Here is a 72,089-nt window from a genome sequence, read left to right on the forward strand (position 1 = left end):
CCATAACCCGATCAAATTACTCTTATTCTTAATCCGCTGATTCTACATTCCGTCTCAAACGCACGTGGCGTTCATGATGTACACCGAAGAGCCAAAGAAATTGGTACACCTGCCTAATATGGTGTAGGGCCCCCGCGAGCACCCAGAAGTACCGCAACAGGACGTCTGAAGTAGTGCTCGAGGGAACTTACGTGAATCCTGCTGGGCTGTCCATAAATCCGTAAGAGTACGAGGAGGTGGAGATCTCTTCTGAACAGCACGTTGCAAGGCATCCCAGACATGCTCAATAATTTTCGTGTTTGGGGAGTTAGGTGGCCAGCGCAGGAGTTTAAACTCAGAAGAGTGTTCTTGGAGTCACTCTAGCAATTCTGGACTTGTCGAGTGTAGCATTGTCCTTCTGGAACTGTACAAGTCCGTCGGAATGCACAATGGACATGAAGAGATGCAGGTGATCAGACAGGATGCTTACGTTAGTGTCACGTGTCAGAGTCGTATTCAGAAGCATCGAAGGTCCCAAATCACTCCAACTGCACACTCCCCACGCTATTAAAACTTTCCACCAGCTTCGGCAGTCCCCTGCTGACACACAGGGTCCATGGATTCATGAGACTGTCTTCATACCCGTACACGTAAATCCTCTCGACACAATCTGAAACGAGACTCGTCCGGCCAGGTAATACGTTTCCAGTCATCAGCATTGCAATGTCGGAGATGACGTGCCCAGGCGAGGCGTAAAGCTTAGTGTCGTGGAGCCATCAAGGGTACACGAGAGAGACTTAGGCTCCGAAAGCCCATATCGATTATGTTTCGTTGAATGGCTCGCACTCTGTCACTTGTTGATGGCCCACCATTGAAATCTACAGCAATTTGCGGAAGGGTTGCACTGCTGTCACAGTGAACGATTCTCTTGAATCACCGTTGGTTCCATTCTTGCAAGATTTTTTTCCGCGTGGAGCGATTTAGAAAATTCGATGTTTTACAGGGTTCCTGTTATTTATGGTACAATCGAGAAATGGTCTTACGGGAAAATGCCCACTTTATTGTTAGGTCGGAGATACTGTGTCCCACCACTCGTGTACCGACTGTAACACCACGTTGAAACTCATTTAAATCTTGATAACCTGCTGTTGTAGCAACAGTAACCAATCTAACAGCGGCGCCACACGCTGTTGGTCTTATATAGACGTTGCCGACCTCAGCGCCGTATTCTGCCAGTTTCCATACCTCTGTATTTGAATACGCATTCATATACCAGTTTCTTCGACGCTTCAGTGTCTTTTGTCGTTCTTTCAGTTTCAGGTATATATACACACACCAAAACTAATTTTGCATCACCTCGGTTCCGAGAGTTCTCGAACGTGTACAGAAATCAGGATTAGAGATCAGCATAAATATAATTTCCGCCTTCTTGATTTGCTCGTGAAAACCACACATAACATGTTGTACCACCATAAAGTGAGACCTTTTGAGGTGGTGGTCGAGATTGCTGTACACACCGGTGCCTCTGATACCTAGTAGCATGTCCTCTTGCTTTGATGCATGCCCTTATTCGTAGTGGCTACTACCCACAAGCTCATCAAGGCACTGTTGGTCCAGATTCTCCATTCCTCAACCGCGATTCGGCGTAGATCCGTCAGAGTGGTTGGCGGGTCACGTCGTCCGTAAACAGTTCTTTTCGATCCGTCCCAGGCATATTCGATAGAGTTCATGTCTGGAGAACGTGCTGGCCACTCTAGTCAAGCGATGTCGTTATCCTGAAAGAAGTCATTCACAAGATGTGCACAATGGGGGCGCGAATTGTCGTCCATGAACACGAATGCTTCACCAATATGCTGCCGATATGGTTGCACTATTGGTCGGAGGATGACATTCACGTATCGTACAGCCATTACATTGCCTTCTATGACCACCAGCAGCGTACGTCGGCCCCATGTAATCCCACCCCAAAACAGCACGGAACTTCCACCATGCTGCACTCGCTGGACAGTGTGTCTACCACGTTCAGCCTGACCTGGTTTACTCCAGACACGTGTCCGAAGACTGTCTGGTTGAAAACATATGCGTCACTCCTCGGTTAAGAGAACATGATGCCAATCCTGAGAGGTCCATTCGGCATGTTGTTGGGCCCATTTGTACCTCGATTCATGGTGCTGTGGTTGCAAAGATGGACCTCGCTATAGACGTCGGGAGTGGGGTTACGCATCACGCAGAATATTGCGCAGAGTTTGAGTCGTAAGACGACGTCCTTTGACTGCACGAAAAGCATTATTCAACATGGTGGCGTTGCTGTCAGGGTTCCTCCGAGCCATAATCCGTACGTAGCGGTCATCCAGTGTAGCAATAGCCCTTGGGTGGCCTGAGCGAGGCATGTTTGAACTAAAGACAACACGAGCCGTGTACCTCCTTCCTGTTGGAATGACTGGCACCTTTCGGGTGTCGGACCCCATCCGTCTAATAGGTGCTACTCATGCATGGTTGTTTACATCTTTGGGCGGGTTTAGTGACGTCTCTGAACAGTCAAAGGGATTGTGTCTGTGATACAATATCCATAGTCAACGTCTATCTTCGGAAGTCCTTGGAACCGGGGTGATGCAGAACTTTTTTGGTGTGTATACTTTTCCACAACGGCTTATCACTTCCCAGATGTTATTTGGCCGGTTCGGCGCAAGCGAAGGCGGTCCTGTCTCTTGCAGTGTTACGGAGTGGAAGGACGGCGGTCATCCTGTACAACTTAAGTAACTCCCGTGTACGTCCTTATCTCTGACCCCTCTTCTCCCGAGCCCCACTAGTGTAGTTTACGCATCCATCCGTCATAAATAATAGCAATTGTTTAAAAGTTATTTGGTTAAAAACTGATCAAAGAATCTTGTCTAACTGTAACTGCCTATTCAGTGACTGTTAATTGCTTTTTCTTCTTGAATTCTGTATTCTTCTGTCTACCGAACGACAGTGAGTTCATAGTTAATGGTGTCTGTTCAATAACCATTTGATGATAACCAGACCAGTCAATTTTGGTTAGCTGTAGCTGGCTATTCAGTGACTGTTAATTGTTTTAAATTTTCTGTGCATCGTGTGTGTCCCGAATCACAGTGGGTTCATAATTAATGTTGTAATTCATTTACTTAAAATTTGATTACTGAAGTTTGGTTAACTGTAGCTGCTTACCCAGGGACTGTTAATTGTTTTCAAAATTATGCATTTTACTGTCTACCGAATGAGAGTGTGTTCGTAACTATGGTTAGCTGTAGCTACATATTCAGTAACTGTAGATTCTGTATCTTTCCTGTCTACTGAGTGACAATTGGTTCCTAATTGATTGCAGCTATTTAAATGTCATTTAGTTAAAAGGCACTGTGCAGTGAATTTTGCTAACTGCAGTTGACTGGTTTTGTAAAATTCCATACTAACGCTGTACATTTAATGGCTGGTGGCTCATAACTAGAGGCAGCTGTTTAAAAGTCATATTTCTAAATCCACTTTTACTGTTGATTGTTTTTACAACTCGTTTGGCTGTAATAAAGGGAAGAAATGCAGTAAAGATTATGAATGCTGAAGCAGTATCACGGGGACCACAGTCCTTCCATTAGCGTGACCCGACCCCAAATCTTTCATCTCTAATTCCTAGTTAGCGACGACTAAACAAGGGCTGCCCGCCCGGCTAGCCACACAATCTAACATGCTGCTTCCCGGCGGATTAGTGTCGAGGTTCGGTGTGCCGGCCAGCCTGTAGATGGTTTTAAGGCGGTTTTCCATCTGCCTCGGCGAATGCGAGCTGGTTCCCTTTGTTCCGCCTCAGTTACGCTATGTCGACGACTGCTGCGCAAACACTGTCTCCATGTACGCGTACAGCATATTTACTCGACCAGGCCAACATTTGGGGTACACTCGTTTGTTGTGAGACGTTCCGGGAGGGGGGAGGGGAGTGGGTTGTGATGGTGAGGGGGAAGGGAGTTCCCTTGGGGTCGAACAGCACGATAACCCTGGGTTCGGTGTGGGGTGGCAGTAGGGTGGGTGGACTGCTGTGGGATTGTGAACCACTGAAGGCTCTAGCGAGACGAAGCCTCTCCGTCGTTTCTAGGTCCCCAGTTCAATACACAATAGACAATAGACACAAACAAGGGATACTGAGCCTATGAAAAGTACGACAACACGAATGGTAAGAAGCTTGCTTGATCGTAGGAGAGCGTCACTCGAATATTGATACACATGAACTAGAAGACTCTTGAAGGTGGTCATAAAGTGTCCTTAGGAAGCCTACCTACATAGTTTGATGAACAAGTACTAAGTGAGGAGTCTGCGTGTCGCTAAGGCAACGTCCGAATACTTACAGTGCACAGTGAGGCTTTTAAGCAGACCTTCTTCCCCGCTGCAGGCCCTGACACAGTGAGAAGAAACTCTAATGAGTGTTACAACGGAAAGTACCATGCAGTTCACAGTGGTTTACAGTCTAGAGTTGTCTGACGTAGATGCACTACCATTACAGATTACCTCATTTTAACACTCCGCATTACTTTGAAAAATAGTTGTGTCCCGTGATTTCGATGGAGTTCACTTGGGGAATGAGAAATGCATTTCGCACATGACAGGAGCTGGCGCCCCCAGAGGCACCGTTGGATCCCACCAATCCCCCATGAGTGTGCTGGTCTGCAGCAGTGGACGGGCTTACCGACCGCAGAAGCCATCATACGGATAATTTCCAATTGCGTCACTTGCACCATGCTCCGTTAGCTGCCACATCTTTGTCTCGTTATGGAGCTAACACCATAATTACGTATTTGTGTCGTTTACGATTATTAATATAACATAAGGTCTTATTTAAGGTCGCCCTAAATTGAGGCAAGTCGCAGACACATTTTACGTAAAGAGAACAGAATCCCAAGGAAAAGATGCAGCTTCACGATAGAAACGGACAAGACAACACAAATAGCCGAGGAAAATCTGCAATTCAAATGTAGATAAATTGACACATTATACAGTATTGGAGGGCAGCGTGGAGGGTAAAAATCGTAGAGGGAGACCAAGAGATGAATACACTAAGCAGATTCAGAAAGATGTAGGTTGCAGTAGGTACTGGGAGATGAAGAAGCTTGCACAGGATAGTGTAGCATGGAGGGCTGCATCAAACCAGTCTCAGGACTGAAGACCACAACAACAACATACATAATGTGACTGAGAAATAATCTGACAAGACATTACAATTAAAAACCAGACCTTTAGCTGCCTACAGGCGTTGATACATATAAGCCTCTGCAGTCGCACTATTTTCTGTGTCCTTGGTGGCTTAGTCGGATAGAGCGTCTGCCATGTAAACAGGAGATCACGGATTCGAGTCCCGGTCGGGGCGAACATTTTCAACTGGCCCTGTTGATGTTTATCAACGGCTGTTAGCAGCTAAAGGTCTGGTTTTCGTTGTAATTTCATCCTTCGAAAGTTGCAAGATCACCAATGGTATCTCTTCTTTCGGAATTATTCTTATAGTCCGCCATGGACGATCGAATTGTAGGAAGTGAAAATACACAATACACAGAAGAAGAGGAAACACACACGAGCGAAAACAACATGACACACATTAACAAACACAAAAAAGAAAAAAATTGCAAGGTGGAATTATACAGAGCCTAAACCACATCACCAAGGATGGACATAATATGTTATTAATATTTTTAGTTTTTATTTTACTCAGAATGTGTTAGATGAAGTTCGAGTATTATGGAATATCAGTCGAAAAGTTTTTTATCAAGTATTACTTTTTCCGTGTGACATGCATGAATATTCAATTTACTACTGCATGATTACCAGTTTACAGCTGACTCTCCCATTCTGAAACCACCCACCTTGTTACCGACCGTAACTAGTTACACAGTACGGCGCCAAAGGGCACGCACAGATTTGTATCAGAAAATCAAATTGTGAGCAACCGATACTCTCATTGATAAGACAGCCTATGTGTACACCTGAACGACACAAACCAACTACAGCAGGCCTCGAATCAGCAAGAAACACCGATTTAATTTTGTTCTAGTATTTTCTGATTGAAACCAGTTCTAGCTCTCAGGCACTTTTACCACAATCTTTAACTAGCCAACAATAAGTATCTATATTTCTCTTCATAAAATTAAGAAAAAAAGTTATTATCGAGGAAAAGTTTTAAAAAAAGTTGCACTTGGAGACTAATGTGATGTAGGGAAATATGGAACAGTGTTGTAAAAAAGCAGACAACCGCGTAAAGTTGGGGAAAAACAGGTATTTCGTCTACAGAAAATAAAATTCCGAGGTTTCTTTTAATTCGAACTCTGAAAAGAATTACTTATCAGTAAGAGAAAAAAACTGATTCTTTAACTAATCTGTTACCTTCACTAACTTAAAAATAAAAGCCGGAAACAATTATTTATTTATGTAGTAGATCTGATTTGTTCTACATTCACCTATTTGTTTACGTCAAATATCTAAACTTCGTTCTCAGGACCTCCAGTCAGGTCGTGTTTCATGAAATACCAAGTATTCCATGCTGCCCGACACGCTGCATTGCGCTTCACAACATGACAACAGAACCAACTGTATACATTGCACAAAGTTGACGAATAAACAGGGATCTACTACTTTTTTACTTAGTAAATCACATAACATTAACGATTAGTGAGCAACTTCAATAATATTGCACTTTCTGAAAACATTCAACCAAAAATTTTGTCAAACTATGAAAATAATGTTATACATCATAACTCACAATATATCTGGAGACGAACTGAATTCGCTAAAGAGAATCACAGGAACATTCAGCAGGACGAGGGCGTGCTTTTCTCAATAGCGGTTGAAGTATTATATGTCATGCATATTACTGGAAGGGCTTTCTCTCTTCGTTGACTCAAATTACAACCCTGTGCCCGTAGGAGACTACGAAATGTAGCGAGTAACATGGTATGTGGAACGTAACTACGTTGGTGCGTGAGAAACAGCGCGCTGTAATCGAGTTTCTAATGCAAATGGCTCTAAGCACTATGGGACTTAACATCTGAGGTCATCAGTCACCTTCTAACAGCAGGGAACGTACCTCCAATTAAAATTTATAGAAGTATGAAAGCTGAGCGTGGGTGATCATTATATCGACATCACTAATGTGCGACGTTGGTTTGGCCGTGCTCGTAATGAAGGAAACGGTAGTGCTAACAGCAACGTGTGACGGAGCTTGGTGTGTTTCCAAAATTTAAATAACATCTTCGTGGATTTCACTTTGTTAGTGAGGAAGCGGTGCAAGGAGAGGTGAGTTATGGCTCCGACAACGAAGCCAAACCATCTAATTGACGGTACCAACAGACGGGTCTCCCATTGGGAGAAATTTCTTCGTCACCAGGATGACTATATTAAGAATATATAGACATGAATAATAAGGAAGTAGAATCTTAATAAAGTTGGTTTTATTGAAAAGTTTTCAGAGTACTGACAAAAAAATTCGGAGGCATTACTTTTCTGTACGCCTTCGTAGATAATGCGTTTTCTGTTTGGGAGCAGCACTACGCAGATGCGAAAACCTGGTATTCCATTGGCCCGACTATTCCATAATACCTTGAATTGATTCTTTCCTGTATGCCGGCGGAGATCAGGGCAGAGTAGATTGCAAAGCTTTGAGTGGCTTGAGCATCACACGTCACCACATGCAAATCATAGCTGGCCGACAGTAATAAAGTTCAAGAAGAAGCCCAAGCGGCGGCAAATCTCCAGCAGAATTTGTGACGTCACAATATCAAAAATTAATGACCGTTCAACGTGGTGTATGATTGTCAAATTGTAGTCAGCCACATTTGAGGCTGCTCTTGGCCATTTAAAAGTTCGCAGATTATGCCATTTTATTACAAGACAAGTGCATTCACAAAGTTCCAAGTAAACAGTGTTAATTTTTTTATATGGAAAATTTATCAACATTTAATCAGAGTCATTTCATATCCATTCAGTGCTCAAGCTGATAATACTAGTGGTGCCGAGATAATACACTACTGGCCATTAAAATTGCTACACCAAGAAGAAATGCAGATGATAAACGGGTATTCATCGGACAAATACATTATACAAGAACTGACATGTGATTACATTTTCACGCAATTTGAGTGCATAGATAGTGATAAATTAGTACCCAGAACAACCACTTCTGGTTGCAATAACGGCCTTGATACGCCTGGGCATTGAGTCAAACAGAGATTGGATGGCGTGTACAGGTACAGCTGCCCATGCAGATTCAACACGATACCACAGTTCATCAAGAGTAGTGTCTGGCGTATTGTGACGAGCCAGTTGCTCGGCCACCATTGACCAGACGTTTTCAGTTGGTGAGAAATCTAGAGAATGTGATGGCCAGGGCAGCAGTCGAACATTTACTGTATCCAGAAAGGCCCATACAGGACCTGCAAGATGCGGTCGTGCATTATATTGCTGAAATGTAGGGTTTAACAGGGATCGAATGAAGGGTAGAGACACGGGTCGTAACACATCTAAAATGTAACGTCCACTGTTCAAAGTGCAGTCAATGCGAACAAGAGGTGACCGAGACGTGTAACCAATGGCACCCATACCATCACGCCGGGTGATACGCCAGTATGGCGATGACGAATACACATTTCCAATGTGCGTTCACCGCGATGTCACCAAACACGGATGCGACCATCATGATGCTGTAAACAGAACCTGGATTCATCCGAAAAAATGACGTTTTGCCATTCGTGCTCCCAGGTTCATCGTTGAGTACACCATCGCAGGCGCGTCTGTCTGTGATGCATCGTGGAGGGTAGCTGCAGCCAAGGCCTCCGAGTTGATAGTCCATGCTACAGCAAACGTCGTCGAACTATTCGTGCAGATGGTTGTTGTCTTGCAAACGTCCCCATTTGTTGATTCAGGGGTCGAGACGTGGCTGCACGATCCGTTACAGCCATGGGGATAAGACACTGTCATCTCGACTGCTAGTGATACGAGGCCGTTGGGATACAGCACGGCGTTCCGTATTACCCTCCTGAACCCACCGATTCCATATTCTGCTAACAGTCATTGGATCTCGACCAACGCGAACAGCATTGTCGCGATACAATAAACCGCAATTGCGATAGGCTACAATCCGACCTTTATCAAGTTCGGAAACTTGATGTTACGCATTTCTCCTCCTTACACGAGGCATCACAACAACGTTTCACCAGGCAACGCCGGTAAACTGCAGTTTATGTATGAGGAATCGGTTGGAAACTTTTCTCAAGTCAGCACATTCTAGATTTTGCCACCGGCGCCAACCTTGTGTGAATGCTCTGAAAAGCTAATCATTTGCATATCACAGCAGCTTTTTCCTGTCGGTTAAATTTCGCGTCTGTAGCAAGTCGTCTACGTGGTGTATTAATTTTAATGGCCAGTGGTGTATGTAAATTTAGTTAAAATCAGACTTTCGGTCTTACTTTAACAATAGCATTCTGATACACTAGTATGACATTGTGTATTTCTCATACAAATAATACAGCTAAACACATTACTACCAAATTGTCAAAAAACTGGCGGTAACATCAAAGGTTTGCCTTAAGCTATCGTCAATACTTTGGAACACTAATATTCTTTGAAGTAGGTTTTAGCTAATAACATACATTTATACACTCTCAGAATATGTGGAGAAGTGAATAAAAAGTTCACAGAGTGGATTAATCTTAATACTTTAAGTAATTCAGTACTATTTACAAGCTTCTACATAATATTTTGCAGTAACGTGATCGGTCGCACATTCTAAGTGAATGGCGTGGTGTGTAAAGGAATTAAGTCCTTCAGACATTGAAAACATTTGTATTTACAGATTGTTTACGTTTCTTGAAGACCATAATTTAGCAGAAAGCTAAAGTTAAAATTTTAGGAACATTCTCAGTTACGTACTAGGTGAAGAGAAGTGAGAAGATGACAGTGTGAAGCGACCCTAATCATGAATAATCCTTTCGATGTTTATGTAGAAGCAGTTTTTACAGTTTCTCAGTATAGCGAGGCACATTTATCCAGGGTGAATCACCTAAAACTTGCACCGTAAACATTGCAGAAATGGAAAGTGCTAGTGATTGCAGTTTTTACAGACTGAATTGGTAGTCAGGGGCTCGTATTGTTAGCCAGTCAATAGACTGTAATAATTCTTGCAAAGTGCATTTTTTGCAAACATACACTTTTTTAGGTTGAACAATGCCTATTGACATTAACAGACTAAAAGTATGCTACATTAGGATGTCAGTGGTCTTTGTTGTAGGATTCTATTTGGAGTGGTTTATGAGATACCGTATTCTGAAAAGTTCCCGCACCGACACTTGTACAATACCTGTGGTAGCACACACTAAAGAACTACACAATCGCATACAATAGCTATGTGGGTTCTGACCAGAAACGAGACAACTGACCACCGCCAGCGGCAATGCAAGCCTCCAGTGTGGTACGGAACGACTGATGCACACCTGCAGGCATTTCAGTTGAGATGTCCGAGCACGGTGCAGTAACAAGTCGTTGCATATCATCGGTTGTTGTTGACAAGTCCTTTTAGTCAGTGTTTTCAGCTTTTCCCACAGAATAAGTGCACAGGCTTCAATGGGACAGCCAAGGCACAGGTCCTCGGCATCCAGTCCAACGATTTGGAAACAATACGTGAAGTCATGTTGTAGGGCTTCGTGCACTATAGGCTGGACAGCCATCATGTTGGCCGCACAGGTTCCTTATAGTGTGACGAGTAACGTCTTCTAGCATCCTGGAATGTGCTCTGTTAGGAGGCTGCGATACATGTGCATGTTCAGTGTTCCGTTTATGAAAAATGCCTATGAGCCCATAATTCACTACCACAAACCACATATTTTCATTCCACGAACGCTGACATTTCACCAGACGAAGTCAACGGGGTTGTTAACAGACCAATAGTGCTTGTTTCGGCGGTTTATCTGGCCGTGATTGGTAAATGTGGCTTCATCACTGAACAAGACACATTTTACGTCTGGAGCATTCTCTCTTAATGCCCGTGTTCAGACGTTAAGACGATTCCCACAATGGAGAAAGATGTGATAGGTATGGTATCTATGTCGATGCAGGATGCCCAACACTGGCCTGACGCCACATCCTCGTGCGATTGCGCTGCAGCTCACTTGTGGATCAACAGCTACAACAGCCACAACATCATTGTCCCCTCTTCTGTTTTCACTCGTTCCCTTCTGTTACGTTGTCGAGGAGTTACACTACCGCTTTCACGTAACTGGTTGAGGAGGTTGATAATGAATTTCCGATATCGTTGATGTCTGTTGGGATACCTTGCCACATATACTGTACGAGAACATACTTCATTCTTCCCACACTCTCCATACGCCATGAGTACGTCGGATTGGTAAATTCCATCGTATACTCACGACCTACTGCTTGGACAGCCACACACTAACTGACTAGCAAGTCACAATGCATTCAATGAACATACGAGCACACTATAAGTAAACATAACATCGTATCTAGCAACCACGCAGGCTGAATGTTACAAACGACTATCGGTGCAGAAACTTTTCAAAATACGATATCTCGTAAATGACTCACGTTAGAGTCCTGCAAAATACAGCACTGACATTCTATTGTACCATGTCAGTAGTCATTGTTCCATTTCGGATAATGTATATTTACACTGAAAGAGTACAGTAACACCTGACATTGAAAATAGGTACAACATTCTTCGTTACTCGTGTCAGAACAACATATTTTTTGTAATAAAAACTCAATTTCACTTAATACGCCGAAGCCGGATACCAGTGTAGGAAAGAATGACAATTTATTTATTTAATTGACCACATGTACACTCCCACAAAATAAATCCCTGCATCCAATTTGGTGAGATCTGTGAAATGAATGAATGTGTGGTCGTCTGCTAACTGCAGACAGTGAATGTGCAAGATATGGTCATATTTCAGACAGTCTTTTGGTCACCTTTGGTAGTACCAAAGAGATGAAATTTACCTGAGCTTTGAGCGCCTGAAATGTGGCTGACTAATACGGTAGCGAGGTGCTCCCCCACCTCGGCGGAGGTACGAGATGACCTGAAGAATGGCCATGTTTCAGCACTCTGGCGCTGGATCTTGTGTTGGTAAGACCTGTCATAGTTGTGCTTCGTAAAGACAAAAGTGTGGAGAGATGGTATGCATGTGAAATACTTAAGAGTAGTTTGGAATAATTATTTCTCTATTTCATGAACTTTTGGGGGGAGAATTAATGACAGGCAGGTAATATTAAGGGGATCGTGCTAACCTTCGGAAGTGACCAACGGTCACAATGAAACCACGTGTAGCAATAAGTTGAAATACTTCCGTGTGCTTAAGTTAAGCTGAATTACTGGCGTCGGTACTATAAGTTGGAAATATTTAAGAAATGACGTGAGCAGGACTTGAAATTGGAGACGAGTACTTCCACGTGGTGAGTACTGTGTGAGTCTCAATCTGTGTATGAGACAAAGGATAAGGAGAAGTACTCGTTCATGGTATCAGTTGAGGACTCGCGTGTGTGACGAATATGTTCTTAATATTACTTTGCGTGTTGTGTTTCCGTGTGACGCTTGATTCAAACTTTAATACTCTGAGAGAGAAGTAAGGGGAGTCAGCCGTCTATCCAGCAACGCCACTTGGCTTGCATTGCACAGGAAGACGTGCATATATCCTCCAGAGTTCGTAGTAGGAAAGAAAAGTTACGATGTGAGGCAGTGTCGTGTGAAACTGGGATGAATACTAATTGAAGTGGGAAAGCTGAAAGTGAAGTGATTCTAACGTTGTGACCATTCTTTGTCATGTATTGTATGTTGCCAGTGTGACGTATTTCATGTAATTTAAGTGTGTGTGGTTTGCATGGGTGAGTAGCAAGATAGTTTCAGAGGCAGTGGGTTATGCATGTTCCTTTTTGTACCGCTCGGTCTGGAGGAAATTTTGGTCATGATGGGTGTGAGAGTCGAAGTGTGAGATATAGCAAAAGATCCACCATCCTATCCAGAAAGTGCACTGTGGCGTTAGATAATTACGAGACCATAAGATAGAGAATCACCAATGTAAAGCCATGCCCACTGGGCGGAGTTTCTCATTTGTAATTGTTGTATAAAATGTAATGATGTGTTCAGGTTATCTTTGAATCACAATAGAATTTATCGGAATAAAAAAGATAGTGAAAAGAAAGAGATTGGTGGCCATGTTCTTCGAATAGTGTGTAGTCCTGAACCGAGAATTTATGATGTGTGCGCCATTCGTAGCCGGCCACGGTGGTCTAGCGGTTCTAGGCGCTTAGTCCGGAACCGCGCGACTGCTAAGGTCGCAGGTTCAAATCCTGCCTCGGGCATGGATGTGTGTGATGTACTTAGGTTAGTTAGGTTTAAGTAGTTCTAAGTTCTAGGTGACTGGTGACCATAGATGTTAAGGTCCATAGTGCTCAGAGCCATTTGAACCATTTGAGCCATTCGTATTCAGTGCGATGACCACGTGTTGGTCAAAGCCGTTGGGTAAGAAAGAAAATGTGGTATTGCCAGAGCGTAGTGAACAATCAGAGTTGTGTAAATTACTAACAGTCAGATGTGTGTTATCCGTTTCCGATGCGTAATATTCAAACAGGAGAATAATTTGTAGCTTAATTGTGAATACTAGAGCTCATAATCAGTCATTGATGTTACACGGTAAATAAGAATAAATCCACACGCTTGGCAGACCGCTCATCTTGCAGGCCTGACTGCTTGATGCCACAGTATGAGCAAGGCTAGTGGGTGCCTCTCAACACAAAAGTACACGTTCTAAGTATTATACAAATCTACTTTTTATAAAGTTGTGTTAAGTTCTTATGGGACCAAACTGCTGATGTCATCGATTCCATAGCTTACGCACTAAATAATCTAACTTAAACTAACTTTTGCTAAGGACGACACACACACCCATGCCCGAGGGTGGACTCGAACCTCTGACGGGGGGAGCCTCAGACCGGGAGACTCCCCGGTGCGCAAAATCTGTTTGTTAACTAGGAATACGAGCCCCTGACTACCAATACATTCTGTGAAGACCGCGCATCAATAGCACTTTTCAGTTTCAAATATCCGCGGCGCAAGTGTTAGGTGAGTCACCCTTTATAATGTGTACTTAGTGACACCAGCTAGCTGCTAAATTTCTAAACGGAGGATCATCGGTTTGACATGGACGCTTGCTCTTAGTAAGAGTTTACAGCCTGAGTAGGTTGAATAGACATTAGCGTTTCTTAGAAAAACTGTGCATTAGAAACATGTTCTTAGTGTTTCATATAGGGATACGTCTTTACAGCACTGTTATGGTTAAAAGACCTTAACTCATTTAGCTAGTGAATCTAGCAGTATAGCAGTGGTGGATACAGGAAAATCTCAAGGAAGTACGCTACAGATATCTTCAGCTACCTTTACTTTTACTGTAATAAAAAATGATCAAGTCACATGCAAAGTTTAAGTACGTTTTATTTAAACTGATTATACACATATAAAAGACAATTCCATTTATGATATAAGAAAGTTACAGTGGTGGTTCTCTAACTTAAATGATGAATTCTCTGCGCCCATTCTTCCTGGCAAATTGGTTAATTACATAGTCAATCGAGTAATCAATTTCAGGGTGAGTGTTCGAAAGAGCTAAGCCATTAAGCCGATCCTCCTCCATTTTCGACCTCGAAGGTTCTCTTTACATGAAAACACTAGAATATTCTCAACTTTTCTCGAACCAATGCCAGACATAATAACATACCGAGATCACTAGAATGGGCGCGACTTTTCTCGTGGGTATGTGTTAGCTATCTATGTGCCACACAGAAACGTTTAAAATACGACGATTCTGACGCGCGTGCTACGTAGCAAAGTACAACTAGTCGATAACTGGATTGACTCGAATCGACTGACGAAAGAAATGAACGAAAAGCGTGCGGATGTTCGTCGACCTAGGCTATGGAGTTTTGTGAAACTTAGAAAAGTAGGAGAGCACAAGAACACAGAGTTTAAGCGAGAGCTCACCGCAGCACGTGCCAGCAGATAGCACTGTGTTCTCGGGGCCTGTCAGGCCGAAGACAATAGCGTATCGCATCGTAAACACGTCACGCACGATATGGCTGGCATTGTGCAGGTCTGTTCACTGAACGGCGTGGTGCCGCATGTAGAATTCCAACTGCGAGGATCATACCAGGATGTCCTCCAGCGAATTACAGCAATTAATTATGCAGTATAGACCAACAGTGAGCGACGCTGCATGCAAATTATTGTGGGATGGAAAGACAGGCAGATTGGAGAGTAATATAACTCCGACTCTGGTATGTAGCTCTTTTTAGCTGCTCCTCCACCCACCCCCCACCCCCCCATCCTCCTTACCCTCGTCCATTACTCTCTTCACGCCCCGCGACTTTCTCGTCTCTGCCTTCTAAGGCACTATCATTCATTAGTATTGTGCCATTGATCAGAAGTTATCTGTTTCCAACAGATGGTAGAAGATCTCGCTCTGCTTACTGTTATTGACTTCCTCCTGCTCACACTATAACTGTTCCTCACATCTCATGTAATTAAACGCGATCACCACACGAGTTGTCCTTGTTCCCAGGTGGGATCTATGTTTTCGTACAAGGAACATGGATCTAAGTTCAATGGGACTTAACATCTGAGGTCATCAGTCCCGTAGACTTAGAACTACTTAAACCTAACTAACCAAAGGACATCACACACATCCATGCCCGAGGCACGATTCGAACCTGCGACCGCAGCAGCAGCGAGATTTCCGGACTGAAGTACCTAGAACCTCTCGGTCGCAGCAGCCAGTTACAAGGAACATGGTATTGATGCAGTATCGGTGGAGGGAAACCTAGGAAAAACAATGAAAATGGAATATGTAATACACAGAAGAGTTACGTGTAGCTAGAACTGAGGAATGAAGCACCAGGAATAAACAAACTGATAAATCATGAAATCAGGAGAAACATCGGGGCAAAGGATTTGTTTTATGTCTTTGGTTGTTAAAATATGAATGTCCATTTTTAGTTGTTTTGTAATCATCACTCCTTGATTCTTACATCGAGCATCTACCCCTAGGTGCTTTATCAAAGGACAAAGCTCAAAAACCTACGAACTTCGTGGCCTACTATTGCAGTTAATGTCACTAGACAAATGTATGGGATGGGTGCAATTAAACTTTCGCTACTTGAGAGGGAGAGGAAGAGGAGATCAGTGTTCAACGTCCATTCGACAAGATCTTGAGAGGGTTCCTATGAAAAATGAGTGGTCGTAGGATCGTGATACTTTCTGAGAAAATTTTTAAGGACATGCAGAACAGAAATAATGGATTAAGCATTGAGAAAACATATTTTAATTTCCATATGAGAGAGTTGACTGGAATACTCTCTTTCAAATTCTGAAAGTGACAGGGCTAAAATACAGGGAGCGAAAGGCTATTTACAATTTGTACAGAAACCGGATGGCAGTTATAAGAGTCGAGTGACGTGAAAGGGAAGCAGTGGTTGGGAAGGGAGTGAGACAGGGTTGTAGCCTCTCCCCGATGTCATTCAATCTGTATATTGAGCAAGCAATAAAGTAAACAAAAGAAAAATTCGGGGTAGGTATTAAAATCTATGGAGAAGAAAAAAGGTTCACCGATGACATTGTAATTCTGTCAGAGACAGCAAAGGACTTGGAAGAGCAGTTGAACGGAATGGACAGTGTCTTGAAAGGAGGATATAAGATGAACATCAACAAAAGCAAAACGAGGGTAATGGAATGTAGTCGATTTAAGTCGGGTGATGCTGAGGGAATTAGATTAGGAAATGAGACTCTGAAAGTAGTAAAGGATTTTTGCTATTTGGGAAGCAAAATAACTGATGATGGTCGAAGTAGAGAGGATATAAAATGTAGACTGGCAATGGCAAGGAAAGCGTTTCTGAAGAAGAGAAATTTGTTAACATCGAGTATAGATTTAAGTGTCAGGAAGTCGTTTCTGAAAGTATTTGTATGGAGTGTAGCAATGTATGGAAGTGAAACGTGGATGATAAATAGTTTGGACAAGAAGAGAATAGAAGCTTCCGAAATGTGGTGCTACAGAAGAATGCTGAAGATTAGATGGGTAGATCACATAAATAATGTGGAGGTATTGAATAGAATTGGGGAGAAGTGGAGTGTGTGGCACAACTTGACTAGAGGAAGGGATCGGTTGGTAGGACATGTTCTGAGGCATCAAGGGGTCACTAATTTAGTATTGGAGGACAGCGTGGAGGGTAAAAATCGAAGAGGGAGACCAAGAGATGAATACACTAAGCAGATTCAGAAGGATGTACGTTGCAGTAGGTACTGGGAGATGAAGAAGCTTGCACAAGATAGAGTAGCAAGGAGAGCTGCATCAAACCAGCCTCAGGACTGAAGACCACAACAACAACATGAGAGAAGAACATTTGTTAATTGCGCACTAAGTTTACGTTCCAGTTTACAAACGTTGCTCGATGTGACGACCGTCTGCGTCCACGACAGTCTGAAAGTGTGTATACATACCACTTCACAACCGTTCGCAGCACTTTTCGAACAGTGAACCACGGGATGTCCGGCTTTCGTGCACTGCTTGAAGATCTTGCGGTGCGTCCAGCATTCCTACCTGTCTGTGACCCAAATGGCCAGTGCCGTCTTCAGAGCAATTCGCAAATCCCCAGGTAATTCGAGCTTTCGAATAATATCCTTTAACCCCAGACCGAGAATAGAACCTTTCCGTATTCCCTTAATGTGTCGCTAGCACTATTGCTGTTATTTTGATAAAATAGCTTTACGAGTAGAGCCCTGGTCACCTTATCCAGACCTATGTTCACCGTGTGCTACTGTAATGCATACTGATGTACCAGTACCGGCGCCTGACGGCAAGTCATAATAACAACACTACTAAACAAGCAAATCCTGCAGCAGACAGCCTGAACATCGTTCCTATGAAGTTCGGTACTCATATGGTAAATAGCTTTTCTTCTACACTGGATCAAGTTGCCAGTGTTTAATTATAATTACCCTGTATTGTATCAATGTGATCAGGAAACCATAGGTAAAATCTTAGTGCGTTGCTGTTGAACATCTTGTAACATGATAACGAGTGAATGCAGCGGGAGTGACCAGGGTGACTGAAATCTAATCTGCAACACGGAAGTATTTCCCAAGACACCTGGTGGCTTTTTTTCAATCTGACGAAAAGGATCTATGAGCTACCGACAGGTGGTGCACTTCATCCGCGCAAATTCCAGTTGACGCTCAAGTTCTGCAGTAATCAGTCGATTCATAAATATACATAACAAGATTTACATTTTAACGAACTTCACTCTATCAGCCGCGGATGCCATCGACTTCCTCCTTGCTCTGGTTTTTGAGCTGAGTATCTAAAGACGGCGCTGCCAACACGACCCTGGGAAACTTTGATTCGCATCATTCCGTCAGCTTTCTCCTGACATTGCAAGAAAAACGTAATTTATATTTCCGTTGAGTGGAACATATTCAGCACTAATCAATCTCTAATTTTTATCCACTTAATCCACCTGTTTTGTAAATGTAAAGCGCATCTTCAGAGCTGTGCGGCAAATAGCATATCACCAACAGTTAAAGTATCATATAAGAGCAGTCTGTGAGTGGGGGAAACGCTCCAGTTTAGAAACGCTATTATTTATAAAAATCTGAACTGAAGGAGACAGGTAGAATAAAATCCTTTGAGGTATTATCCCGCATCATTTTGAAACAAAAAACATATACGTTTTGATTGTCTTTGCAGCATTTCTCTTCAGAGAAAGTCGAAACGACATTTTAAGTAGTGGTTACGATAAAGTGCCTAAATTTCACAACATAACCCCCAAAAGGATTTGATTGAAATAGACTCTGGCTGTAGACGCCTTCACACTAATATCAAAGAACATTAACATTGAATTTCTCAAGCAGTTTAGCTCTGACCCTCCCGAATAGTACGTGTTACAGCGCCACTTCTGTGGGGAGGAGGTGAGGTTTTCAGCCGGATTCTCACATCCCACTTGGTGAGTACCAGGGTGGTACCCAAGACTCGCATGTCACACGGTTCGCATGCATTTAGAAAACTTTCGCTCGCATTCATATACATAACGCTACACGCAGACACTTGTGACACCCATAGTTGGTTCCGTGAGGGGTGGGGGTGGGGGGGGGGGGAGGGGGTGAACATTGAAGTATATCTGGCAATCCTTTATATCCATGACAAATCCATACATATTATAAAAATCGATGTATGTGTATATACATGTTCCACATCTCTTCCTAAGCCATTAGATCGATTTCAACCGCCTACCTATCGAAGAGGAGGCGTTTCGTAAACCACTGTAGCCATCGACGCGCGAGTACTCATACTTAGTCAAACTCTGTTTGAGAATGAGAGCGCTTGGTGACTTGCTACAAACATTACACATAACATCATTTACGAAGCTTTGTCTCACTGACGACACCCATAAAATAATGAAGGGAATAAAGGCTTATAACTTTCTACATTTCTGCTGTTCATACAGATGAATTTCTGTATGAAGCATGATGTTTTAATTTGTTATTTCTTTACTATTAACTGTATTGGTGACAGAACACGCAGTCATTTGTCATATACACAACTGAATGTACCAGCAAAACACTGTCACTGTGTGAAACATTGTGAAAGAAATACGATGCCATAAATACTAGGATGCATGGAAACCATCCACATCATGCAAGACGGTTAAATTTATTAATTCCTTGCTACGAATTCTATTTGCAACAATTTTTGCAGACAGTATCCAATGAATACCGCTGAATGTACCTAGACAAATATATTATTGTTTGACCCATAGTTCAGAAGATATGACGTCATAAACGATGAATTGTGTTAAAAACTGCCGTGTAATGCATGACGTTTTAGTTTCTTACTTCCTTACTACTATCTCTGTTCACAATTCATTCCGCAGACAGTAGCGACATGTGAAACTCGATGTACCTGTAAAAGTATATCACTTGACAGCACATAATTAAAGAGATACGACGTCGTAAACATTGAGCTGGTGAAGATTAAACTACAGGGTGAAATTCGCTAGACGTACAAATGAAACATGGGTACATATACGGGTGAAACATGGTAAATATATGAAATATATATTTGAGATTGGCGAACACGGTAAAGCCACTGGAAAAAGGATCTTCTTAAACCAACAGAACGATTTCAAACAATTTTTAGTTTATATGTTAGTTACAGTCTGGAAAGAAATACTGTTGTGGTAAAAATCTCCAGCCTTCAGTTGGGGTGAATATGATAACGTGAAGAGAAAATGAGGGAGGAGGAGATGCCGCCTGGAGTGGCCAAGCGGTTCTGGGCGCTACAGTCTGGAACAGCGCTACAGCTACGGTCGCATTTTCGAATCCTGCCTCGGGCTATGGATGTGTGTGATATCCTTAGGTTAGTTAGGTTTAAGTAGTTCTAAGTTCTAGGGGACTGACGACCTCAGAAGTTAAGTCCCATAGTGCTCAGAGCCATTTTTGAGGAGGAGATGGCCGTAGAGCGAGGGGGCGAGGAGGGGTTGAAGAGAGGGCAGAGGAGGGGATGTACATTGAAAGGAAAGATGAGGAGATAGGTGGAGGGGAGTGGAAGTGCTGGACAGAGAAATTAATGAGGAGAAGATTAACAAGGGGTAAGGGTTTGAGAAGGTGGAGAGACGAAGGAGGATGTGGAGAGAGAGGGGGGTGGGCAGGAGGATAGGGACAAAGACGGGAGGAGATGGAATTACGAGGGGGGGGGGGAGGAAACGGACAGAAGGCTAGAAGCAGATGGACAGAGGGGGGGGGGGGAGGAACAGATGGACAGAGAGAGCGGGTAGGAGGATTTGGACAGAAAGTGGGGCTGGAGGAGATGGACAGGAGTGTGGGGGAGGCGGGACGGTTAGGTGGACACAGAGAGAGGGTGGAGGAGATGAACAGAGAGGGAGTAAAATTGGTCATCGACGAAGACAGGTGGAAGGAGGAGATAGACCAGTAGCAGATTGGAACAAATTCGTACATAGCCAAGGCCACGTGCTCATCTAGTCGCTTGATAACCATGTCCATCCTACAATGATGTGGGGCAAAAGCATAATAAAAGAAGAAGATGGAGAAGCAGATATGTCCTGCAACTTCTACTCTCCACATAAGTAATCTATATTTAAACATATACTGCATATTTCAGCTCATTAATATGGTATTATTTCTGTTGTGACGACTCATTTATGAAGTAAGTGCTGGCTGTACAGACAAGAGTGGTGAGAAGAAGAAAAATGTCTACCGATAGGCTTCTCCTGAAGGTGTTAGCTAACTCAAACGTTTAACAAATCGTTATTGTGTCTTTAACCCATATGAATTCTGATGAAGTTCTCATTACGTGACGTATGGTGTATAGCTATATTATTTACAGAAATATCGGAAGTAAGATAATATATGTTTTCAGTACCGTAATTCTGAAAGAGATGAAGTCAACCGCCTTTCGCTCTTCAAAATACTATTCGCAGTTCCGGAAAAACTACAATATCTAAGATTTGGGATTCATCTGCTTTGAACTTGAAACCTATTGTTGTCTTATGCCAAAGTTCGTTTCGTTATGCAGAAACGTCGCAGCTGAAACAGAGTATATGGATTGGACAAAAATACGGAAACGCTATGAGAAATGCATACCTGAAAATAAATGCTGAACCTAGCCAGCTCTGCAGGTTGCATTGTTCTATTTGAAGATCAACGCACCTGCGCATTGTCCTCAAGACGTGGTCAGAACAATGTTCTGTGTAGTTGTGAGTGTATTTCGTAGAGGTAAGTGAATTTCAAAGTGGGCAAATTGTTGGTGCCCCTATGGTGGTTGCTTCCGTAACCAAGCGGACTGAAGTGTTCGATATTTCAAGTGGCAACGTGTCGAAGATTCATATTACACACAGGGAAAGCGTAAAGTTGTCTTCCACTGAGTGACAGGGCAGACAAAAGTGTTTGTTGTGTGATCGTTTCGGATTGTCATTGAAGAGGATTGTGACAAAAAATGTGAGAACAACTGCTGCCAATTTCACTGCTGAACTGAATGTCGCACTCGCCAATCCTATCACCAAAAAATTTAACGCGAAGGTGACTCCATAAGCAATGAACTGCAGAGAAAACTGTTACTCAAAAACCACTCATCACTGATGAAAATGCCTGTAATAGGGAAACGTGGCGCCGAAGCCATGCCATGGACTACGGAGCAAAGGTAGACTGTCATTTGGTATGATGGGTCCTGTTTCACACTGTTTCCAACTTCCGGTCGGGAGAATGACCCAAGAGTGAATCAAGGCCCCTTTGAATAAAAAATAGTAGATATTGGTCTTCCTGTGCACCTGTCGAATGTGAATGGCCAGCACAGTGCAAGTCTTCAATACTACCTGTCAATTGGAACTGATTCTCGGTAGGCACTTCATCACCATGAGCCCGGCGTGCACGTGGAGCGAATCCCCTGGTTGACAAGCCTTCCGTGCGCAGCTTTACAATGAAGGCCTGATGACCAATCACGACATTCCTTCGTGATATGTATGATTTTCACTCTACTGTCCCGCAGACGTCTCTAATGCTTCACTACTGGTAAGCTTCGTTCAACTGAAACGCTGCAGTCCATTCGAGTGCGTCTTTCTGATTGTAGATAGCGTAAATGTGTCTGTGTTTCTGGAGTGATCTTCTGATGCTACAGGAGCAGTGACAATAGCAACACATCTGCACGACACATCGAGGTGACGAAAAACGTTTGTTGGTGTGTGTATTTTCATGAAGGAAAATGGCTGGTTCATAGCCATTCGAAAAGAGCAGTAAAGCCCGCTATTACTACATTAGATAAAAAAAATTAACTTCGTTGATCATGTGACTAAACATACGGAATGGGCTAAGAGGTAGCGTGAAAATTTTAATATCAATCTGAAATCATTTCTCCTGGATTAATTTTTAGTGGTATCAAACATAGGAATTAAGTTGAGCAAGAAATTTCTGAGAAAGCACATTTGGAGCAGAAACATTTTATGGTAGTGAAATATGGACTGTGGGGAAAGAGGAATAGAAGACAATCGAAACATTTGAGATGCGCTACTCCAGAAGAGTGTTCAAAGTTAGGTGGACTGGTAAGGTAAGGAATGAAAGGTCTTACTCATAATCGGCGAGGAAAGGAATATGTGGAAAACTGACCAGGAGAAAGGACAGGATGGTAGGACATCTGTTTAAAAATCAGGGAATAACTTCCATGATACTGCAGGGAGCTGGACAGAGTAGAACCTGTAGAGAAAGATGGAGACTGCAATACAGCCAGCAAATAACTGAGGACGTAGGTTGCGACTGCTACTGTGAGATGAAAAGGTAGCTACAGGAGAAGAATTCGTAACATTAAACCATTCGGAAATCGATAACTCAAAATCTGCGCCAGTACTTAGAATGACAAGATGGAAAGCTGTGCTTATCCTACTCGAAAATGTATTTCAATTGTGCATTAGTAGCGAAAAAGATAACTAAGTTAATTTTTAGTAAATATAACTATCCATGCTACTTAGTGTTAAACCACATTCATAAACAACTGGTCTGCACATGGCGCATAAAGCCACTTGTTCTACTTAATTTTGTTAGAAATTGTGCAAATAGCCTATGGAATGTAACAAAGTAATTGAGTCCTCTTACTTTACGTCCTCTTCTACAAAAGAGGCGTGTTTCATTTCTAGTGATATTCAGGAAATCTCTGTTGTGTGATATATATATATTTTATGATATATACTACGGTCGCAGGTTCCAATCCTGCCTCGGGCATGGAAGTCTGTGATGTCCTTAGGTTTGTTAGGTTTAAGTAATTCTAAGTTCTAGGGGACTGATGACCTCAGAAGTTGAGTCCCATAGTGCTCAGAGCCATTTGAACCATTTTTGTGATATATAACTAGAATTATAACAAAAGTTCTCTCCACTGTCTGTCTCTGATTACAACATAAATCGAGCTTGGCAGTAATTCACGTTTTCTCCAAATATTCTGTTTGACCGTTGCTACTGACATAAAGGCTTTTCGTGTTCCACTTAAACCATTACCCATTTGCCTAAATTTCTCTCAGGAACTGTAATTTCAATGATATTGCCTTGTATCTGGGTCCTTTGTCTCTTTGTCCCGAAAATTAAAGGCATTTCCAATTATTAGAATCATAATAATTGCGAGGCATTGGCGCATTAATTTGTACACTGCTACTCAACCAAAATAACGCTTGCATCGGCAAAAAATTCTCGCCTGTGGAATCCGATTAACATTAATAGGTTTTGAATTTGTCGTTTGCGTAAATATGTTTTGTTTCGAAATCCGAATTAGCGGAACAAAACAGTAGCATTAACACTGCCGTTTATCGCATTGTAATAATATCCCAATAACCTTCCTGTATAGAAATACTTGCCACACACCGTTTAATCAGATGCTTGAAATTACAATGACGGCTTCAAAAAACCAGAACCAGATGGAACGAGCCGCATGGTATTTATATCAGTATATGACAGAAGGAAATATATGTGATGAATGTAAAATATACCTGTATGTCCCTGTTTGTTGGTTCTGAAAAACCCGCAGTACAAGTTGTTTTTCTGGCGTGCCACGGCAGATGTGCATCACAATTTCAAGTGCTTATGTCAGGTAGGTTGGATAAATGTATTACACATCACAAATCTTGTACATCTGTTCCGGTGACTTGCTAGTAATTATTCGTTATAACAGGGAGATACATGAGGCATTTTTGAATCTGATTGTGAAACATCATTTGGTCTGTGCGTGAAACAACTAGCAACAGAAGGGAGTGGACACGTTATACGTTGCCGACAGTTTTAAGTACTGCTTTTAAGGTCACCCCTACTTGCAACTATCACATCAAATGCCGCTCGGGATAGCCGCGCGGTCTATGGTGCCTTGTCACGGTCCGCGCGGCTCCCTCGAGCATGAGTGTGTGTGTTGTCCTTAACGTAAGTTAGTTTACGTTACATTAAGTAGTGTGTAAGCTTAGGGACCGATGACCTCAGCATTTTAGTCCCATAAGACCTTACCACATATTTCCAAAAAAATTTATCACACCATGCCAACAGATACAGCCCAAGCCTTCCATTGTAAACAGTCACATATTATAATCGGCAATACGTTTGAGACTTTCGTTGTCCAATTCACGGCTTCTGTTGTGTGTTTCTACGACTTTGCTCAGAGTGTAGAAAGAATTTTCTTATTTACCCTTTTTCTGCATACCTTTCCTATTCAGAAAAGAATTTCTATATTATACTTCTTGTGTCACATATGTAGGGAATGCAATTTGTTTTGTCCGTTCAGCAAATCAAACATAGAAAAACAGCCTATGTCATAAATAATAGTTGTTAATGTGTAGGTGTAGAATATGTCAGAAACGAAGCGCATCCATCTTGTTCAGTTTTTAATTGAAGTAGGTGAAAAGTTAACTGAATTTTCGCTCGGTGTTTGACAGTACATGACAGGAAGCGCTTTCCTAATTTCAGCAAATTATTATTTATCTGACCATGAACACATTTCGGATTCATGGTCTAAGACGCCGAAAGCCGGTTCGCAGGCAAAAAAGTAATATTTCGCACAACATCTAGAAAGTATCTCCTACTTGATATCCGATGAAGAGGTGTGGAGATGTTTTGAAATATCAGGACAATTACAGTAACTATTGGTTTCTCCAGTCATTTCGTTTCATCTCCTTGTCAGTATCCTGCGTTATTTCTGCTCCTTAGCTTCTTTCCAACCTCCGATCACAATACTCTCTCTCTCTCTCTCTCTCTCTCTCTCTCTCTCTCTATCTCGGTGCCATCCACTTGTCCTGTCTCTGCAATCTCCAACACTCATTTAGTGCCCTAGCTGTTTACCTCTTTCACTCCTCCTCCTCATCCAATCCTTTTACATATATCTCACTTTCTTGCGCTACTCGAATAATATTTTCGTCACTTCTACATATCAAATATTTTCCTCTCCTACGATCATCTCTTTCTCCCGATTTCTGTCTGCCATAAATACACTCCCGGAAATTGAAATAAGAACACCGTGAATTCATTGTCCCAGGAAGGGGAAACTTTATTGACACATTCCTGGGGTCAGATACATCACATGATCACACTGACAGAACCACAGGCACATAGACACAGGCAACAGAGCATGCACAATGTCGGCACTAGTACAGTGTATATCCACCTTTCGCAGCAATGCAGGCTGCTATTCTCCCATGGAGACGATCGTAGAGATGCTGGATGTAGTCCTGTGGAACGGCTTGCCATGCCATTTCCACCTGGCGCCTCAGTTGGACCAGCGTTCGTGCTGGACGTGCAGACCGCGTGAGACGACGCTTCATCCAGTCCCAAACATGCTCAATGGGGGACAGATCCGGAGATCTTGCTGGCCAGAGTAGTTGACTTACACCTTCTAGAGCACGTTGGGTGGTACGGGATACATGCGGACGTGCGTTGTCCTGTTGGAACAGAAAGTTCCCTTGCCGGTCTAGGAATGGTAGAACGATGGGTTCGATGACGGTTTGGATGTACCGTGCACTATTCAGTGTCCCCTCGACGATCACCAGTGGTGTACGGCCAGTGTAGGAGATCGCTCCCCACACCATGATGCCGGGTGTTGGCCCTGTGTGCCTCGGTCGTATGCAGTCCTGATTGTGGCGCTCACCTGCACGGCGCCAAACACGCATACGACCATCATTGGCACCAAGGCAGAAGCGACTCTCATCGCTGAAGACGACACGTCTCCATTCGTCCCTCCATTCACGCCTGTCGCGACACCACTGGAGGCGGGCTGCACGATGTTGGGGCGTGAGCGGAAGACGGCCTAACGGTGTGCGGGACCGTAGCGCAGCTTCATGGAGACGGTTGCGAATGGTCCTCGCCGATACCCCAGGAGCAACAGTGTCCCTAATTTGCTGGGAAGTGGCGGTGCGGTCCCCTACGGCACTGCGTAGGATCCTGCGGTCTTGGCGTGCATCCGTGCGTCGCTGCGGTCCGGTCCCAGGTCGACGGGCACGTGCACCTTCCGCCGACCACTGGCGACAACATCGATGTACTGTGGAGACCTCACGCCCCACGTGTTGAGCAATTCGGCGGTACGTCCACCCGGCCTCCCGCATGCCCACTATACGCCCACGCTCAAAATCCGTCAACTGCACATACGGTTCACGTCCACGCTGTCGCGGCATGCTACCAGTGTTAAAGACTGCGATGGAGCTCCGTATGGCACGGCAAACTGGCTGACACTGACGGCGGCGGTGCACAAATGCTGCGCAGCTAGCGCCATTCGACGGCCAACACCGCGGTTCCTGGTGTGTCCGCTGTGCCGTGCGTGTGATCATTGCTTGTACAGCCCTCTCGCAGTGTCCGGAGCAAGTATGGTGGGTCTGACACACCGGTGTCAATGTGTTCTTTTTTCCATTTCCAGGAGTGTATTTCTTCGGCAAAGTGATGCTCTATGAGGGCTGTCACTGATAGTTACATATATGTGAATGAGATGTATATGCTAATCACATTGAAATCTAGATTATTGTATTGGATAGTGAGGAATCGAAATGACCTCCGTGGATTAGAAAACTAAATGATAAAGACGTTATATGTCAGCATTAAGGTGATTATGAAGTCATATCGTGAGGAACATCGTCGGCACAGATATAATCATCCGTTATACTATTTAGTTATTTGTAACCGTTTTCTTTCTGCATTTTTCCATCGTAAAGTATACGCCTTTCATTAGGTCCAATCTCAGACTTCTCATATATTTTGGAATGCAACAAAGAACTTCCTAGTGCTACCTATCATACTTTCACGTGACAGTAGTGTTCTGCCAACCTCGATTTCTTTTGCGTTTCATTCTTAATCACTTCTTCCATTCTAGTGAATTATCTATTCAATTTCATGGGTTCCTATCTCTTTTCATAAAGCCGGCTATGCATCTCTTCATTTCTCCATCACTAAACAACATTTTTTTAATGATATCCACGATAAATCAAACCTCGTGGTACACACTACTTGAAATATTACATTTTCAGATACACCGAGAACATTGATCGAGAAAAAAAAAAAAACATTTTTCAGTTACCAAACACTTTGTACGTTAGCTTTACCCTTCTATTTGTTTCTGTTGCTTTACTTACAGACGTTATCTTCAAATGTCCTACGTAAAAAGTTCAATAGCTAATTATATGCTTTTATTGTTAACGTCCACAACTTTTCACTCAGTAAAACCTAGTAACAAATTCCGTGTTCACGGCTCTATACTAGCCATGTTGTACACTATTTAATTTCAGCGAAAGACGTTGCCACATATAGTGAATGAGATGAGAGTGACAACTTATGTTACGAGATATGTGTGTGATATATTACCAAATGAATATCTAATTTTTGAAGATAATTGCGCTTGTTTGTTTGATATGATAGTACTTTCAATTTTATTTTCTATTATTACATGTAATACATCTGTTAACTGAATGTCTCTATTACCGTAAGAAAGTACAGCTGCTGCTAACGACCCGTCTTTCCACACTTACACGTGTACACTACTGGCCATTAAAATTGCTACACCAAGAAGAAATGCAGATGATAACGGGTATTCATTGGACAAATATATTATACTAGAACTGACATGTGATTACATTTTCACGCAATTTGGGTGCATACATCCTGAGAAATCAGTACCCAGAACAACCACCTAGGCCGTAATAACGGCCTTGATATGCCTGGGCATTGAATCAAACAGAGCTTGGATGGCGTGTACAGGTACAGCTGCCCATGCAGCTTCAACACGATGCCACAGTTCATCAAGAGTAGTGACTGGCGTATTGTGACGAGCCAGTTGCTCGGCCACCATTGACCAGACGTTTTCAATTGCTGAGAGATCTGGAGAATGTGCTGGCCAGGGCAGCAGTCGAACATTTTTTGTATCCAGAAAGGCCCGTACAGGACCTGCAACATGCGGTTGTGCATTATCCTGCTGAGATGCTGGATTTCGCAGGGACCGAATGAAGGGTAGAGCCATGGGTAGTAACACATCTGCCGGCCGCGGTGGTCTCGCGGTTCTAGGCGCTCAGTCCGGAGCCGCGCGACCGCTACGGTCGCAGGTTCGAATCCTGCCTCGGGCATGGATGTCTGTGATGTCCTTAGGTTAGTTAGGTTTAAGTAGTTCTAAGTTCTAGGGGACTGATGACCAAAGACGTTAAGTCCCACAGTGCTCAGAGCCATTTGAACCATTTGAACCATTTGAGTAACACATCTGAAATGTAACGTCCACTGTTCAAAGTGCCGTCAATGCGAACAAGAGGTGACCGAGACGTATCACCAATGGCACCCCATACATGCACACCGGGTGATACGCCAGCATGGAAATGACGAGTACACGCTTCCAGTGTGCGTTCACCGCGATGTCGCCAAACACCGATGCCACCATCTTGATGCTGTAAACAGAACCAGGATTCATGCGAAAAAATGACGTTTTGCCATTCGTGCACCCAGGTTCGTCGCTGAGTACACCATCGTAAGCACTCCTGTCTGTTATGCAGCGTCAAGAGTAACCGAAGCCATGGTCTCCGAGCTGATAGTCCATGCTGCTGCAAACGTCGTCGTGCAGATTATTGTTGTCTTGCAATCGTCCCCATCTGTTGACTCAGGGATCGAGACGTGGCTGCTCGATCCGTTACAGCCATGCGGATAACATACCTGTCATCTCGACTGCTAGTGATACGAGACCGTTGGGATCCAGCACGGCGTTCCGTATAATCCTCCTAAAGCCACCGATTCCATATTCTGCTAACAGTCATTGGATCTCGACCAACGCGAGCAAAATGTCGCGATACGATAAACCGCAATCACTATATGCTACAATCTGACCTTTATCAAAGCCGAAAAGGTGATGGTACCCATTTCTCCTCCTCACACGAGGCATCACAGCAACGTTTCACCAGGCAACGCCGGTCAACAGCTATTTGTGTATGAGAAATCGGTTGGAAACTTTCCTCATGTCAGCACGTTGTAGGTGTTGCCACCGGCGCGAACCTTTTGTGAATACTCTGAAAAGCTAACCATTTGCATATCACAGCATCTTCTTCCTGTCGGTTAAATTTCCCGTCTGTAGCACGTCATCTTCGTGGTGTAGCAATTTTAATGGCCAGTAGTGTACATACACGTGGGAGCACTCATCACATTGCTTCATAAGACTTTTGATATCCATTGCTGGTTAAAGACTCTCTTCCGCTGTATGCTATCATGTGTTTTTATATAGCTAAAAGAAAGGACTTACAGTATATTAGAGTAAATGCCGAAAATAATATGTAAATTGCTTATTCCTGAGGAGCAACGGCCTTGCCGCAGTGGATACACCGGTTCCCGTGATATCACCGAAATTAAGCGCTGTCGGGCGTGACCGGCACTTGGGTGGGTGACCATCCAGCCGCCATGTGCTGTTGCCATTTTTCGGGGTGCACTCAGCCTCGTGATGCCAATTGAGGAGCTACTCGACCGAATGGTAGCGGCTGCGGTCAAAGAAAACCATCATAACGACCGGGAGACCGGTTTGCTGACCACACGCCCCTCCTATCTGCGTCCTCACTGAGGATGACACGGCAGTCGGATGGTCCCGATGGGCCACTTGTGGCCTGAAGACGGAGTGCTTTTTTATTCCAGAGGGCCGTTTGTTCACTGAGTAAAATTTTACATTTTTCCTTGATGGTGTTATAAATCTCAACTTCTTCGAGAGCGGCCATTAATCTAAGCCTCTCCACCATATACCTGATAACCTCGTTGTTGTGGGCCCTAAAACACTAATAATAATAATCATCATCATCATCCAACATACACAGTACCTTCGTAAGTTCTCAGTGCGACTGTTCTTATGATTGTTTACTTTAATGCATTTTATGGTTCAAATGGCTCTGAGCACTATGTGACTTAACTTCTGAGGCCGTCAGTCCCCTAGAACTTAGAACTTCTTAAACCTAACTAACCTAAGGACATCACAAAAATCCATGCCCGAGGCAGGATTCGAACTTGCGACCGTAGCGGTCGGTCAGTTCCAGACTGTAGCGCCTAGAACCGCTCGGCCACCCCAGCCGGCTTGCATTTTATCTACACACTTTTAGCTATGTAACCCTCCGTTGTGATGTACATTGTAGACTCATCTTACATTACATTAAACGGGACACAGGATCGATCATGTACAGCGGAATAGTTACTCTTTGGAAAAAAATGTTACCTCCGCTAAACTTAGACTGATTTCAGTCAGAATGTGAATAACGAATCTACTCATGTCATTGATAACAACCATTGAGTACATTACGTTCAAGAGCCCTACGAGAACGTTACTTTCAACCTTTCTCTATAAAATCTTGTTAGCGTATCAGTGCCAACAAACTGCAGATTTGTTCTACTTGTTGACAGCATTACACTAGCACAATAAAAGAGATACAGTGGAAAGCAAAAGTGACATCATATTTAACAAATTATAAAAGGTTTGGATCTCTATTACGAAAAGTTAGAGATACAATTTGAAAGTCGTGTATTTCACCACTGAAGCGCACCTCACCGTGAGCTGCAGTATTAATAGAGTAGATATAGTTATTTAGTTTTTGATTACGTTGTAGTTTGTCACTTATATGTTAGACGTAGACCATATTCAGTCTTACGCTGATTACTAATGCTCATCAGTATCTGCCCTAGAATAGGTACCAAATGGGTCAAATGGCTCTGAGCACTATTGGACTCAACAGCTAAGGTCATTAGTCCCCTAGAACTTAGAACTAGTTAAACCTAAGTAACCTAAGGATATCACAAACATCCATGCCCGAGATAGGATTCGAACCTGCAACCGTAGCGGTCTTGCGGTTCCAGACTGCAGCGCCTTTAACCGCACGGCCACTTCGGCCGGCAGAATAGGTACCAATTATAAACTATGCACTTTCCTTTGTCCTCTGTATGTTCCATAATTTGTAGCTAACTTCGTTTATTTTAACGTCGTATAAGATTCCTAGCGTTTTTCTTCCTCTATGTCTCTTTCCCATAATCTTTCCTTCAACGAATCTGCGCTGTGGGCGTTCCTTCGCTGTAGGCCTACATATCCGAGTCAAGTTAATTCCTTGCTATTACTGTTTTCACGAGTTTTCTGTGCTCTCCTGTTCTTAAAATTATTTCTAAATTCGTTATTGTAGGAGCCCATTCCACTCTTAGCGGTTTCCTTCTCAGCAACTTTTCAAAAGTATCCAAGCATATTTCCTCTTGCTTATTAACTGCAACTGACTGGCTGCAGTAATAATACTCGGTCGAGTCACATTAACGTGACAATCACCAACGTTTGGCGTCAACGTGAAATAACCACTCAAAAACGGCATGTGACAGCACTGACAGTGGACGATATACACACTTCAAAAAAAGTTTTGCATCACCCCGGTTCCCAGAACTTCTGAAGATAGACGTTGACTGTGGATATTGTACCATAGGCACAGTCCCTTTGACTGGTCAGAGACGTCATTAAACCCGCCCAAAGATGTAAACAACCGTGCATGAGCAGCGCCTATTAGACAGTGGGGGACCGACAGTCAATCAGTTCCACTCATTCCACCAGGAAGGAGGTACACGGCTCGTGTTGTATGTAGTTCAACCATGCCTAATTGTCAACACCGCGGTTCATTCGCCTCCGCATTGTTACTTAGTGCCAGGAAGGGCTGTCAACAAGGGAAGTGTCCAGGCGTCTCAGAGTGAACCAAAGCGACGTGGTTTGGACGTGGAGGAGATACAGAGAGACAGCAACTGTCGATGACATGCCTCGCTCAGGTCGCCCAAGGGCTACTAGTGCAGTGGATGACCGCTACCTACTGATTATTGCTAGGACGAACCCTGACAGCAACGCCAGCATGTTGAATAATGCTTTTCGTGCAGCCAAACGACGTCGTGTTACGACTCAAACTGTGCGCAATAGACTGCATGATGCGCAGCTTCACTCCCGACGTCCATTGCGAGATCCATCTTTGCAGCCACTACACCATGCAGTGCGGTACAGATGGGCCCAACAACAGTATTGGCATCACGTTCCCTCCACCGATGAGTGTCGCATATGCCTTCAACCAGACAATCGTCGGAGATGTGTTTGGAGGCAACTCGGTCAGGCTTAACGCCTTAGACATATTGTCCAGCGAGTGCAGCAAGGTGGAGGTTTTCTGCTGTTATGGGCTGGCATCGTGTGGGACCGACGTACGCCGCTGGTGGTCATGGAAGCATCGGGAACGGCTGTACGATACGTGAACGCCATCCACGGCGATAGTGCAACCATATCGGCAGCATATTGGCGAGGTATTCGTCTTCAGAACGACAATTCGGACCCCCATCGTGCACACCTACTGAGTGACTTCCTTCATGATAACGACATCGCTAGACTAAAAATGAAAGTGAGAGAAGTGGGAGCACGAAATGACCAAGCATTTAGAAAAAAAATTGCATTTTTTGTGTCAATCGGGCGACTCAGGAGGATTTTATTTTAGCTCAGCGCCTAGGCAGCGGTTGATGCAGCGGAAAGCGTACAGAGTTGTAATCAGAGATTAGTGATCTCAGTTCGCTACGACCAAACTGTTTTTTATTTTCAAATTTTACGATACTTACCCTGTAAATGAACCGAAATAATATTCAGTGTATTGTATTTATTAATATTTCATGACAACGATGATAAAGAGAAGCCAAAGGAATGTTTGGGAGTGCAAATAAATTTCCAGGAAGGGATTGCATGGTGTATAGGAGAACTTTGTATGTAAATTAAGATCGGTACTTTTGTTATCTGCAGTTGACGGTTTACAATGCTGGAACGACATTCATTGTAAAATCTGAAGAAGACGTAATTACATCGGCATTTTGAAGACGTTGTAAACCCACATTTTTACAATTCAATAGTTGTTTTAAAATTTCTTTAGAAAAAGCTTTTGTTACGTTCATGAAAGGCTCTCTCTCATTACAAAGTTAGGCAGCAAACCAGGCGGAACATATCATTTCGTCAAATACTGGCGAAGCTAGCTGGTGACCTAAAACTGAGTGATCAGTCAGAACATAATGACCACCGACCCACTATCCGTATAAACCCGTCCAGGCGATACCAGCGACACCTGGCGAGGAATGACTGCTAGTCAGACAGACGCACAATGCAAGCAGTATCAGTGAGCGCGCATTCCGTGTGTAGCACGGAAAAGGCGTGCAATCTATCTGTGTCTGACAGAGGTCTGATTGTGATGGTCCGGACGCTCGGCATCAGCATTTCGGAAAATGCACAACATGTCCGGTGTTCGAGAAGTGCTGTGGTGAGTGTCTTCAACACGTGGCGACACCAAGGTGAAACCACGTCCAGACTGGAGGTGTCGGGTGGACATCCCTCGTTAGAGACGCCGGACGTCGTAAGCTGGGCAGACTGGTAAAAAAGGACTGGCGGCTAACTGTCGCGGAACTAACACCAAACTTTAATGCTGTGCAGAGTACAAATGTGTCTGAACACATTGTGCACCGAACACACTTATAGATGGGGCTTCGCAGCCGACGACCCATGCATGTACCGATTTTAACACCAGGACTCGGCAACTACGACTGAAGTGGGCACGTGACCATCGACGCTGGGCACTGGCGCAGTGTCAGAGTGCTGCATGTTCTGATGAATCCAGATATCTCCTTCATCACGCCGATGGAGGGCTCGAATCCGTAGTTTTACAGAGGAACAACCCGTTGACACGAATTTGCTCTAGGAAGGAGAAAAGCTGATGGCGGCTCCATTATGTTCTGAGTAACATTCACGTGGGGCTTCCATGGATCCAGTGGGGCTTGTGCAGGGCACAATGACGGCCACGGAGTATCATATACTTTTTGCAGATCACGTACACCCCTTTAAACCATCATGTTTCCGTCGGAAGTGGCGTTTTTCAATAAGATAAAGCGCCGTGTCACATGCCAGGAGTGTGATGGGGTGGTTTGAGGAACGCAGGGCGAGTTCTAGTTGATGTACTGGCCCAGTCACTCGCCAGATCTGAAGCTGATCGAACACATCCGGGATGTGACTGAACGTAGCTTCAGAGCTCAACGCCCCCCTCCCCGGAATATATGGGAATTAGGTGACTTGTGCGTGCAGATTCGTTGCAGTCTTTTTCCAGTGACCTACTAAGGCCTAAACATTGCTTCTACACCACGACGCGTCGCCACTGTTACCCGTTCCTAGGATAGACACACTGACTGTTACTTAGGTGCTCATTGTATTCTGACTGATCAGTGCATTTTAAATAATTGAAGGAAGATGGAGGGGGGTGTGGGCGGGAAGAGAAAATGATTTCAGCTGCATCGGGACTTAATGCGGAATCAGCAACGACGAGTGAAAGTGTGGGCCACACCGGGAATTGAAACCGGTATCTCCTGCTTTCTAGGCAGTTGCTATAACCGCGTCCCATCCGGACGCAGTGGTAACCGTAAATGAGTGGACTCTCTCGGAACGCTTCATAGTCGATCCACACTTCCACCAAGCGCCATCTATCCGCAGTTCCCGGCAATGTTCTCCATGTTCGCTAAATTTAGATTACCTCAAGACTTCGAAGATAAGTATGCATCACTGAAGGTTGTGGTTTCATTGCTCAAAGAACAGATAGCGTATTTTCATATACCTTGATGCTACCTTCTCGGAGTATGATTCCGTTTCCTCTCTCGATGGACCGACTTTACCTGCGCAGGGAACCTACCGTTCACGTGTAATTCCTTTACGCTTTAATTACAATCCTTTCTCGGAAACTTGCCTGCTGACTCCTCGTGGACACTGTAAGTATAATCTTTTGTTGGATATTTACTTGCAATCCCAAATTTTCATTTCCCCGCCTTTCTGCTCTTTATGAAAATATTAATAAATACAATATTATGATTGTTATTTCAGCTTGTTAGCGCCGCTAGTACAGTAAAAAACGAAATAAAATGTTTCAGCAAAGGGACTCGATCCAACGACCATCGGGCTACCGTTTTGCACTCTTTCCACTGCACAAAACGTTACGTGCCACCTATTGTTGTGGTCCTCATTCTGGAGACTCGTTTGATGCAGCTCTCCATGCTGCTCTGTCCTGTGCAAACCTCGTCTCCGGAGAACTATTACAACCTACAACCTTGCTGCATTTATCTCATGGTCCCACTATACGATTTTTACCCCCCTCTCCAACATACACACAAACACTCACGCTTACCCTATAGTACTTAATTGGAGATCCTTGATGTCTCGGAATGTGTCTTATCAGCCTTTTCATTCTCCTACTAGTCAGAGTGTGCCACAAATTTCTTTTCTGCCCAGTTCTGTTGAGCATCTCCTTATTAGCTGCGTGACTACCCATCTAATCTTCAGGATGCTTCTCTAGCACTACATTTGAAAAGCTTCTGTACGCTTATTTTCTAAACAGTTCATCGTCCATCTTTTACTTTCATACATAGCTACTCTCTTTACGAATACTTTCAGAAAAGACTTCAGTCTACATTCAATGTCAACAAAGTTCTCTTCTTCTGAAACGCTTTTCTTGCCATTGCCTGTCAAAATTTTATGTCCCCCCTGCTTCGGCAATCAGTTATTTTGCTTCCCACATAGCAAAGCTCATATACTACTTTAGGTATCTCGTTTCAAACCATAATTCCCGCAGCATCACCTAATATAATTCAGCTACGTTCCATTAGCCTTGTCTTGCATTTGTTGATCTTCATCTTACCTCCTTCTGTCAAGGCCCCGTCCATTTGGTTCAACTGCTCTTCCAAGTCCTTTGCTATCTCTGAAAGAATTACAATGCCGTCGGCAAACCTCAGGGTTCTTGTTTATTCTCCCTGGACTTTAATTCAAAATTTTTCTTTTGTTTTCTCCACTGCTTGCTCTATGTAGAGACTGAATAACATCGGCGATAGGCTGCAACCTTGTTTCACTCCCTTCTCAACCACTGCTTCCCGTTCATGCCCCTCGACTCCTGTAACTATCATCTGACTGCTGCACAAGTTTTAAATACGCCTTCGATCCCTTTAGTTTACCCCTGATACATTCAGCATTTCAAAAACAGCATCCCAGTCAATATTGGAAAAAGGATTCTCTAAGTCTACATATGCTATAAACGTAGGTTTGTCTTTCCTTAACCTATCCTCTCAAAGAAGTTGTACGGACAGTCTTGCCTCGGGTGTTCCTACATTTCTCAAAGATTCAAACTGATATTACCCGAAGTCGGCTTTTACCAGCTTTTCAATTATTATGTAAAGAATTCGTGATTTTCGCATCTGCCAACACCTGCTTTCTTGGAGTTGAAATTTTTACATTCTTCTTGAAGTCAGAGGGTTTTTTCCCTGTTTTACACATCTTGCATACAAGATGGAAGAGTTGTGTCCTGGCTGGCTCTCCCAAGGCTGTCAGAAGATATGACAGAATGTCGTCTTCTCCTAGGGCTTTGATTCTACTTAGGTCCTTCAGTGCTCTGTAAAATTCGTCTCGCAGTATCATATCCCCCATTCATCTTTATTCATGTCCTCTTCTGTTTCTATAACACTGCCCTCAAGTTCATAACCCTCGTGTAAAGTCTCTATGTGCTCCTTCCACCTTTCAGCTGTCCCTTTCTGTGCTTAGGACTGGTTTTCATTTGAGCTCTCGATATTCATACAGATGCTTCTCTTTTCTCGAAAGTCCTCTTTAATTTTCCTGTATTTGGTATCTGCCTTTCCCTAGTGATATATGCTTCTAAATATTTACATTTGTCCTTTAGCCATTCCTTTTTAGCCATTTTGCAATTGTTACTAACTGAACGTATAACGAAACGCGCTGATCTGCTTTGAATCTTCTGTAGTTCCCCTACCAAGCCTGTTTCGTACTTATCGCACTCCAAGGAGCAATATTCAGGTTCTGGTCGAGCTAGAGATTAGAACCCATATAGGCTTATCAGCAATCGTTCTTCTTGCGTACTATTCGCGACTGGAACAGGGAAAAGTGAGAGAGGTACACGAAGTACCCTCCGTCACGCACCGTAACGTGGCTTGCAGAGCACAGATGCAGTTGAAGAAACAGATGTGGGAGATGACGTACATAGTAGTTGTGTAGAGACGAGTGTGTACTCTAAGACAACTGCATTCGCCATGCAAAATCGAGAAATTTTTCAACCAAACAGAAGACGACAGCTGTTCCCCATCTACAGTACTCAGGGGACATAGTTCCTTGTGACTTCTTACTGTACTCGAGAATCAGCTTGAAGGTGCGATACAGTGGTGGATATTTAAGCAAAGTCTAACAAAGAAAGAAATCCAGGATTTGGTGTATTCCCTATCAAGGGGACTAATTTCTAGGTGATGGTGCAGAATAAGCACTCCGTCTTCAGGCCACAAGTGGCCTACCGGGACCATCCGACCGCCGTGTCATCCTCTGTGGAGGATGCGGGTAGGAGGGGCGTGGGGTCAGGACACCGTTCTCCCGGTCGTGATGGTATTCTTGACCGAAGCCGCTACTATTCGGTCGAGTAGCTCCTCAATTGGCGTCACAAAGCTGAGTGCACCGCGAAAAATGGCAACAGCACATGGCGACCTGGATGGTCACCCATCCAAGTGCCGACCACGCCAGACAGCGCTTATCTTCGGTGATCTGACGAGAACAGGTGTAACCACTGCTGAAAGGCCGTTGCGTGGTACAGAATAAGGGGAGATATAATATTTTGCACAAATATATAACGAGAACGTGCGGATACCACGTCATATTTTGACACAACCTACATATTTGCTGATTCTTATCAGTTTCGTGCTTCCTGCATTTGTACTAATGCACGTTCTTTTCCACTTACTTCCGCCTACTTAACAGGCTTTATTCTTTCTTCTCTTCATATCGTAACTCCTATTCTTGAGAAACTAATATACAAGCACTGCAATGAAGACGATGCAAAATACTGCTATTAAGCAGTAATTTGCGTGTGAAACCAACTAATATAGAAGCAGAAGAGCAGACGCACTCTGCGTTCATTCAGTTGGTGCACATATGCTCAGACGGATTTCACTCCACTGCAGACCTGCTGGCGTCGCCATCGATATTCCGAGCCGCCAGCCGCATTCTCGTAATTAGAGTGCTGGCGGAAGCGGAGGCATTTGCATGTATGGATTGCGCGCTCATTAATTCGGAATGCGCAACACGCGCCGGATATAAACGTTTTAGGAGCATAAAAACCCGTCCGTAGGCGGGGCCAAATAAAACAAAAGAGAACTGCTCCCCATTTTTTTTCTCTTTCTTTATTCAATTTTTGTCTTCCTTTTTTTGTACCCTGGAAGAGAATGCGTGCACTAATCCAGCAGCAATCACTGTGCACGGTGAGACGGCAGCGGCACTGCGGCAGACGGAGAGACCGGCCGGCGTCTGAGGGAAAGAAAGCCAGTGAGCAGCGAGCGCGCGGGTGCGGCGGTCCGCGCAGACAGATAAGGCGGGACGAGCCGGGGCGGGGCGCCCTGAATACAAAAAGGCAATCCGCGAGGCACGAGTAAGGCAGCGCCGCCGCCGCCGTCTTTCATCTGGCCGGCTCCGGAGACGCGCCTCTTCTGATTAAACATAAACAGACGGCGCCCCGCCCTGTGGAGAAGGTAAGTATATCAGCTGATGGAGGATTTCCTCGCCGCTGACGTTCTGGGACGGGGCTAATCGTAAAGTAAGACGGGGAAAGGAGAGAAGACGTCTCGGCTCTGGTGCACGCGCCACACGGGAACAACTGCCCCTACCTGCTGATAGTGAGGCTGGGGTAGAGTGAGAGAAAAAATCCGCAATCTTGGCACCGTTTTACACTACATGTTTATTGTAAGGGCGCAGCTCGTGAACGTATCTCTATTTTCCTAGTGATCTGGTATAAATTTATTTGAAGGCCTTTAAAATAATGAATTAGGATTCAATAGACAGGTTTCAGATAGATTATATAATGGTTTACGAACCAGGTTACTAATTGCAAGACATTTCCAGGGGCGGATGTGGATTCTGACCACAATCTTTTGGTTACGAACTGTAGATTAAATCTGAAGAAACTGAAAAAAGGTGGGAATTTGAGGAGAGGGGACCTGGATAAACTGACTAAACAAGAGCTTGTACAGAGTTTCAGGGAGAGCATAAGGGTACAATAGACAAGAATGGGGTAAAGAAATACAGTAGAAGAAGAATGGGGTAGCTTTGAGGGATGAAGTAGTGAAGGCAGCAGAGGATCAAGTAGGTAAAACGGCGAGGGCTGGTACAAATCCTTGGGTAACAGAAGAGATACTGAATTTAATTAATGAAAGGAGAAAATGCAAAAATGCAGTAAATGAAGCAGGCAAAACGGAATAAAAACGTCTAAAAAAATGAGATCGACAAGAAGTGCAAAATGGCTAAGCATGGAAGGCTAGAGGAGAAATGTAAGGATGTAGAGGCTTATCCCACTAGGGGTAAGATAGATACTGCCTACAGGAAAATTAAAGAAACCTTTGGAGAAAATAGAACCACTTGTATGAATATCAAGAGCTCAGATGGAAAGCCAGTTCCAAGCAAAGAAGTGAAAGCAGAAAGGTGGAAGGAGTATATAGAGGGTCTATACGAGTGGGGTAGACTTGAGGGCAATGTTATAGAAAGGGAAGAGGATGTAGATGAAGATGAAATGGGAGATATGATACTGCGTAAAGAGTTTGACAGAGCGCTGAAAGACCTGAGTCCAAACAAGGTCCCGGGAGTAGACAACATTCCATTAGAACTACTGACGGCCTTGGGAGAGCCAGTCCTGACAAAACTCTACCATCTGGTGAGCAAAATGTATGAGACAGGTGAAATTCCCTCAGACTTCAAGAAGAGTATAATAATTCCACTCCCAAAGAGTACAGGCGTTGACAGATGTGAAAATTACCGAACTATCAGTTTAATAAGTCACGGCTGCAAAATAGTAACGCGAATTCTTTACAGACGAATGGAATAACTGGTAGAAGCCGACCTCGGGGAAGATCGGTTTTCATTCTGCAAAAATATGGGAACACATGAGGCAATACTGACCCTACGACTTACCTTAGAAGCTAGATTAAGAAAAGGTAAACCTAAATTTCTAGCATTTGTAGACTTAGAGATAGCTTTTGACAATGTTGACTGGAATACTCTCTTTCAAATTCTGAAGGTGGCATGGGTAAAATACAGGGAGCGAAAGGCTATTTACAATTTTTATAATATATTTGTCCAATGAATACCCGTTTTTCAGCTGCATTTCTTCTTGGTGTAGCAATTTTAATGTCCAGTAGTGTATTAAACTGAAACCGCGGCGCATCTGATAACAGGGTCTAGGGTAACATTCTGATAACTGCGTAAATGAGGCAATACTGGTCGAAAAGCTGTATCGCGAAGGTCGTGAAGTTATTATAAAAGACAGATAGTGACAAAGAAGGGAATGCGTTACACAAATTGTTAGAGTTGAAAACAAATTTCTGTTCTAAAGTTGAATGCAAGTCTTCAAAGAGAAGCTGGAAGTTATTGAAATTTTATAAAACCAACTATACTGTCCTTAGTTGTCATCTCACAGTTCTAGCTCAGTGCCACCAAGCTAACTGCAGATGGAGGTTGAATCGGCTGCAGAATTAGTCACTGCCGGCACACTGACGACTTTCGCCAGTGGCTAAGTCAAATCAACCGAAATCTTTGTAAGAGCCTCGGATCATCTAATCTGGGTCGCAGGACGGTGGCAGTGGAGGTTCCTGGAGATCAGGTGATGAAGGCTATCCATGATGAAGACCTGAAGCCGGAAATAAATTTCATACCAGATGCTTACTAGAAGAAAAACTCGCATTATTTAAGTTTGCTTTCTTTTCTGTTCGGATTGATTGGGCTATGGACCTTCCAAACACCAAGCTGTAAAAATATTGCTTAGGAAATACTAGCCCCATTTCCTTAGTTTTTCTTTTTCAGCTATCATATTTAGTCAATACCGGCTTCGTGACACTAAAAGCCACATCCTCAGGTGAACATATGACTAAAACATTAGAGCGGAAAGGTTTTATTCAGCTAGTTAATCAGTAAAGTGCGCACTAACCATTTAGTGCGACAAAAGGCAGCTCATTCTCTGTTGGTCTCTGTGTCGAATAAAGTGGGTCCTCACAGGCATAGTCTAACCTCCACTTTATTTACATTAGCGAATCCTGGGAAAGCTCATGTTGGATAAATAGTTTTTGTAAACTCAACGTTGAGCGGCATCTCAAGGTTTCAAAGGCACTCCAAAGTGCGGGTTCATACTCCGTTTCCTGGATCTTATAAATAGCGTGTGATGCGTTAGATTGAAACACAGCTTTCTACGGTTTGTGCTCAACAGTGCCACCTGGGATCTAAGGGGCCGCCGTCACGGTAGCTCAGCGTGTTCGGTCAGAGGGTTAGCTGCCTTCTGTAGTAAAAAACTGTGTTAATGGATCCACGATGAACTTGTACAAGCGTCGTCGGACGTCCGCCCAGAACAAACAGAACGAACGAAATGAGACCAACTAGAAAAAAAAAAAGACAAGGGTAGCATCATTGACTAGTAATCAAGACGTCATCGGTCCTGGGTTGGAACCCGGCCAGTTCTTGCATTTTGAATACAAATCATCAGCATTGCCGGCCGAGGACTTCTGGCATAAGAAGTCGCCCTCATTCTGGCTACGCTCTTGTCAAAGACGGTGGAGGAGAGGACAGTGGTTCAGGACAATCTCTTGCCCCTAAAAGGGGAAGAATCAGCAATGATCAACGGCATGAGGATACAGAAGGAAATAGAAACCACTGCGTTAAAGGCACATAATGTGTATCTACAGGAAATGTGGCGTGTAACTGAAAGATTGCGGAATGGTGCCCTTTCGGACGTACGGAAGGGACTGCCAAGGGGGAGGTGACCATCAGTGAATAACCACAGAAAGGGTAACGTTCTAAGGGTCGGGAAGTGGAATGTCAGACGTTTGAACGTGTTATGGAAGCTAACACATCTGAAAAGGGAAATACAGTGGCTCAGTATAGATACAGTGGAGGTCAGTGAATTTAAATGGAAGGACTTCTGGTCACATGAGTATAGAGTAATACCAACAGCAGCAGAAAATGGTATAACATGAGTAGGAATCGTCATGAATAGAAAAGTGTTTTACTGTGAACATTTCAGTGATAGAATTGATCTCATCAGAATCGACAGAGAAACAACACCAAAATCTATAGTTCAGGCATACGTGCCGCCGTCGCAAGCTGAAGATGAAGAGATAGAGGAAGTATATGAGAACACTGAAACTGAACATGTAATTCAGTCGTAAATTGAGATGAATATGTAACAGTCACTGGGGACAGGAATGCGTTTGTAGGAGAAGTATTAGAAGATTGGTTACGGAGGAACATGGGCTTGGTAGTACGAATGATATTGGGGAATGTCTGAGTTCCGCAGTAAATTTCAGCTAGTAATATCGAATACTCCAATCAGGACTCACAAGAGGAGGAGGTTTACTGGAAAGAGCCTGAGAATAGGGGAAGATTTCAGTTAGATTACTTTATGGTCAGACAGAGATTCCGGAATCAGGTACTGGATTGTAAGGTGAACCCAGGAGCAGATATAGACGCAAAACACAATTAGTAGTGATAAAAATTGCGCTGAAGTTCAAGAGATTAATTATGAAGAACCAGTACCCAAAAGAGTTTGCTACGGGCATAATACGGAATGAAGAGATAAGATGGAGTTCTGAGGCTATAGATACTGCGATCAAGAATAGCTCAGAAGGGAGTTGAGTTGAAGAGGAATGGAAATCTCTAAAAATGGCAATCACAGAAGTTGGAAAGAGTAACATAGGCACAAAGAAGGTAACCGCGAAGAAACCACGGGTAACGCAATAAATATTCCTGTTGGTTAATGAAAGAGGGAATACAGAAATACAAGTTGCTGAGGAATGAAGTGAATAAGTATTACAGGAAAGTTAAGAAGATAGGACGGCATTAAAAATATGAAGAAATTCAAACAGAGATGATTTCGGAAAGACTGGCTCAGCTTACAGGAAAGTCGATGCAACATTCTGTGAAATTAAAAGCAAGGCAGGTAACATTAATAGCACAATGGGAATTGCGCTGTTAAATGAAAAGGAGAGTGCAGATAGATGGAAACAGTACATTGAAGGCATCTTTGTAGGGCAAGATTTATCTGATGTGATAGAAGAGGAAACGGGAGTCGATATAGAAGAGATGGGGGATTCAGTATTCGAATTAGAACTCAGAAGAGCTTTATAAGACTTATGACTGAATAAGGCAGAAGGGATAGATAACATTCCATCAGAAATTCTAAAATCATTGGGGGAATTGGCTATAAAACCGCTATTCTCTTTGGTGTGTGGAATGTATTCGTCTGACGATATACTATATGACTTTCGGAAAAATATCATCCACACCATTCAGAAGATTGCAAGAGCTGACAAATCTGAGAATTATCGCCCAACCAGCTTATCAGATCTTGCATCCACGTAGCTGGCAGGATTAATAAAGAGAAGAATGGTTAAGAAAATTGAGGATGTGTTAGATGACGATCAGTTTCGCTTTAGGAAATATTCGGCTTTTCTGCTTTTCAAAGTGTACGACGTATGAAAAAGAATCAAGAAATTTCACGAACTATACATTTCACATGAATATAAGTTTAGAATATGGAGTATACTTTTAAGTTACTCAAAGGTTTACAAAGCTAACTATAATTTAGTTCCAAATAAATGTTTTTAGTTACCTTTCACAAATATTCAATGCGTATGTTGCTAGACATACGCATTGAGACATCTGCTTGTGCTAAAATTAGGGTTCGATCTGAGAGAGTGGAATTAGAGTTTTACAAATGTTGACCACAAAACAAACAAAACTTATCCGAATCGGCGGAAAAAAGTATTAACATTTGTAAAACTCTATATCCTCTCTCTCAAACCCCATCCTATGGGGAGAGGCGGAGAGTTTTAGTCTTAGAGAATCAAAACTGACGAAGTAAATAAGTATTTTTTATTTATCAGTAACCATTTTCCACGAAATAATGAGAACAGGGATTTTCTGAACTACAGCGCCAACTACCAAGAATCAAAACAAATGTTTAAGACAAGACGTACGTAGTTTTCTTATGTAGAATATGATTCTACAATAAAAAGTGGGGGTTCCCATTTGAAATTTTAAAGTGGCCTCCCGCCCCGCCGCCAGGGGGCTGGGGTGGCGGGCTAATTTTATCACCAGCAGATGTCCTCCTCGAAAATAATCAACTTTCAATCGTACACATTTTTTCGTTTGAAGCTTATTATTTTAGTTATTCTCGCTTGTCAACTTAAACTTTACACTCTGTATATCGTTGTAGCTTAAAATGCAGTAAGTAGCACCCACTGCACACACACACTGTCAGATTCCGGTGCAAGAAAGATATGTAAGAACTACAGGTGACAACCACCGCGCATACACACTATCGGCTTCTGCTGAAACAATACTATTTAAGATCCAGCAGTTGGCATTAATCTGGTGTAATAATAATCTTTAAGATCCAACAGCTAACTCCTGTTGTGGTACAGCAACCAAACTCTCGTCGTTAACGAGTGCTGCTTAGTGTAAGATAATTTGTTAGTAGTGCCAATACACAAGCTCCGTGTAATATAGACCGTTTAGTTGAGGAAGTAGTTAATTTACAGGTTATTAGGTTTGGAAAGCGTGTGAAATATTACATGCTTCGAGAAATAATCATATTTTATTTTGCTCAAATTTGTAATTGTACTTGCACGCTACGGTAAGCATGATAAGCATGTGTTCCTTTTTAGTCAGTAAAGCATACAGTTTAGATGTGAAAATGTATAATTTGAAGGTCCTAAGTGAGCCAAGTTTTATCGTTAGCACTTAAAGAGTGCTATAAATGAAAACCTTACGGACGGATAAAATACAATACACGCCAGAACCAGCAGCGTCACAAAGACTTTCAAGAACACAGGTTCCTGCTACTTCTCTAGAACCGACCGTGGCGGCCGAGTAGTTCTACGCGCTTCAGTCCGGAACCGCGCCACTGCTACGGTCGCAGGTTCGAATCCTGCCTCGGGCATGGATGTGTGTGATGTCCTTAGGTTAGTTGGGTTTAAGTAGTTCTAAGTTCTACGGGACTGATGACCTCAGATGTTAAATCCCATAGCGCTCAGAGCCATTTGAACCATTTACTTCTCTAGAATGCTTATAACTTCTTAGGACCATAAACACAATGTACATAGGTTACCGAACGTTTAATTGCAGTGGATGAATATTTTGACGATACTTAGTTCAAATAGATAGTAGTTCCATAATTTGTAAGTTATTTCTACAACCATGACACAATAGCTCACAAAAGTATCATGAAATCAAGAAATATCCTTTTAAAGTTCCCATCGAACTTCACAATGTCTGTAGAAAATTAAGAGAGTGTTGTTACTGAAAGTGTAACATGAGGTATGTAAATGCTTCACAAATAACGATCGCACACAGGTGGTAGAGACCATCGCATTTGATCCTCAGTTTGGCGTATTATGATAGACATGCCAGTTAGATGTCAGCAAGTTGCAAAAGTCTAGTGGTGCGGTTTTGCAACTCGCAGCTCTTTCTGAGAAAAGCATGTATCTTAGTGATCAGAACAATTCGGCAACTGACGCCACAGCAGGAAAATATGCTTAGTTACGGGACAACCACTGTATTAGTAGAAATAAGTCATTCGTGTTGCTGCTACCCTGACTATGTGTGTGTACTCGTACGTGTGTGTGTGTGTGTGTGTGTGTGTGTGTGTGTGTGTGTGTGTGGATGATCGAGAGATTTTGTGTATAGACGTACATAATCGTCTCAGCTTCAAAATTATGTGTTAAGGAAGATACTAAAAATAAATCTAAACTTTTTTAATTTTTTATACCAAACTTTTTTGGAGATATTCTTCTTATAGCAGTTAAAAAAATAACTTTGGGGAAGACATATATTAAAGCTACAGCAAGTTATTGATGTTGCAGTCTTGTGTGATAAAAATTAACAAATTCAGTTATTTGTGAAAAACACCCAGTGACAGCGTCACTGCTAACTAAATTCACTGAAATCAGTCTATATTACAAGCTGTGCAGTCCGAAGCGTTTTTTATATAGTGTTAAACGCATCCATTTAACTACTGCTAAAAGAGGACATTGGCTGTGAAACTCTTGTCTTTTTCACGAAAGCTGCTTTGCCAAGATGTCTCCAGTATTCTGAAGAAAATTTTCCTCGAGGATCTCAAAACGCTACAGCTGGAAGACTATGGTACTGATGAAAAGGAGGAAGATCGAGTGAATTAAGTTCAAAAATGGCTCTGAGCACTATGAGACTTAACATCTGAGGTCATCAGTCCCCTAGAATTTAGTACTACTTAAACCTAACTAACCTAAGGACATCACACACATCCATGCCCGAGGCAGGATTCGAACCTGCGACAGTAGCGGTCGTGCGGTTTCAGACTCTAGCGCCTAGAACCGCTCGGCCACTGCCGCCGTCGTGAATTAAGTAATTGTATGCAAAAAAAGCGACTAAGTGCGAGTAGCACGCATGCCCTGAGAGTCTGGTGCAAACTTTATTATGTAGATAGACTATTCACCAATACTGGGAACCGAAAATCTGGACGATTTTTGCCTGTGGTCGATACTTACACAGGCAACATAACGGTCACGGGAATTGTAAGACTTTCAAGAGTGTTTTAATTTTAATTTTAAGCACATATGACACATGACAAAAGAAATATTTTATTCCTGTTAAATTTTGATCGTTGTGGTCTTTAGTCCAAACACTGGATTGATGCAGCTCTCCATGGTACCCTATCCTGTGCAACGCACTTTAACTCCACGTAACTACTGCAGTCTACATTCTTCTGAATTTGGTTACCGTATTCTTGTCTACATATACATCTGCATCTACATCTACATCCATATTCCGCAAGCCACCTGACGGTGCGTGGTGGAGGGTACCTTGAGTACCTCTATCGGTTCTCCCTTCTATTCCAGTCTCGTATTGTTCGTGGAAAGAAAGATTGTCGGTATGTCTCTGTGTGGGCTCTAATCTCTCTTACTTTATCGTCATGGTCGCTTCGCGAGATATGCGTAGGAGGGAGCAGTATACTACTTGGCTACTCGGTGAAGGTATGTTCCCGAAACTTCAACAAAAGCCATACCCAGCTGCTGAGCGTCTCTCTTGCACAGTCTTCCACTGGAGTTTATCTATCATTTCCGTAACGCTTTTGCGATTACTAAATGATCATGTAAAGAAGCGCTCTGCTCTCCGTTGGATCTTCTCTATCTCTTCTATCAACCCTATCTGGTACGGATCCCACACCAGTGAGTAGTATTCAAGCAGTGGGCGAACAAGTGTACTGTAACCCACTTCCTTAGTTTTCGGACTGCATTTCCTTAGGATTCTTCCAATGAATCTCAGTCTGGCATATGCTTTACCGACGATTAATTTTATATGGTCATTCCGTTTTAGATCACTCCTAATGCCTACTCCCAGATAATTTATGGAATTAGCTGCTTCCAGTTGCTGACCTGTAATATTGTAGCTAAATGATAAACGATCTTTCTTTCTATGTATTCGCAGCACACTACACTTGTCTACATTAAGATTCACTTGCCATTCCTTGCACCATGAGTCAATTCGTTGCAGATCCTCCGGCATTTCAGTACAATTTTCCATTGTTACAACCTCTCGATGTACTACAGCATCATCCACAAAAAACCTCAGTAGACTTCCGATGTTATCCACAAAGTCATTTATATATATTGTGAATAGCAACGGTCCTAAGACACTCCCCTGAAATCACTCATACTTCGGAAGACTTATCTCCATTGAGAATAACATGCCGCGTTCTGTTATCTAGGAACTCTTCAATCCAATCACACACTTGGTCCGATAGTCCATATGCTATTACTTTGTTCATTAAACGACTGTGGGGAACTGTATCGAACGCCTTGCGGAAGTCAAGAAACACGGTATCTATCTGGGAACCCGTGTCTATGGCCCTCTGAGTCTCGTGGACGAATAGCGCGAGCTGGGTTTCACACGATCGACTTTTTCGAAACCCATGCTGATTCCTACAGAGTAGATTTCTAGTCTCCAGAAAAGTCATTATACTCGAACATAATACGTGTTCCAAAATTCTACAACTGATCGACGTTAGAGATATAGGTCTATAGTTCTGCACATCTGTTCGACATCACTTCTTGAAAATGGGGATGAACTGTGCCCTTCTCCAATTTTTTGGAACGCTACGCTCTTCTAGAGCCCTACGGCACACCGCTGCAAGAAGGGGCGCAAGTTCCTTCGCGTACTCTGTGTAAAATAGAACTGATATCCCATCAGGTCCAGCGGCCTTTCTTCTTTTGAGCGATTTTAATTGTTTTTCTATCCCTCTGTCATCCATTTCGTATTTACCATTGTGTCATCGGTGCGACAATCTAGAGAAGGAACTACTGAGCAGTCTTTCTCTGTGAAACAGCTCTGGAAAAAGACATTTAGTATTTCGGCCTCTCGTCTGTCATCCTCTGTTTCAGTACCATTTTGGTCAGAGAGTGTCTGGACATTACGTTTTGTTCCACCTACCGCTTTGACATAAGACCAAAATTTCTTACGATTTTCTGCCATGTCAGTCCACACAACTTTACTTTCGAATTCATTGAATGCCTCTCGCATAGCCCTCCTCACACTACATTTCGCTTCGTGTAATTTTTGTTTGTCTGTAAGGCTTTGGCTATGTTTATGTTTGCTGTGAAGTTCCCTTTGCCTCCGTAGCAGTTTTCTTACTCGGTTGTCGTACAACGGTGGCTCTTTTCCATCTCTTACGTTCTTGCTGGGCACATACTCATCTAATGCACATTGAACGATGGTCCTGAACTTTGTTCACTGATCCTCAACACTGTCTGTACTTCAGATAAAACTTTTGTGTTGGGCCGTCAAGTACTCTGAAATCTGCTTTTTGTCAGTTTTGTTAAACAGAAAAATCTTTCTACCTTTTTTAATATTTCTTTTTGCGGTTGAAATCCTCGATGCTGTAACCGATTTATGACCGCTGATACCCTGTTCTGCGTTAACTGTTTCAAATAGTTCGGGTCTGTTTGCCACCCGAAGGTCTAATAAGATATCGCTTCGAGTCCGTTCTCTGTTTAACCGCTCAAGGTAGTTTTTAGATAATGCACTTTAAAAAATTTCACTGGATCCTTTGTTCCTGCCACCCGTTATAAACGTTTGAGTCTCCCAGTCTATATCTGGTAAATTAGAATTTCCACCCAGAACTATAACATGGTCGGGAAATCTACTCGAAATATTTTCCAAATTTTCCTTCAGGTCTTGGTCTCTAATCCATTCTTCTAGTCAAGTTGTGCCACAAATTTCTCTTCTCCCCGATTCTCTTCAGTACCTCCTCATTAGTTATGTGACCTACCCATTTAATATTCATTATTCTTCTGTAGAACCACATTTCAAAAGCGTCTATTCTCTTCTTGTCTAAACTGTTTGTCGTTCGTCTATCACTTCCACACAGATCTTTATAGGAAAGACTTCCTGACGCTTAATTCTATATTCGATGTTAACAAATTTATCTTCTTCCGAAATGCTTTCCTTGCCGTTTGTAGTCTATATTTTATATCATCTCTACTTCGACAATCATCACTTACTTTGCTGCCCGAAAACCAAAACTAATATACTACTTCAACTTCTCTTTTCCTAATCCAGCTCCGTAAGCATCAGGTGATTTATTCGACTACATTCCATTATCCTCGTTTTGATTTTCTTGATTTTCATCTCATATCCTCCTTCCAAGACACTGTCCATTCCATTAAAAGTTTATTCCTGGTCCTTTGCTGTCTCTAACAGAACTACAATGTCATCGGCAAACCTTGAAGTTTTTATTTCTTCTCCCTGCACTTTAATTTTTACACCTAATTTTTCTTTTGTTTCGTTTACTGCTTGCTCAGTGTGCAGAGTGAATAATATCGGGGATAGCGTACAACCCTATCTCAATCCCTTCTCAACCAGAGCTTCTCTTTCGTGCCCCTAGACTCATATCACTGCTATCTGATTTCTGTACAAACTTTAAATAGCCTTTTGCTCTCTGTATTTTACCCCTGCCACCTTTACAGTCTGAAAGATAGTATTCCATTCAAAATTGACAAAAGTTTTATCTAAGTCTACATATGCTATAAATGTAGTTTCACCTTTTCTTCTATGAGAAGTCGTAGGGTTAGTATTGCCTCACGCGTTCCTACGTTTCTCTGGAACCAAAACTGATCGCCCCTGAGGTCTGCCTCTACAAGCTTTTCTATTCTTCTGTAAAGAATTCATGTTAGTATTTTTCAACTATGACTTATTGAACTGATAGTTCTCTAATTTTCACATCTGTAAGCACCTGCTTTCTTTTGAACTGGAATTATTCTATTCTTCTGAAGACTGAGGGCACTTCGCCTATCTCATACATCTTGCACACCAGATGGAAAATTTTTGTGATGGATGGCTCTCCAAAGGCTATCAGAAATTCCAATGGAATGTTGTCTACTCCTGGGACCTTGTTTCGACTTAAGTATATCAGTGCTTTGTGAATTTCTTCACGTAGTGTATCATATCTCCGATCTCACCTTCATCTGTGTCCTCTTCCATTTTCATAATATTGCTGTCAAGATCATCTGCTCCGTACAGACCCTCTATATATTCCTTCCACCTTACTGCTTTCCCTTCTTTGCTTGGGACCGGTTTTCCATCTGAGCTCTTGATATTCATACAGGTGGTTCTCTTTTCTTCAAAGGGTAATTTAATTTACTTGTGGGCGGCATATATCTTACATCTGTGTTCCATGCTTCTAGATCCCTACATTTGTCCTCGAGCCGTCCTTGCTTAGCCATTTTTAACTTACTGCCGATCTCAATTTTTTGACATTTGTATTTCCTTCCACCTGCTTCATTTATTGCATTTTTATATTTTCAACCTTCAACAGTTAAATTCAACATATTTTTTCTTACGCCAGGATATCTCTTAGCTCTCGTCTTTTTACCTACTTGATCCTCTGCTTCCTTCACTGTATCATGTCTCAAAGCTACCCAGTCGTCTTCTGCTGTATTGCTTTCCCCTGCTATTGTCAATGGTTCCCTAATTCTCCCTCTGAAACCGTCAACAACATCTGATTCTTACAGTTTATCCAGGTCTCATCTCCATAAATGCCTACCTTTTTGCAGTTTCGTCAATTTTAATCCTCAGTTCATAACCAAATATTTGCGGTCAGTGTCTACATCTGCCCCTGAAAATGCCTTATAACTTAATATCTGGTTCTGAAATCTCTGTCTCTCCATTATATACTCAATCTGAAATCTTCCGGTGTCTGAAGGTCTCTTCCATGTATGCAACTTCCTTTCATGGTTCATAAACCAAGAGTTATTTGTAATATAATTACACTCTGTGCAAAATTCTATCAGGCGGCTTCCTCTCTCATTGCTTTCCCTCATTCCATATTGACCGACTACTTTTCCTTTAATGTTTTCCCTAATATCAAACTTCAGTCCCCCATGAACATTAAATTTTCGTCTCCCTTTACTACCTCAATAATTTCTTTCACCTCATCGTACATGTATTCAATCTCATCGTCATCTGAGAATCTAGATGCCATATAAATTTGTACTAATGCGGTGGGTGTAGGTTTCGCGTCTATCTAGGCTACAACAACGCGTCCACTATGCCGTTGCTAGCTAACGTCCCATGGATGATCGGGCTCACATGCGGCTCCTCTTTGTCGAAATGTCTTGGCTCAAACTCGTCTAGGGGCTGAACCGCACGTGTCGCAATACACGCCCTAAATTAGACACTTGTGATCCTTTGGTTAAATTGTCTGACTGATGGCAAGTTTGCGATATCCAAAGGTACCGTAACATATAATAATAGTAATAATAATGTCGGGAACTAAATTAACGACCCATAAATGATGTAGATCACACAGTTGCCGTTTGGTTAGAATCACGTTTATTCAGAAAACAAACTAATAGCGAAAGTGGTCGTATTTAGAGTTACTGTTACACTCGAGTGCATATCCACTTCATACAGTTCGATCATTCACAAGCTCATTACGAACCGCAAGTCAAATACTCCGCCTCCTTAACTACACGAAAAGTTAGAGTTCGCACGAGGCGCTCGGCTGCTCACCGGTCAGAGACAAATTCCCGCGATATTAAACAATGCGTAAGTTTCTAAGTCGTTTCACTTCCTCAAAAAATTTTTCAAATGACTCTGAGCACTATGGGACTGAATATCTAAGGTCATCAGTCCCCTAGAGATTAGAACTACTTAAACCTAACTAACCCAAGCACATCACACACATCCATGCCCGAGGCAGGATTCGAACCTGCGACCGTAGCGGTCGCGTACTTCCAGACTGAAGCGCTTAGAACCGCTCGGCCACAAGGGCCGGCTCGTTTCACTTCCTAGCTGCCTAAAGAGCGATTGTCCGCTTTCGCGTCTCAATCCGAATTGTACCCTTTGGTGTCTCCAGCCGAACTGTCCGCTTTCGCATCTGTACCAGCACTGTATGATTTGGTGTCTAGACAAGAAATGTCCCCCTGCCTGTCCCCGGCCGCGTATTCCAGCGCACCTAACCTCATCGCTCAGCTGACTAGCGCAGTTCCCTATCCTGAAGCCGTACATCTGATTGGCTACAGCTTATTCTACATTATTTTGCATTTTAACATATTTAAATAAACAAAGCTTGACCACTTTCACGTTCTAAATAAAGTAACAATAAGATCCAGTACATGATAAACGTTAAATTCTTTTACATAAAACCAGTACAATTTCCGTCTTAACTTTGAATTTCACGGCCAGTAGTCTTCCATCCGTGTGCTTTCTGATAAATAAATAAAGAACAAAAGTAACTATTATGCACTAACTTTAAAACAAATATTCTGTTATCTAATCATTCAATAAGGTCTCATGCTGTCATCTTTTAGTGTGTTTTGTGTGGAGGAAATGATGATCCAATCCTTAACTGAAAATATTTACAATTTAGATTCACTATCTATTTTAATCAAATATAGTTATAGAGTTGATATTTACAACATTTGTCATTTTAATGATGCGCTTCTATATGAAATGCCGATCTTTAAGATCGACCAAAGCGTTCAGATTTTAGCATTCAGAGCTTTGTTGAAAAACTTGTTAATTTCACTTTAATAAAAAATTCTAAACTATTATAAATATGATCAATATTCAAGTTGCATTGGGATCAAGATGAAAAGTTGTGAAGGATGGTAGATTAAAATAGCTGTGGCCTCATTCCCTGAATTACTACAGAATTAAATATTTTCCTTAAAAGTTTCCCATTGTGGCCTATCTTAGGTCCACCATATGTACACTGCTACGTCTCCCTGGCCACAAAAGCCTTCTACTGGGTTTTCCTATGACGTAGGTTCTCGTCTGTCTCAGTCGCACACTACAGCGCTTAGGCCTCAATAGACAATAGACGCCTGTGAGTTTCCCCAACTCGATGTGAATCTGCGCTCTTTGTGGCACCTGGTCCTGAAAGACAGGGTTCGTTTCACAATTCCTGAAGACTGACTGACTCTTTCGGCCATGTGTTTAAATTAGAGCGAAATGCTCGTTAACTCACACTGTTCATAGTAGCTTATCCGCGTTCTTACTGTTTTATTCATTGTTAAACCTGCTCTTGCATTACCGATTTTTGATTTTGTATTTGTAACCCTGTGTTCATCTCACCAGAATTCACGTTCCTCCTGCCACCGAAAAAGTCTGATTAAAAGAGAAAAATCACAACGAGCTACGGAGGAGGTGATATTAATTCGTATGTTGAAACAACTACGAAACGAAAATGATAATTATAAAAAATCCCAAAAAAGCAGATAAAACATTTGTTAGTGCAATTCCAAAGCTGACGCATAGTAGAGATGCAGCCAATACAGCCGTTATTGCTAAAATCGCAGCACCGTAAATCATACAAGAAAATGCTCTCTTTAAAAAGTCGGCAATAAATGAAAAGGCAAATGTAATGAAACAAAAACTAAAAACTTCAATAAACACCCCAAATAGAAAATTTGTACAAACAGAATCAAACAAACTAATAATGTAGCCACTAATAATGTGGTCTTACTGGAAACTGCCACACAAATTGATAGACAAGTTAATGAGCAACAAAAAGTGCAAGAGACACTAATATGTGAACGATTAACAAAATGATAGCTTCAGCGCTATTGTACATCCCAGAGGACACATATGCAAACACATTAAACGACGCTGTATGCGAGCAGGAGCTTTAAGATGAATCGACCTATGAAAGCCTTGAAAGCGGCTTTGTTGTACAATGCAGAACGGGACCAAAGGGAAGAAATGCTAGTAGTGAGCCGGCTTGCGAAATGCCAAGACATTGCTCACGGCAAAATACTGTGTTGAACAAGAAGTAATTTGTGAACACTGTTCTGAAGAGGATAACATCAGTAAACAACACTGTAATGGAAGCAGAACAGTTGCAGCGGGTATGCGATGTGAAACTACGGAGGAAATGAATATTACGCGTATCAAACCCTCCTAAAAGGGCACATTTTAAGAACAGATTATGGGTATGCTACTCAGCACTGGAAAAAAAAATGAGAACTCTAATGACATCATTTACGTGCAGCTTACGTAAAAAAAAAAATAGTGGAGGGAAAGTGGGAGTGATACTGAAGATCATGGTTTGGTGACAGGAACTGGACAGCTATGTATAGAAAGAGGCAGCACACAACCTGAGGAAGACAATGGGCTGTGTAGGGAAGTAATAAAAGTTTGGCCAATACAAGGTAATATGAAACTGTGACGAAACCTGTAGGAGACACAGAGCCAGTCCGTGCAGGAAATAAACACCTACTAAGGAGAATAGGCAATCGAGCACAGACCAGAACAAATCCGCAATAGATTTATGAAAGCAAAGAAAATGTGCAGCGACATAACAGCGTTAAGACGCATGGTATGGTATAAGCACCTAAAAGGAGAATATAATACTTTTCGTTCCTATCTTTGTAAATAGAATCAATCTCAGTGTAAATAACCTGCCAACAGATTTGGAAAAGCAGGAGAAGCTACTGAAAGAGGTTGTGAAGGAAACTGGGCCGTCCAGTTAGCTAACGTGGTGAAAGCCAACTGAATATTTTGAAGGAGTAATGGAACTCGGTCGGGAAATATACGAACAAGTAGACTAAACATGAATATTTACGATATTAAACGCTCGTCTGAGCAGAGCTAAATAAGTGACCTGATGAGAATACATTACTTCTGATTGTCCAGAATCCCCTGGATACGCGGTTAAGTATGAATGCGAGCAGAGCCAGAGGGAATACTACAAGTCCACGCCCAGGGACTGACCTGTACAGAGGTCCCTCCTGGACGGCTTTCTGAACTGAACTCTCTTTCAAATGCCACCTTCTCTGCCTTTATAGTGTGTGGTAGGTCATGTCTCCCTTTCCACTTTGCCACCTCCAGCTATCACTCCATGGGGCCTCATGTGTGAGCACATATGGTAACCCCCCCCCCCCCCCCCGCCCACACGCACTACCATACCACGTGGCTCCTCCATGTGAGCTCATGTGATACCTCATGAGTCTATATGACACCCAAACCAATATACTTCTACAGTTCGCAGCTCATGGACTAGTGGCTAACGTTGCTGCCTCTGGATCACGGGGTTCCGGATTCAATTCCTGGCCGGGTGGGGGTTTTTCCCTGCCTGGGTGCTGGGTGTTTTTTTTGTCCTCCTCATTTCATTATCATCATCATTCGTGACAGTGGCTGGATCGGACTATGGACAAAACTGGATAGTGCAAGAATTGGGATTTTCTACGGGCGCTGATGACCACGCAGTTGAGTCCCCCCCCCTACAAACCAAACATCATCATCATCAACACCCTTCTAGTGGCGTCTCCTTCGCACTCTGGGTATTTTATAGAAGATTTATTCGTCCTGGCTTCAGTTCTGTAGCCTTTCAGGCGTTGCATCTTTAAATATGCGACAAGGTTTCTACCAGAAGTAATGAGTTGTATTGTTGGATACGTTGTGTAAGCACTCATTTTATGATGCGTGTTCATAAAACATGTTCATAAAACAGATGCGAATGGCCAAATTTACTAATATGGATTCATCATCCCCAACAGAAATAAAAACAGGAGAAAGCGATCAGAAGCGCCATTAAGTTAGATGAGGCTGGAAGAAAGGAAGAACAGGTGAAGTTAGATGTTTGTGACTCCAAGAACCGTACCAATAATGGCATTAAACAAAGCCATTACAGTATCGCAGTGTTGTTCGGAACACGTAATCGGTGTGGAAATTTTAATCTGAAATGACATTTGCGGACTGATTCTTCTGTAAATTATTCTTGTCTGAAAAGTTCTCGCTTTTACCTCGTCTATCTATCTTTGGAAAGGCGCGAATGCAATCTTTCGTAAAAGTGGTGGTATATCACCTGACTTATAGATTCTACAAACCAACTTGTTCGTTTGCAACATCCTCCAATGATCTGTGAAATTTCGAAGGAATTATTTTATTGCAAGTCTTCTGTATCTCTGTGAAACTCCGACTCTAATACGGGAATCCGTATGTATTTCATATCAACTCCCACTTCTTCCTCACTCACGTCATCAAACAGTTTCTCTGACTCGTAGAGTAATTTGGTGTACTCTTTCGATTTGTGAATCTCTCCTTTGCAATTAATGGTAGAGTTCCCCTTGAAGTCTCAATTTTGACGTTACTGGTATCAATTTCATCGAAGACTGTTTTCACTTCTCGGTAAGGTGAATAAATACCTCCACCTACTGGTTCTTTTAAGAGTTCTTCGTATTTTTGTCCTGCAGCCGTTGGGCCATCGCCTTGGATTCCCAGCACTTCCTACCTGTCATCCAGGCTCAATGCGAATCACTGCCCAGCGCGGTTAAATCCGCTGCTGCTGCCAGCGTAGCCAGCTCTGTGCACTAAATCTGACACACTATCACCCCAGAATCAACAACATATTTTATCATATATACTTCCTACTACACTTTATACTATATATGCAGAATAAGTAAAATTTAGGTTTTTGCTATCCTACCTGTTCCCGTAAATTTAATGTCCAGAAGAGCTGGAGGCTGTGCGGATTCGAGCGCCGCTGCAGTGTCAGAACAGAGGTTTCCGCTACGGCGAGCCGTTGCCCCAGCGACGGCTGCGTACGTACAATGGCCGCCGGCGCCCGTTGTCCGGCGCTAGGCGTCGCTCTTCGTTAATCCGGCAGCGAGCGTGACCCGTGGAGATGTAATGCGGCTCAATCCGTTTTAGCGCGATCCGCCGCTGCCCGCCGTACATCCTGTCCGCTCCCTGGACCGGTAATACACTTTGCGAGACCACGGTCTCCACATGCAAAAACGAAAAAAAGACAAAAAAAGGGAAAAAGAGGTCACCCAGTTCACTGCTGGCTTTGTTTGTGGTAGCTGCAAAATGACAGTCTTTGACGCTAAATACTCGTAAAAATATATATATATATATATATATATATATATATATATATATATATTAATCACTTCTGTTCTGAACAGGCTCGAAAATTTCAGTCTGATTTAAATTACTGGCATGTGAAATGTAAGCTCCTAAAGTGTGACGTTGTCGCTGTAGGTATTCTCTCCAGAGCGCTCTGCTCTCGATGACATTTAAAAATTAACATCGCTGTAGTGTGCCGAAGAGTAATATTGATCATAACAGATTATTTTTGGTAATATCTGCACTGATACACATTTATTATGTCACGACCGGTTTCGTTCGAATGACCATCATCAAGCTACACAGCAGAAAGGCTTCATAAAAAAAATCCCTACAGAGAGTTGTGCCAATATCATAACTGAAGAATTTTCTTTCTTATGAAACGCAAAAGGCAAATTATGGAGCTTGGCACCCCGTCGACCGCCCTGGAAAAGCACATCGAACAGTAAGGGCAGGCAGCTTGGCGTGCTTCGTAGTTACGTGCAACGACCGCGAGTTTCTGCAGTCTTCCACTAGATTTAAATTTTGAAAAAACAAGTCATTATCCTTTCGATATCTCCTCTATTTATCGGTGCTTCTGTGCTTCCAATTCTGGGATGAAGCATGAACAGCCTAGCGTTTCCCAGAGAGCCACGTCGGCAATTTAATACACAGATAATGTAATTTCTCAAGTTTTATTCACGCTTATATAGGTATAGTAAGTGTATATATGCTCACACAATCATATTTATTGTGTATCCATGCAACGTTTCTGTGTCCCATGCTATATTTCGATATGCCCTTTCCTATACACAGATAATGTAATTTCTCAAGTTATATTCACGAGTATATAAGTATAGTAAGTGCATATATGCTCACGCAATCATGTTTATTGTGTGTAAATGTTACGTTTCTGTGTCCCATGCTATATTTCTATATGCCCTTTCCTATTCTTTATCTCGTCTGCAAAGGAGAGTGCGTGAGTGTCTGCCTCTGATGTGTCCATATACTTACGTTTGGGCATGATTTATTAATTAGTTTAGTCTGCTTTTGCGTATAGTTAAGTAACGTTTGCTGGGCCAAAGATACATTCGGGGACACTGGTCAGCAGCTATTGTATAGCTGGTACAGGAAGCTGTAACCTGTGTCCTCTGGCCACTTGCGCTGGTACTTGTCAACCTGTATCCAGTACCGTGGTGCAGCACCAGTCGCTGGGCCTTTGGGGCGTTAAGAGTGTCTGTTCTGATCATCTCTAGTCATGTAAGTGAAAAAGTTGGAAATTGTAAGATCTTGGTTTAGTTGAGATGCTAATGCGTTCTTCAGGGTCTACCCATTCTAAATCAAACCGTATAGTTGTGTTCAGCTAGGGTGTTCCTTCAAGTTTATTGATATTTAATTACTTTAACTCGATTCTTTGTTCTTTCAAATTTAATGATGGGCAAATTCTATGGCCAACCTATACTTCATTCCACTTACTGTGAAGGTGCTACTTGTCAATATGTTGTATAAACTGGGTCAAAAATTATAGCAACAAAAAAAATTTGCAAAGTGGCATTCATTTTAACAAAACACAATATAAACACGTGATAGTGAAGTAGAAACAATGTAAAGAATAGTGAACATAAACAACTGCATATAATGGTATAGAAATATGTTCCTTTTTTCCAACTTACGGGAGTTGCACACGCGTTCCAACAAGTGGTTAATGTGCTCATTATGGGGAGTGACCACCTCTGGCAGCAATGAAGTCTCGACAGTGACAGGACATGCTGTGAATGATGGTGACAACGGTTCAAATGGCTCTGAGCGCTATGGGACTTAACATCTGAAGTCATCAGTCCCCTAGAACTTGGAACTACTTAAACCTAACTAACCTAAGGGCGTTACACACATCCATGCCCGAGGCAAGATTCGAACATGCGACCGTTGCGGTCGCGTGGTTGCAGACTGTAGCGCCTAGAACCGCTGGGCCACACCGACCGGCTGTGAATGATGTCATCAATGTCATGTTAAGGTAATAAGGCTCACTCTTGCAGCAGAGCTACTCACAAGTCTTGGGTAGTGGTTGGCGAATGCTGACTGATGCAGACCATCTCCCTAGTGCATCTCAGATCTATGAGATTCAAATAGGGAGCGCGTCCAGGCCACGACATGCATGCTACACCTTCCATTCCCAAGAAATCATCAACTACTAGTGCTCTGTTAGGTCGAGCATTATTGTCCATCAGTATGACGTTTGGGCCCACAGGACCTCACAGTAACCAAACATGAGCTTCCGAGATCTGGTCGCAATACCTGAAAGCAGTTAAATCATGCTGATGCACCAGCCCAATTTCATGAAGAGGTGTTTGAGTGGTCAACACAGTGCTGGCCCACATCATCAGGGATCCTGCTTGATATGGGTCTATTTCCACCATGTTTGGATCACGAAATCGTTCAGTGTTCAATCCAGATGTGAATCCGTTGGGAATCCCTCTCCAAACCAAATTGGGGCTCATGTGTGGAAAGAATGTCGGCTCACTCTTCAAGTGTCCTGGTAGCATATTGGCAACCCTGCTCCAGACATTCCCTTCTGTGTAGACATGTCAGAGATAAATGTACATGAAGGATCCATTTAGCAGAACAAATATTTAAGGACTTGTCAATCAATGGATAACAATAGATAAGCCCCTGAGTGCATACTTGCCCCTGATGTAGGCAACCTGCACCAACAGAATGCCCCTGATTCTCTGTCTGTCCCCATACTGATAGTAGCACCTTAGTACTGCAGGTAACCGTCAGTAAAGATCACTTTGCCGAAGACTTCTGTACACTGCTTGCCTTGATAAAACATGTTCAGTGGATGCTATGAGGTCAGATGCCAGTTTCTATGCAGTACTGTACTAAGGCGCTACCATCAGTAAAGGGACAGAGAGAGAATCCGGGGCACTCTGTTGGTGCAGGTTGCCTACATCAGGGGCAAGTATGCACTCAGGGGCAAACCTATTGTTATCTGTTGATTTACAGGCCTTAAAATATATTGCTCTGCTAAAAGGATCCTTCCTATTGATTGACAGGTCCTTAACCTATTGCCGGCCACAGCGGTCGAGCGGTTCTAGGCGCTTCAGTCTGGAACCGCGCCACCGCTATGGTCGCACGTTCGAATCCTGCCTCGGGCATGGATGTGTGTGATGTCTTTGGGTTCGACAGGTTTAAGTAGTTCTAAGTTCTAGGGGACTGATGACCTTAGACGTTAAGTCCCATAGTGTTCAGAGTCATTTGAACCATTTGTTGAACCTTAAAGTATTGTTCCCCAAACCTCCCCACCTCTCAAGAAACCTCCAGTCCACCCACCTCCCCCTCGCTGCTAGAGCTATACTTTCAGATTTGATTTACTGGCATATCGCCTCTCTTATCAATTTGATTGACTAATTAATTAAATCGATCAATTAATTACCCTCTCCCCCTCTGGTGAACCCCTCCACTCTCACCCTCCCTCCCGGAAATTGGCGGGAAAAGATTCAGTTAATCTGTCACTTGGAGGGAATTCGATTGCAGTGTATGGAATATTGTTTAAGCAGTTTAGATAATGTGTGGACTATTGATTATGTAAACAATTTACAGGATTCAAGGCATTGTACTGAATATAGTATTTTTATTTATTTAAAGGTTTTTTCCAGAAATCAATCCCTTCTCACACCCCCCCCCCCTCCCGCCTCCACATTCTTCTCCCTCTTCTCCTACTCTCACCACCCCCCTCCTCTACCTGGAAATAGGTGGCTCCGCTGTGGTGAGTAACGATCTCATGAAGGGATCTTCAAGGGTATATTGTTTATTTATAAAAACAATTAGTTTTCAGGGTTTAGAATTCTCTTGCTCGTCACTCTCGACGGATCGCCTTTCTTTTTATTCCAATCGTGCAAAGAATACCGTCATGAAACACATATGACACATAATTACACAGTTAAAAAGCACGCACCGCCCGCAACATCCTCTCTACATCATCGCACAGGACACCAATGCACACGCTCCCATGAGTCAGAATGCACCGGCAGCCCTCGCAGAGCGACGACGCGGTGGTCAGCTGCCGACCCACGCGCAGGTGTCAGTTCGGGTCCCACGAGAATGAGATGGCGGCGGAGTCCCTTTCATACTTGACTCCTGAGAAATACCTGTCGAAACATGTGTCTACCTAGGGGCCGTTGCTGGAGCGATGACGCATATCCTGTGTGCCTGCGGTCCAGCTAGATGTTCGCATAGCAGATCACCGTCAGCGACATGTTTCCACAGTGGCTCACCCCCACAACCGCAGCTGAAAGGTTGTCAGTATCATACTGACTTCGACTTCACATCTCTATGTAAATAACAGCCAAGTCTCCCTCTGGATGCGCTACAGAAATTTCTTGCAGTGTTCCCCAGAATAGCACAGGATGCATTCTTCCTACCTATCCTAACGGGACAGCTCGTCCATTACACATCAGCCTCTTCCCAGAAATCTTAAAGTGTTGCGCAAATCGTTTATGGTCCCTTTTTTTGTTGTTGTAGGAGTTTCCGTGATATTTCTGCTTATCTTCGTTGATATTCTTGTCGTAACAGGGCCTGTTTATAAAAATAGCCCAGAATAACACCGACTGCATTCTTCTAGATAGTCCTAACGAAGTATAACGTGTTCCCTTCCCGAAAATCGTAACATCCTGCTTTCAACATACGACTCAGAAACGGTAAACGATCTTACCGCTAACAGCCTTCTTCATGTCTGTGCACATTCTCGAAATAGCCGTTAATCATAAAAGCATTCTTGTTGTTTGGAAAGAGAGCACTGTCTAAGCACAGACAGCAGAAATCAGAACAATTACTCAAACAGAATTCGAAGCACTGTCCTACAGAAGAGAAAAATGGCTGTAATTTTCGCTGTCTTACAGCTACTGATCTAGAGATGCCCTAATATCACAATGGTGGATGGGGCACAGCATGCCGGCCGGAGTGGCCTTGTGGTTCTAGGCGCTACAGTCCGGAACCGCGCTGCTGCTACGGTAGCAGGTTCGAATCCTGCCTCGGGCATGGATGTGTGTGATGTCCTTAGGTTAGTTAGGTTTAAGTAGTTCTAAGTTCTAGGTGACTGATGACCTCAGAAGTTAAGTCGCATAGTGCCCAGAGCCATTTGAACCATTTTGGGGACAGCATCCCGCCAGAGTTGGGTTGTCTGCCTCAAATTGTCTTTGAACACTTGCTTTCTGAGAACTGTCCGTAGATACCTTGCCTCCATCGTGTTCAAACCAGTTTGTAGAGGCTCCTAAGCCCCAGCACAAAGGACGTCTTGTTAATGAATGGTGTATTCTGACTGAATCTTACTGAATTTGCCCGCCAAGCTACTGATGCTGCCAGTGTGCGAGCACTGTCCGCCACTTTTTTCTGCAGATGAGCCTCTGAGTGGCAAACATATGTGTACAGATCGTCATATTGAACTGACAGTTAAACCCTGCTAAAGTGGTCTACAGATCGTCAAATACATCCCAGGTTCTCACCGTGCCCAACAAACACGCCACCGCCAACTGTGTTTAGCCTATCTTTTTGAAAAAAACCGTTTCGCTCTTCACAAAAGTTTCGGCTCAGCTTATCTCCGACTTTATCCAGTTTTCAGTGTCTATAACGATTTGAGCATCAGTGCTTTCTGTTAGCGCTTGGAGCTTTGGTGCTTTCTCAACACAGCTACGACAATTTACATCTGTTATACCTATGGTTCCTGTATGTACGTTCTTCCTGTGTAAGGGCTGTACTGAAGCCCTTCTTGTGTTTTCCCGAGACCCTCTAACCATAAAAACCGACCAGTCCACGCCACACGGGCCCTGCTACCCGTGTAGCCGCCTGTGCGTATATTGGACACCTGACGTATTACCTATTCAGTGGAACCCTAAACCCAACCACCCTTTGGCGCAAATCGAGGAATCTGCAGCCGACGCTGCCGCAGAACCGTCTGAACCTCTGATTCAGACCCTCCACCCGGCTCTTTACCACAGGACTCAATCGATCCTGTCGACTATGTGGCAGATGGTGAGCTCTGCGTTGAACTCACATTCGAGACTGGCAGTCTTTACCTCTTCTGTTAGCCGCTCGAAACTAGAGAGAATCTCTTCGGATCCAAAGCTGTACACATTAGTCTTGCTAACGTGAGCCTCCACGGAGTGCACATTGGCTTTCTTCCCCTTCTTGGCAGCCATGTCACTAAGGGGCCCCATAATGCGCCTAACATTGTAGCTCCCAACTACCAATAATTCCATCCTCTGTGATTGCCTGGGTCTTTCGGGATGAGAGGTTTCCTCACGTGCGGCCCAATAGGAAGACTTTCGCCGCCTGTCACTCCCCGAGACGACCTCCCACTGGACCACGGGTGAGGGGTCAACCTCAGTACAAGCAGTAACTGGGCAGGTCACTGGTGCGGGCTAATCGGTGGACTCAGACGTGCTGAACTTTCGTTGGATTCGAACGGCCGGTGGTACCGATTCACTGCAGCTTCAAGCTGTGTAACCGAAGCCATCACAGCTGGCGCTGAGAACGATGTGTCACGAGTTAGGTTTGCAGCCGCACACGACAGTCACACTTCCCAACCACACTAAAAGCATTAGAAAGTTACACTACTCAGACAAACAGACTGTTGACACGTGAAGCGGAAATCACTGTGTCTCATAAGTAAGATTAATATGCAGAGATTCAAAAACCGAACTGCCGAAGCGCTCAGACTAAATAATTCGCCCCCGATTTGTAACTTATAATATGTCACGAAATCGGTTTACCTTGCGACACAAACGGAAATACGAGAACTGTGACTATTAGATATAAAAATAAACACGCAGAAACTCAAGAAACTAAACAGTCAAAGCACACAGATGAAAGTATACAGTTCGCTCCGGTTAGGAAGTCGTAAAAGTCACAAAATTGGTTACTGCTCTCTGGTTTTGGCTGGCTGGAAGAAGCAGTAAGGCCTGCCAGTCTTGCTTGTGAGATGAAGTTGGAGCCCACCATCTGTAGCATCGTCCACGGAACCTACCGTGGTCCTTTGGTACAAAACCGAGTGAAAGGTCTGAATCAGAGGCTCAAACCGTTCTGCGACCGTGTGGTCTTTTAGGTTAGAGGGTCTCGGAAAAGTGCAGAAAAGGCTTGAGTGTCAGAGGGAGCAGGACGAATACTGGAAGAGGAAAGACATTGGAACTATAAATATTGCAGTTATAAATTGTCGTAGTTGTGTTGGAAAATAACCACAGCTCTAAGCGCGATCAGGAACCACTGAATCCCAAGTCGTTATAGGTACAGCAAGCCAACTAAAACCGGAAATGAGTTCAGATGAAATTTTTGCAAAGGACCTGACCGTGTTCATAAAGGACAGTATAAATAAAGCTGGTTGTGGGGTGTTTATAGATGTCAGAAGTAGTTTACCTTTTTATGAAATTGAAGTATTGGTTTTTGTGAGTTACTATGGGTAGAAGTTATAATTTACAACCAAAATAAATTAATAATTGGTTCCATTTACCGATCCCCCGTTTGAGATGATACAGTTACTGAACAGTTCAAAGAAAACTTGCATGTCATTTCGAATAGGTACCCCACTCATTCATGACTGGCCATTAAAATTGCTACACCACGAAGTAGATGCTGTGATATGCAAATGATCCGAGTCAACAGATGGGGACGTTTGCAAGACAACAACCATCTGCACGAACTGTTCGACGACGTTTGCAGCAGCATGGACTATCAGCTCGGAGACCGTGGCTGCGGTTACCCTTGACGCTGCAACACAGACAGGAGAGCCAGCGATGGTGTACTCAGTGACGAACCTCGGTGCACGAATGGCAAAATTCCAGATTCTGTTTACAGCACCATGATGGTCGCGTCCGTGTTTGGCGACATCGCGGTGAACGCACATTGGAAGCGTGTATTCGTCTTCGCCATACTGGCGTATCACCCGGCGTGATGGTATGAGATGCCATTAGTTACACGTCTCGGTCACTTCTTGTTCGCTTTGACAGCACTTTCAACAGTGGACGTTACATTTCAGATGTGTTACGACCCGTGGCTCTAGCCTTCATTCGATCCCTGCCAAACCCTACATTTCAGCAGGATAATGCACGACCGCATGTTGCCGGTCCTGTACGGCTTTGCTGGATACAGAAAATGTTCGACTGCTGCCCTGGGCAGCACATTCTCCAGATCTCTCACCAATTGAAAACGACTGGTCAATGATGGCTGAGCAACTGGCTTGTCGCAATACGCCAGTCACTGCTCTTGATGAACTGTGGTATCGTGTTGAAGCTGCATGGGCAGCTGTACCTGTACACGCCATTGTGGCTCTGTTTGACTCAATGCCCAGGCGTACCAAGGCCGTTATTACGGCCGGAGGTGGTTGTTCTGGGTACTGATTTCTCACGTTCCGTGCACCCAAATTGCGTGAAAATGTAAACACATGTCAGTTCTAGTGAAATATATTTGTCCAATGAATACCCGTTTATCATCTGCATTTCTTCTTGGTGTAGCAATTTTAATGGCCAGTGGTGTACAATTGTAGTTGGTGGTGATTTCAATGTACCTTCGATATGTTAGTGAAAATACGTGGTAGGCATGTTAGACAATCCTTTGTAGGCATAGAAAGTTGTCCAAAATGGCGCTATGCATGTTAGACAATCCTTTGTAGGCATAAAAAGTTGTCCAAAATGGCGCTGAATGCCTTCTCAGAAAATTATTTGGAACAATTAGTTCAGGAGCTAAGTTGAGTAAATGGTTATCACAACATACTTGACCTCTTGCCAACAAACATTCCTGACGAGATAAGGAACATGATGACAGGTACAGTGATTAGTGACCACAAAGTTGCTGTAGAGAAACTGACCCTTAATATAGACAAATGTAATGTACTGCGAGTACATAGAAAGAAGGATCCTTTATTGTATGATTATATGATAGCGGAACAAACAATGGTAGCAGTTACTTCTGTAAAATATCTGGGAGTATGGGTGCGGAACCATCTGAAGTGGACTGATCACATAAAATTAACTGTTGGTAAGGTGGGTGCCAGGTTAAGATTCATTGGGAGAGTCCTTAGAAAATGTAGTCCATCAACAAAGGAGGTGGCTTACAAAACACTCGTTCGACCTATTCTTGAGTATTGCTCATCAGTGTGGGATCCGTACCAGGTCGAGTTGACGGAGGAGATAGAGAAGATCCAAAGAATAGCGGCGGGTTTCGTCACAGGGTTATTTGGTAAGCGTGATAGCGTTACGGAAATGTTGAGATAACTGAAGTGGCAGACTCTGCAAGAGAGGCGCTCTGTATCGCGGTCTAGCTTGCTGTCCAGGTTTCGAGAGGGTGCGTTTCTGGATGAGGTATCGAATATATTTCTTCCCCCTACTTATACCTCGCGAGGAGATCACGAATGTAAAATTAGAGAGATTCGAGCGCGCACGGAGGCTTTCCGGCAGTCGTTCTTCCCGCGAACAATACGCGACTGGAACAGGAAAGGGAGGTAATGACAGTGGCACGTAAAGTGCCCTCCGCCACACACCGTTGGGTGGCTTGCGGAGTATAAATGTAGATGTAGGTGTAGATGTACAATACCGTAACTACCCCATCAAAAATAAACGCAATGTACATGTATTTAAAAAAGCAGATAAAAATTCGTTTGACTCCATCCTAAGAGGCAGTCTCCACTCCTTCCAATATGACTATGTAAACGTAGACCAGATGTGGTTTACATTCAGAGAAATATTATCGACGGCAATTGGAAGACAAATACCAAATAAATTAATAAGAAATGGTATTGATTCCCCTTGGTACACAAAGCATCTCAGCCATTATTGGAGAACCAACAGAAAAGCATGCCATATTTAAAAGAATGTAAAATCCCAAAGTTTTATGAAGTTTTAAGGAAGCTCGAAATTTATTGCGAACTTCAGTGAGAAAGCTTTTAGTAGTTTCCACAGTGACGCTCTGTCTCGAAATCTGGTAGAAAAACCAAAGAGATTCTGGTCTTATGCAAATAATACTAGTGGCCAGACTCATTCAATACCTTCACCGCCCGATAATGGTGGGGATGTTATTGATGACAGTGCCCCTAAAGCTGAGTTACTAAACGTGGTTTTTCGAAATTCCTTCGCAAAAGAAGACGAAGTAAATACTCCAGAATTCGAATCAAGAACAACTGCCAACATGTATAAGTTAGCAGTAAATATCCTCCGGTCAAATGCATTATCATTAGGAAGTGTTTAGGAAGGGATCTCCATTTTCAGACTTGACCTTACAACCAAGAGAAGTCTCTCGAACAATGTAGGTCGTAATAGGGATCTGTGGTATATTTATGTTGTATGCTGGACTATACTGAGAGTATAATGCGAAGGCCTAATGTGAGCAAGTGAATTTGGAAATTTCTGTAGTAGAGTGAAGAAGACGACTTTCATGGTATGTGTTTCAGTGTACTCACCTGTCGTCCTGATATATTCTTCTATTTCATTCCCTATTTCTCCGATGACTTCACGGTATGTGTTTCAGTGTACTCACTGTCGTCCTAATATATTCCTCTATTTCATTCTCTATTTATCGTTTCTGTCGCTGTGGGATTGCTCTGCTTAAGCATATTTTCGCTTTCAGTTTCACTAATAAATTTAGTTCTGTTCCTGCCTTGCAATTTCATACGTGCACAGTTTCCTGTGAGGAGTGGAACGCAGTCCAGTCCAGAGTGTAAACCAATCATGCTCCTTCCAGAGTATGATGATACAATTGCTCCGTACTTAGTAAATCACGTAAAACATTTCGCTCGTAGAAAGATCCATATCCGAAGACTGGAAAGTTGCACAAGTCACATCAATACTCAAGAAAGGAATAGGAGTAATCCGTTGAATTACAGACCCATATCACTAACGTCGATTTGCTGTAGGATCCTGGAGCATATACTGTGCTCGAACATTATGAATTACTTAGGAGAAAACAGTTTATTGACAAATAGCCAACACGCATTCAGAAAGTATTGTTCTTGTGAAACACGACTAGCTCTTTATCCTCAAGAAGTAATGAGTGGTATCGACAGGGAATCTCAAACTGATTCCGTTATATTTCGGTTACTATATAAATCGCACAATTCTAAACGCCTTGAACTCAACTAAATACTTATGGATTACAATTACAAATAACTTAAACTGGATCGATCACATAAATAATTTTGTGGGGGAAGCAAACCAAAGACTGCAGTTTGTAGACAGAACGTTTGGAAAATGTAACAGGTCTACTAAAGAGACCGCTTACACTACGTTTGTCTGCCTTCCTCTGATATATTGCTGTGCGGTGTGACATCCGCGTCAGAGAGGACTGACAGAGGACATCAGAAAGGTCCAAAGAGGGACAGCTTGTTTTCCGTTGTCACGAAGTAGGGGAGTGAGTGCCTCGGATATGATACAAGAATTCGGAAGGCAGACATTAAAACGAAGGCATGTTTCGCTGCCGCAGGACCCCATCATGAAATTTCAATCACCAACTTTCTTCTCAGTGTAGAAAATATTTTGTTCGAGTCAGCCTACATGGATAGAAATGATCATCATAATAAAATAAGAGAAACTAGAGCTCCCACGGAAAGATTTAAGTGTTAGTTTTGCCAGTGCCCTGTTGGAGAGTGGAACGGTACAAAAATAGCTTAAAGGTGGTTCAGTGAACACTGCCACGCACTTAATACTGAATCGGAGAGTAATCATATATATATATATATGTAGATGTAAATCATAACATAGGACCCTGATCGTCTGACAAAGTCCCTGAGCAATATAACTGCCCACTATCAAATAACGTATGTACGTTTGGTCACCTACACTACCCAACAGGCGAACTTCATTTCCAAGAAGACAATGCACCATCCCTTCATTACCGAATTTGTCAGAGTAGTTCGAGAAACACCTTAGGGAGATTATGTTATTTGCTTGTCGCTTGTGGATTCTGTACCACGACACGCCTTGGCATCATAATGAGAAGACGAGTGCTTTATTTTACTGTTTGATATGCCTTCGATCCAGTGAGCCGAGAAAACGATTTGATTCACTAAAGCAATGAAAATGCTTTCCGTGACATCCTATATTACACAAGTTTCTCTCTGACGAATCAATGTAACCTGATGCGCTACTTATTGCGTTGAAATTATAGAATCGTTCTCTGGTTGGGTGCCGAGATGCCGCAGTTACAGGAAAAGACGTAACGGACAAGAGTGGAAGAGCCGTGTATCATAAAAGCCCTCAATCTTAATTGTGTCAAGGATTCCACGAGAAAAAAGAGGTTCGTGGTAAGGGAAAACGAATGCAAAACAAACTCAGTCGCATTCAAGTCAATAATGCGTCTCTCCAGGTCTCTGAAATTATCTCTGTCACTGCGCCGGCGTGAGCTGGGTTTTTTCTTTCTTTCGTTCTTTTCCTTACCACTCCATGTAAACGGTCTTTGATGGCACATCATACTTTCAGATATCTTAATGCATTTTTCATCAGTCCTTATTAACATTTGACGAATTTGTTTTTCTTTACTTTATCACCTGCCTTCCTCGCCGACGCTCTAACCCTGTATACTGCGACTGAAGTTGTTTTTAATGGCGATACACAGGATACAAAAAAATCAGACAAGTAATGTCTGTAGTACTGCCATGCATGTAGTTTCAATCACACTGGAGGAGCACATCTACTATGCTAATTTATCCTTGCTAATGAATTAACAGTTACATTTATTTGATAATGTTTTTAAATTAAATAAGGTTTTGCATCAGGGCTTGCTACAGCTATTACATAAATTAAATTAATGGTTGCCAATTACTTGTTTGGTTCAGTGTTTGCTTAATTTACTTCTGGCCAGTAGTTTATATTTGCATGTACGGTAGTAGTATATTTCACTTATATCCGAGTAAGAGTGAAGCAGTATTTGAGACTGTCAGATGCAGTTGCTTACAAAAGATGTAGCTTGTAAATCAGCAACCAGACTATCCAGAAAGCCGATATAAAAGCAAAGTAATTAGTACTCCAAACAGAAGTTTATATTATAATCATGTAAATAAAATGTCTTTGAAGCATATGAGACGAATTAAAACGATTCATCCACATTCTCTTCAAAAGTCCCTATAATTTTCTAGCTCAGATGATTTCACTGCGAATATGGTGTAACTATTTTCTGATACATCATTCATGATCAGGCTTTACCTGACAAATTCACTACATACATTTCACACTAATTTTGGGGCAATGTTGCTATTATTCGGTCACAGCATTTTCATTTACGAGTAAGTGTGTAATTAGAGGCATACTCAGAACATTATTTAAAACGATGGGAAGGTCGGTTATCTTCTTGTTTCGTTTCACCCTCTTTGGGGTACGCTGGATCAATCATTTCTTTGTGCGTTGTTCTTTTCTAAGGGCCCAGTATTTCTTCATTCTTTCTGATCTTCTTCTCCTCTCTTCTTCCGAGATGAAGGGTATGGACTTTTGTGTGGTTTTGTCTTGGAACCTTATGTTTTCATCTTTAGTAATTAATTTAGCAGTTCGATCAATAAGTGAATTTTCTGAAATCTTTAATTCCACTAGGTATTTCTCAGTTTCTTTAAACCAGTTGGGCTTC

Source organism: Schistocerca piceifrons, chromosome 7 (assembly GCF_021461385.2).
Source record: "Schistocerca piceifrons isolate TAMUIC-IGC-003096 chromosome 7, iqSchPice1.1, whole genome shotgun sequence".
NCBI lineage: Eukaryota > Metazoa > Arthropoda > Insecta > Orthoptera > Acrididae > Schistocerca > Schistocerca piceifrons.